The sequence below is a fragment of the Adiantum capillus-veneris genome, chromosome 14 (genome assembly GCF_014529385.1).
Source record: "Adiantum capillus-veneris isolate H3 chromosome 14, ASM1452938v2, whole genome shotgun sequence".
Lineage (NCBI taxonomy): Eukaryota > Viridiplantae > Streptophyta > Polypodiopsida > Polypodiales > Pteridaceae > Adiantum > Adiantum capillus-veneris.
The window spans coordinates 87,731,097-87,803,185 of record NC_140944.1 but is presented as its reverse complement, the minus strand read 5'-3'; positions in this window follow the sequence as shown (position 1 = coordinate 87,803,185).

Sequence of the window (72,089 nt, the reverse complement as noted above, 5' to 3'; positions counted from 1 at the left end):
ACACACGCACCCACCCTCAGTTGCCAACCACTCAAATTTTTTTAATCTCTTTACTTTTTTGTCTTTCCCCTCTTATTTGAATGACATCCTTATTTATGGATTTGACCTTGGAACTAAGGCACAAGTGAAACCTATATCTCTCTCCTATTTAGTGACCACCCTCTCGATAGACAACTCCAATCCAATTTACATGCAACAACCTCAAAAGGGATGGACTCGAAACAACTCCCTTCCCAAAACCACTGCATAACTGTCACCAACCAAACCCATGCAGTGGCTCTCACTAATCTAGTGCTCTTTCTCACTTTCTCCGGGTGTGTGTGTGTGCGCACAATTTGGTTGATTTCTAGAAACCCACTCCCTCAACAACCACTAGTGCCCATATTTCTGAGGTTGCTGTCCCATTCTCACTCTCTCTCAAATCTTTCTCTGAGTCGACCTAAGTCATCTAACTCTCTCACATAGAATTACATCTAGCCGCCAATCAATCTCAATCTATCTCTCATACTCGCTCTAAATCTTTCTAAAACTGTCTTTCATGCTTTGCCTCGGTATTTCTCTCTCCATCCTCCTCTCACTCTCTCTCCTCCTCATCTGTTGCATCTGACACCCACACAATAGTGGTTCCCTCCAAATTCTTATAGAAGTGGACATTGACAAAGATTTTCAGTGACTGATGCAATACTTTCTCTGACAAACGCCCATTATTGAGCATTCTCAAGCATTGACAATGATTGTGATGTTTTTAGTATGACGTTTTTAGTCTCTTAGTTTTAGTTTTTAGTCTTTCACTTTACTTCATTTTAATTTTGTACACAAACACTGGATTAGATCCACAAGCATTGTATCACTCTTGTCTCATTGGTCATTTTGAACTTTTGAAGACGTTTAATATAACACTTATTTCAATTACTCTCTCTCTCAATGGAATTCTACTCGCCATCTCCCCACAAAAACTTTACCAAGCGTTTCAATTTGCACCAATCAAATAGCTTTGTTTCGGTTACCTACAAGCATCATCATCCCATGCACAAAAGTAAAACTCACCGAGCGTTTCAACCCCCACCAATCAAATAGCTTTGTTTGGGTTACCTACAAGCATCATCATCCCATGACTCTCTGGTCCACACCTTGTTATGGAAACTTATGGCTATTAACACATGTATTAGAGTGCCTACACCTTGTGAGGCAAGACTCTCCACTTTGCAATAATGTTATGGAAATTTATATATGTTTATACATGTGTACTAGAGTGCCTACACCTAGTAAGACACGACTCTCCGTGGTCATATTATATGTAAAATTGGCCCACCACATTTGGTATGGATTGATATGAAAGGATATAATTAATTGGTATGGAAAGATGGAAGGGTGACAAATGGTGGTCTACTTGGCCCAAGAAATCCCAAAATCCGAGTAAACAAAATCGAGCAAACCATAAACTGAGCAAAACCTACGATGTTTTGTGACACCCTTGTGCAATATATTTCTTATATACATATTTGATTTTTTTGGCTAGAAATAATCCCTTCATAGTTTCTTAACCTTAGAAATTTCTTTTTCAATTATTCAATCACTCACATCAACAATGAATTCGACAGAAAAGATGTATTGCACCTACAATTCAAAAAAGTGTACATTGTTCAACAATACTTCTGATCAAGAGTACTTGGCACAAAATTTAACGCCCATAACCATATATCACAAAAAAACTACTTCTCCAAACCATTGCAAGGTACACAAGCCTTCAAGGCTGCATCTTCACCCGTGCACCTCCAAGTGCTTGAACTAGCTCTATTTTTGTTGGAGCAGCTGATGTATGAACTCATGAGCGTGAGGGTCAAGGCGCGGGACTTGCAAAAATATGAAAAGAATGTGCTTACATGGCATATATACAAGGTGTTTCATTTCTTGATCTTGAAAATCCTCGCAAGTATATCTAGGAAAATATGACATTGTCACAGAGTATGTCACTCCCTTTGCACTTGACCTCGTAGTCTTTAGAAAACATGTGTTTCATTGCAAACCACAATGACCTCTCGCATCAACTCTGGTGCCATGGTTCTACCCAATTCAATATCGCCATGAAATTCCTTTGTTAATTGTGATCTCCACTTCACAATCTTGCCATCTCTAAATTTGGGACGGATGCCGCTAGCAACTCTTTGGTTCAATGGAACTGTTTCATGAATTCTTGTTTCTGAGCATTCCCCCTTGCAAAAAAAAACCATTGGCTTGCAATTGAGCTACCTCTTGAGGTTGAAAAATTGTGCCCTTTGCGACCACCCAAACACCGGGAGTTGGACATGGTGGCCCTTCAACTATGTTGTGAACCATCCAAGTGTGCATGTTATTGAATTTACAAAACCAAATGAATCCTTCTACGAGCCCTCTTGGGTTTGAACCAAATTGAGGATATTTCCTGCGACCCCAAAAGCAAGGATCTAGCACCCCATTTTAAAAATCCAAATCCATAGAAAAATCATTAATAAACCTCCCACAACAATCTCCATCTTTTGACACCACACCAAAACAACTCATTTGTTCTTCTTATTGGCCAAATTGACTTTGCTACAGTTACCTCTATATATGGGACATTCCTTGAAGGATCTTTTATGTGCTGGAGCCACCAACTTAAGTTGTCACTGTAACATATTCTAGTCGGTGGTTGCCCTCCTCCAAGATAATATTTGCATCAACAAAAAAATGGCATCTTTCTTCTAATACTCTTTTCTTGAAGATAGTTCTATTCATTTTAGGACTATTGACACCCATTTCATGCATTGAAGAGTATGTCAAGTCAACTAGTTTCTTTCATGTTGCTGTTGCAGTAGATGAAGGTCGGTTCATGAAGAAATCTGCCAAGTCTTTAATTTCGGGACCGGTGGAGCTACCAACACCTTTTATAGTAGGCATTATATTTCAGACCTTGAAGCACAGCTAAAGCCATATCTTCACATGCTGCTTCATACAAACTTATGTGGCCCTTGTAACCAATAGAGGCATGCATACTCGCATGTTTTGATTCAAACACATTTGTGTTAGGGACAAAGATACCTTCAGCATCTTGCGATACAAATCTTTCCCCCAATGAGGGACTCGTACTTCCCACCAAGCCAACCATGTCTCCAATGAAGGAACGTGCCCTTCAATGGCCATTCCTATTTTCCAAAATCTCCTAAGCTCTCCCCTACAATTCTCAGCCGCTGCAGTTGGAGGAAACCGTAGACAGGTTGCTCGTATGGTGGCAATTTGAAAAGGTACTTGCACTACCAATAAACATAGCGGTCAGTTATGTACGCTACCCTACTTTCACGCAAAAAATACAACAGCTTCACTTTGAATGCCACGTCAGATGTTGGATCCACGACAGCTTGCAAAAGCGTTCATGTGCGCACCTCCTCCGTAGCCCGAGTTTCTATGATTTGGCTCTACTCGTGCCGGCTTCGGTGCACCTCCATCCATCCATTGCCATGTCATCAAGGATCTTCATATTCCACATTAGTCAGAGTGCCATGACTGATGGGCAGGAGGCAAAAGGGGAGATAAGGGGAAATTCAGTGTAAAGGGAAGATACCAGCAGGGGTCACGAACCAAGTGGTAATGAAGGGGAGAGAGGAGAAGGAGGATACAAAGAAGAAAAGTATATCTCTCTCTCTCTCTCTCTCTCTCTCTCTCTCTCTCTCTCTCTCTCTCTCTCTCTCTCTACTAAGCTCGTCTTGAAGCTTGTGTGTGAAGGGGGATAAGAAGGCGAGGAGGAGAGCTTCGACAGAACAAGGGAGAAGAATCAGTAGGAAGGGGGGAAATTGCATCGAAAATCTCTTTCCCTCTCGGTCAAGGTGAATAAGAAAGGAGGAAGGTGAGCTTTCCATGCACTTTCCCTTGGTCTTGACTTCTAGTAAAGCAAAGAAGGAAAGTTCTCTCACTTGACTGAAGAAGCGACATGTAAAGAATCCAACTAAGGAGAAAGAGCTTGATATTGAGAATGCTCTCTCTCTCTCTCTCTCTCTCTCTCTCTCTCTCTCTCTCTCTCTCTCTCTCTCTCTCTCTCTCTCTCTCTACCACAACACAAAAGAAAGCTATGGGAAACAGGGGATCTTGGGCTTTCTTTCTCTCAATCAAGGAAAAGGGGAACCAATTTTAAGCTCTAATAGCTGGCATACTAAAGTGGACAAGTTGACCTTTAGAATGACCTTCAGAACAAAAAGACTTTTTCTCATCTCGATCTCTCCTGATCAACTCTCCTTGTTCATTATCTTTATTACTGTCAGCATATCCATTGTATCTATCCCACGATCATCATGCTTTGTGTGCGTCCTTTGATCACCATCACTATGGCCACAATCCCTTCTATATTCATCCTTTCTATCATGGTCTCTTGGTCTATCACACCTTCTATGATGTCCATTGTATCTACCCCTATCTCCATCATCATGTCCATCATGCCTATTTCAATTTCTGCCAGCATCTCTTCTTAGACTTCTGACATTGTGTCAATTGCCGTGTTGATGTATGTTATCATATCTACCATCACCTCTGCTTCTATGTTGTTTCACTTCTTTTAACTTAGCCTCATGCTTAAGCTCCTTTTGCATATCTTTGGTTCTCCCTCTGTCTATTTGGTTGCAATATGTAGTCTATAGGATTGAAGTGTGGGATTTTAAAAAAATCTAGGACACACTTCATTGGACCCTTATGTTCTTTTAATGCTAAACTTGAAATAAGTCTTTTTTCTAACATTATGTTAAACTCAAACAGAAAATTTCAAAGGTATATTGTAGGCTTTACGCTATGGGCAATACCTTTGGGTTTTTCCACCTTCAAATTAAAGGGGGATTACGTTGAGGCAAGACTTTTGTGAAGTAAACCCATTTAGGGTTTTCTTTTTGTGGGAGACTGTGAAGTGCATTCTGTCCCAAGGACAAAACTGCCTAGATGAACCTGACTGCTGCAATCATTAATAAATTTGGACACTAGAGACTCACAAATATAGTGGACGCAATAGGGTTATGGTGGTGTGTAACAGATAAATTTTGGCCACAGAGAGAGAGAGAGAGAGAGAGAGAGAGAGAGAGAGAGAGAGAGAGAGAGAGAGAGAGAGAGAGAGAGAGAGAGAGAGAGAGAGAGAGAGAGAGATGAACTTGCTCCTTTAGAGGACTCATGTCACCATTATCCCAATGTATATCTATTCACTGCTTCTTAATCATGTCTCTTCTAGTTGGCTTTTTCAAGCTGAACCCTAGAGCATCTCCCTTCCTATAGGTCAGTCTATGCTTGATTTGTTGTTGCGGTCATGTCCACTATCTTAAAAGATTCCCTAATCCCTGGCTACTATGTTCATGGTGAGCATAATGTGAGCGATTTGGTATGGACTCATCTCTCCATTTTTCAGGAGAGGCTATTAGTCCTTTATTTCACTCTAAAAATTCCTGCTTTACATGACGTAGATATAAACCTTGGCGTGGACTGTCAATGTCCAATTGTGGACAAGATTTTTGATTCAGTGCTGGTTTTTTTGAAACTCTCTTGTTTAAAACATAAGATGAGATGGCTCTGCTATCTGCCCTATTGTTCATAGCTGATGGCTCGGATTGAAGGACTGTTGAGCTTATATGTGAAGCTACTCAATATATGGCTTCTCTATATATGGCACCCAGGTCCCCTCCATATATACATCATCTCATGTGTGTATTCTACACACTTTGGGGTTCTACTTTTGTGTGCTCTCCTTCTCTCTCAACATGGTATCAGAGCAGTACGTTTTTGTTTTCGATTTTTCTCCTGATAAAAATCGATTTTGCAGAAACTACCCGCGCAATGTGGTCTACAACTTTGCAGAAGGAAGTTTTTTCAAATTCTGCACCGATTTTGAGTTATCGTTCACGGACTGCGTACATACCTGAAAAACAGCTTTCGCGTTTTGTTTTTGATTTTTGTGCTAATTGGAAATGATTTTACAGAAACTACCCGTCAAAGAGATCGGAATCGATATGGTCTACAACTTTGCAGAAGGAAGTTTTTTCAAATTCTGCACCAATTTTGAGTTATCGTTCGCAGACTGCGTACATACCTGAAAAGCAACTTCCGCTTTTTGATTTTGATTTTTGTGCAAATTGAAAATGATTTTACAGAAACTACTCGCGTGAGAGACTGGAATCGATGTGGTCTACAACTTTGCAGAAGGAAGTGTTTTATTCTGCACGGATTTTGAGTTATCGTTCGCGGACTGCGTATATACCTGAAAAGCAGCTTTTGCTTTTTGTTTTTTGATTTTTCTGCTAATTGAAAACGATTTTGCAAAAACTACTTGCGAGACCGACCGGAATCGATGTGGTCTACAACTTTGCAGAAGAAAGTGTTTTCAAATTCTGCACCAATTTTGAGTTATCGTTCGCGGACTGCGTACATACCTAAAAAGCAATTTCCGTTTTTTGTTTTTTATTTTTCTGCTTATTGAAAACGATTTTGCAAAAACTACCCGCGTGAGAGACCAGAATCGATGTGTTCTACAACTTTGCAGAAGAAACTACCCGCGATGGGGATTGGAATCGATGTGGTCTATAACTTTGCAAAAGAAAGTTTCTCTAAATTCTGCACCGATTTTGGGTTATCGTCTCGGACTGCGAATATGTTTGAAAATCAAAATTTTACTTTTTGCTTTTGATTTTTCTCATAATTGAAAACTTCTCAATTATATCTTTCTTCATCAATCATATATTTGTTACTGACGTAACTTTGCTGCAGAAGCCAGTTACACATCGTTCCGATTCAGTCGAGCCGTTGATGATCGTCCAAATTCTATCGAGCTACTGTTGGTACATGATCTTTTGTTATATGATATACTCGTTCATTGATTCTCGTATAATTATTCTTTTAGAGATATAGTTTACGTCGTTTTATTGATAATTTATCATTGATACCATAGTGATTTTGATGGTACCATGATGATGTTTTGTTAATACTTTGGTCATGGTGATTTTCGTTGATACCATGATGATATTTCATTGATACCATGGTTATTCTCGGTGGTGCCATGATGATATTTCGTTGATACCATGGTTATTCTCGGTGATTCCATGATGATATTTCGTTGATTCCATGGTGATTTTTGTTGATACCATGATGATGTTTTGTTGATACCATGGTTATTCTCGGTGATACCATGATATTGTTTCGTTGATACCATGGTTATTCTCGGTGATGCCATGATGATGTTTCGTTGATACCATGGTTATTCTCGGTGATGCCATGATGTTGTTTCATTGATACAATGATTATTCTCGGTGATATCATGATGCTTTTCGTTGATACCATGATCATTTATTCATTTTTATTGATATAATGATGATATTTTGTTAATACTTTGATGGTATTCATTGATTACTACATTGATAAATGTTGTTTTATGTAGTATATACACATATCATTTGTATCACGTAATCACACATTTTGTACTTTTACGTTTATACTTTATGTACCATATGTTGTCGTGCGTATATATGTCGTCAAAAGAGTGACGTCGCGAACCATCTCTTATGGCATTGTGAACGTAATTATTTCATTAACGATGCTAATAATTTTCATGACATGTTTTTTTTTTTTTGGAGTCTATGATCTATGTAGGATTGATCAAAGAATTGATTTTATGAAGACAAACTTGGTGACAATAAAAGATTTATGAAGATATGTTTGGTGATGCCATATTGATGACAACATGAGACATGTTTGGTGATGCGATATTGATGACAAGCTACACAGCAGATTCACGGAGACACTTTTGATTACAAGCTAATCGATAGCTTTTACACCTCTTTATTGAACCTTTGTATTCATTATTGTATTGATAGGATAGGAGTAATGTAACTCCTCATAAAACATTCATTGTAAAAGGAGTGATGTAGCTCCTCGTAAACATTTGTATATTCAATGATTTTTATAATATAACGGTGGGTGTATATAGAGCTGTGGGTTTTTTCCTTGATCCCCTAAGGGTTTTTTCATCCACAGTTAGGGACCCTTTTTGAGCGGGGGTGTTGAGCTTATATGTGAAGCTACTCAATATATGGCTTCTCTATATATGGCACCCAGGTCCCCTCTATATATACATCATCTCATGTGTGTATTCTACACACTTTGGGGTTCTACTTCTGTGTTCTCTCCTTCTCTCTCAACAAGGACAACTGGAGAAATTCATGGCAATTGAAAATCACTAAGTTTAACTGGACTGTTGGTACACTCTCTCACCTGGATGAACGTATACAACTTTGCTTGATCCTACTCAAGACTATGGATGTGCTCCTTTGTTTGATTATATTGCACCTCGACCATTTTTTATAGCTCGACATTCCTTAAGCTCTGCTTAGTTGTTAGTCTCTTTGTAATTTTTGACACTGATAAAAGAAGGGGAAGGGGTCATTGACACATATCTTCCCAAGTAATGCTAGTACGAATGTGCTTGTGTTTCTTAATGGATGGTGGTAGGTAAGAGTCTCCTTCTTGGCGATACAATGGAAACTACATCGATAGAAAAAGGTCATCATCCATAAGTTGATTTGGATTCCTAACATTACCGGATTGTCTTTTTTTATTATTGTTCTTCCGTGATAATTGTATTAAAACTCAATGAATATATTTTTTGAGTTTGTAAAGAAATTTTGTATCTTTTTGCAAAATTGAACTCTCTTTTTTTTGTACATACATATGATCTAGTTTAGTTCCATTGTATGGTTCAATAGTTTTCACATGTCAAACTATTGTTGGATAATCAATCATAAATGCGCACATAGACACTTTGTGTGTGTGTGTGTGTGCGCGCGCGCGCGCATTGGAGACCTTGTAGAGTTGGAGATAGAGTTGTAACTTAATACGCGGGACCAAACCTTATTAAATTTTACAAAATTGAAGGCTGAATGTGCTCACAAAAAGGAAATTAGAGTAGCCCTGTCATCATCCCTTCACGCTAAAACACTAAAATGAAGTTGTGTTTGGAGCATGGATTTTCAAAGCAAGAAAAAAATTGTCCATAAAAGTGATGCCCCATCCCCATACATGAGAGAGCGACATTGAATCATGATAGCCTTAATGATGAGATGGTGATCATTGAAGAGTTCAAATAGCAAGCTCAGATAATGGAGTTACGACAACTCATAACAATCCAGATTACCACATTGTCATCAATTGAAAAAGAATGCCAACCTCTAAGAGATGATCTACTCAACTTACCCACAGATGCTTGAACCTACCTCGCGGCCACTGTGCACCTTGGCAATGATGCATCTTTGCGCCCACCCACTTTGATGTGAGACATGGCATTGGGGAATTTGGGAAGTGTTCTCCATTGTTGCACACTTTGCCCAATGCAACTTCATTACTCTTAGCTTCATACCCTACTTAAGTGCTTGGCTTTGATCACATTTGAAGTTGCTTTTGTCACATTTCTCGCCTCCTAGCAGCTAATTCACGAATACTCAGTTGCCACCCTCATATCCATAATCTTCAAGCACCGAGAGTCATTCATCATCTCAACATAGAGCATTTAACATGTTTAATTTGGTCCCATAGGTCATATTATAATCCTTCAGGATGATTATACTCTCTCTCTCTCTGTCTCTCTCTCTCTCTCTCTCTCTCTCTCTATATATATATATATATATATATATATATATATATATATATATACACACACCCACACACATACATACATACATACATGTAGCGGTGAAAACAAACGAGCCCTTTGACAAGTGCAAGACAACTTTGTCAATCTAGAGAGATGTGACAAGAAGAGAGGTGTGTGGGTGAAGGTTATGCTCCCGTTCCCACAATGCATGACCTGCTCAAGGACCTTCTCATGTGCCCATTCCGAAGTTCCAGAGAGGGAATGAGGGTGATAGAGGTGTTGTATTGTGCCTAGGTGAGTGCCTGCATAATGTGCAAGGGGGTTCTAAGGTTAACCGGTTGGTGCAAGACTCAATGGGTTTACCCTACCATGGTGGGTACCATATATCTATATATGACATACCATGATTGCATTTTAGAAGATACATAATAGTCAAGACTAAGTACGTTAATATTATCTAGGGATGATTCGAAAGTGGTATAGAAAATAGAACCACCAAACAAGTCCAATGGGATATCCTATAAGCAAGGCCGAAAAGGATGCAAAGCTACCTACCCAATCTATAAATGACCATGCCAGTCCCTCATCAACATATGGTTTAGACCCGTTGTTTCTAACGGGTGGCTTATTACTTGAGCAATTCACAGGTAGGGGGGTTCCACACAAGCCTGAGTTACCTTCAAAGCTGGTGTAGTTGTACCTGGTGTTGAAGCTATTTGTTGTGGGAATGGGGCCTTGTAGATGGTTGTATGACAAGTGTACCACGGAGAGCCCCCTTAACTGTCCAAGCTCTTCAGGAATGTGGCCTGTGAGGTTGTTATAAGAGAGGTCTAACTCATCTAGATTGTAAAGTTTTCCAAGACTCTTTAGAATTTTGCCTTGAATGTGGTTATGTGAAAGGTTGAGGCGAGTGAGGTCAACAAGCTCACCAAAGCTTTCTACAATCTCCCCCTCTAAGTAGTTCATAGATATGTGAAAGAAGATTCTATATGTAAGAGAGAATTTGATAGGTGCCCTTGATGGTTTGGGGTACTTCCTCATAGAGTGTGGTTTGTTTTGAAATGTAGCTTTGATCTTGCTTGAAGTAGTCAAGATGGATGACTGTGGTTGGCATGTTGCCATGAAAATGGTTGTCGGAGAGAACAAGCACCTGCAGCATGGAAAGATTCCACACCCATCCGGGAATCTCCCCGCTTAGCTGATTGTTGCTCATCACCAGCACCCGCAGTTTCATCAATCCAATATTGTGAGCAGAGGGCAAAGTCCCCGACAGGTTATTCCTTTGCACATCAAATTAAGAGTACAAGATTCTTACAACTTGTGAAGCCATTAGGCAAGCCTCCCATGAAATTGTTTTGTTGTGCTGTGAATGTTGCGAGTTGCTGCAGCTTTGAGAGATCAAAGTTGTGGGAGAGACGTAAAGTTTGGAGACTGGTGCAATTCTCAAGAAATGTGGTGGGAACATGCCCAACAAGGCGGTTTTTGGAGAGGTCAAGAACTTTAAGCTGGTTGCCTGAGAGCAGTAAATGGCCCAGAATGGCAGGAATCGTACCTGGTCCTGTAAAGCAGTACAGTTGCCAAGGCTGGGTGGAATGCTTCCTTGGATGTGGTTTTGATTTAGATAAAATACCTGCAACTTTTGCAATCTTCCTGTCGAGCTAGGAATAGCACCTTCTAGCTCATTATCTGATAGCAAGAGCTGTGCTATAACCGAGAACGAACTCCTCTGAAAGGCTGCCAGTTACCGTGTTGTTAGTACTGGGAGCTGAGCAAGCTCTAGTGGAATAGGCGCCCCGACAGGGAGGAAGGCGAGGGAGATAAGGGGGATATGGAGCCCGAGAGATTAGAGCCTGCAAGGTTAAGGCTGGTGACATGCTGCTTCTGCGCGTCGTCGATAATACCGCTCCAGGCAGGCGAAGCAGTGCATGGCCCTGGTTGATGAGTTGGCCCGAGATGCGAGCCGCCCGAGAGGATCAGCGGCGATACCTTTCTTGAAATCCATGAGCGCTTGGGCTTCACCAAGACGTACTGACGTAGCACCTGGCTCATCAGAAGATGATGATGCTGATCCTATAACTAGCATGTTGCTTGTCATGATTACTAGCAAGCTTCACATGACAAAAGTTGTTTTTTGAGTGAAAGCCTTGTGACTTACTATAGCTAATTGGTGTAGGTGGACACACGCGACGCGCTTTCGTACACACTCGGACAGACGAGAACCAGAGTCAGGAGTCAGGCCGCATATATGGAAATCACACACGTACACTTGGGTCCAATGGGCATGACCAAGACGCAAGAGGCATCTCTTTTGGAAACATGCATTTCGTACTCCAAAACTAGTAGCTAATTTCTTACGGAAAACTCATGAGTGAAATTGTGTGAGGTTCTAAAAATGAACTTTTCCAAACGCTACATACTTTACACACACACACACCTATCATCTGTCGTCTGTGTCACTATGTTCGGTCCCTTCCTTGGCCTTGTAGCTAGACTAAGTTTCGAATGAATTGAAAACAAGTGAAAGCGTCACGATGGATTTCTAAAACAATAAGAAAGTGATAAAATCATTAGGTTGAGTTTAACTGGAATTATATAAAGTGAAGCATTGTTTGGGAATGTCTCTTTTATTAAGCAATCGAGTTTCGTCCTCGCAAAGAAGCAAACCGGTAATACTAGCAACAATTTTGAAATTTGCAAGATTTTTGGACTAAGTTCTCACATATTTCACCGATTTTTCTTTCCTTTACCATGGTTTGCTCATATATATATATATATATATGTATATATATGTGTGCATGTGTGTGCGTGTAAATATAAATATAAATATAAATAAATAAATATGTATATGTATATGTATGTATGTATAGAATTTTATCAAGTGAAGCTTCACTTTAGCATTTTGTGTTTTTGCAAAACTCACAATTGTGACTGTGTTCTCTTGCATTCTATTCTTTTAAAATGCTAAAGTAAACAAATCATTCTATACTAGGGTAAAGTAGCCAATTTAGAGACGAAATTTTTTAGGCCCTAAGTTTGAAACGGATCCGCCCTCAATTTAGAGACAATTAAATTGGCATATTCTTAGAATCTTGCTTATGTCTCTTGTTGTGATTTGCTAAAAAGTGTACCAAAGTTAGGCCTTGCGCGTTTCTAATGCATCAAAAGAGGTTAAAATTGAAGTTTCTCAAGTGGAGCATTGAAAAAAAATCTTTAAAAAATCAATCTTGGTATCATAAGATTCATCTTTTCATGAGGATGCTGATGCAACTTTTATATATTCAAAACGATTAGATTTGCAAAATCTCCCCCAAGAATATTAAAAGTAAAAGGCTTGTTTGTAAATCGTTCCTAAAGTGGCTACTTTACCTTATGTTCACTTTAGAATTCTAGAAGAATAGAACGCAAGAGAAGTCAAGCCATGTAAGGATGCAAAATGAAAGGTGAAATGAAAAGATCCATTTAATATTATAAAATTGAAATAGCATTCAAGGTAAGTCTCAATCATCACTTAAAACATTCAAAGTATTCCTAACTCAACTCTCCTCTAAGGCTTCTTTTAGAAAGCCAAAAAGAGAGTTGTATAGTGACAATAATAATTTCTAATAATAGAGAGATGATACTCTAGGATGTGATTTATGGAGAGTAATTTTAAATGGATGCCTAAAATCACATGGAATTTTTGTTGTGTTTTAATATAAAACTAGTATGTGACTCGCGCATTGCTGCGCAATCATAAAATTTCAAAACAAGAGTCGCAAAACCGTGGGTTCTCCTAGGGCTTTGTGGTTCTAGAAGCAAAGGCAAGGCCCTATGGCCTAGGTGTCCCTAACATCGTGGATTATCAACAACTATAGAAAGCGGACTTTAGGACATGGTCACACGAGGTTCAGTTATAAGTAAGTTGGGCAGATAACTGAGCCTCCTGAGTGAAACACCTCAGTTCTACTATGCCAAGGCTCTTGTAAGTGTGTCCAAATCGCCATAGTTGCAAAGGCCTATCCCCTGTACCTTTTTTTTTTCCTTTTTTTAAGCTTGCACATGGTGACGACATTGTCTGCACCTCTTTAAGAGAGAGAGAGAGAGATAGATAGATAGAGAGAGAGAGAGAGAGAGAGAGAGAGAGAGAGAGAGAGAGAGAGAGAGAGAGAGAGATTATTATGAGCATCTCTATTCTCTCTCTCAAAGAGATTTAAACTAACGTTCAAAATTTGCTATTTGCTATTCTTTTTGTTTAAATCTCTTTGAGAGAGAGAATAAAAATGCTCATAATGATCTCTCTCTCTCTCTCTCTCTCTCTCTCTCTCTCTCTCTCTCTCTCTCTCACACACACACACACACACACACCAAAAGTGTTGTAGTGATTTCTTCAATGTGAGCACCTTGCTTGGCATGGACGGTCACCACGTTTGTGATAAAGGGGCCATATTTTGGTATCCAAATAAGCTTTGATGGTGTGTATCATGTCAATGCCAAGGCACTAATGCATGCTATGTCCCTATGCTCTCACTTTACACCGTTGCAATAAGTTCAATGCAATGGGTAATGAGAAAAGAGAAAAACATGTCTCTATATTTTTATAAGAACTACTATGAAACTTGTCAATTATGATGTTTAATAGTAAAGAAAGAACATGTGCAAGAGAAAATGGTATTTTTAGAAGGTTGCATGCTCTTACTATATTGTCAATATCTATGAATAGCATATTGTTTTATACGATTCATACCTCAGTGGTAGAGTTTAGCGTTCTACTCTTTTTTAGGCATGCAATAAGTCACAACCTATGATCCTTCATGAAACATCTAGATCCCTGATTCCCACTAGCTTATCTGATTCACACATGTTATTACAATGCCAAGAATATTCTAAACCTTCCTCACAGTATGTACATTTTGATCTCAATATAGTAGCTTTGATAAGCAACAAACACAAAATTTATCAGCTTGCCACCATTTCTCCTTTGTGAATTTGTCTTTGCCACCACCCATTCTATGGATTGTACTCAATCTTTATGTTTGCTACAATTTAGTCCATTTTGATTATAAATTAAACTATTGCAAACCTACATAATGTCATAACCGGTAGTTATTCTTTCACATATTGACATAGTGCCCCATATGAGGTATCTTTTTGGTTAGCTCCCTACCTTAGCTAATCCCCTATCCCATTTACTCAGTTCCCTTTTATACATACACGAGCTTACTATTATCTTTGAGTTATCTTCCCCTTTCTTGAGATAGGCACCCAGAAAGGTTTTTCACTTAAATATTGAGCTCATAGTCCTTAGATTGTAAACAGTCCCAAGTTCTTCAAAAGACACCTCATATCCCGAGAGAGTCTAAACTCGCTCTTCATTACATGAGTTTTTTCTTTTAGGGCTTTCTATACAGACATGGCCTTATCTTTCTACCATGGTAACACATAGACACTTGCCTATCTTGCTTCCACCTCTAAACAGGTGTGTATTTTCTTGGAAAGGTAACATAACTGGTTTCATTTTTCCTTGCGAACTAAATACTTCCCACAATAAACCTTAAGCTTACGCATTACAATGGAAAATATGTTGTGAGTGTGTAGGAAGGACCTCCTCCGCTCCTAACGTCCATCGTGTAGCTGAGCAAGGCGCAAGAAGAGTAGCCACTGTTGACATCACTTGTGTGGTAGGGAGTTGAGACATGAAAGGCCAAAAAGCATAGTTGCAAGGCCAATCTTGTTGCATGCAAAGGAGAAGCACTGAAAGGGAACTAACATAGCTTTCATGAGGGCTAGACGCGAGTGCTCTCTCTCTCTCTCTCTCTCTCACACACACACACACACACACACACACACACACACACACACACACATACCCACACGCGCGCGAGAGCTGTGGCCACTGTAGTTGTAGCTTCTCTCGCAAGAAAATTTGCCAACCTCATGCTCCCTAACCAGCAGCGGCATGGAAATGGCGAAGACAGCCGTCTTGATTGTTGATGCCTGTGAGGTTCTACATTCTTAAAAATAATGGTGCTTCACCCATGTGCGTGCATAAGAGAAAGCGAGAGAGAGAGAGGGGGCGAGGGGGGGGGGGGGGAGAGTCTCGAATAGGGCCTGCCCAAAATATTTTTTCTACTGGAAGAAATCTTAAAATAAAAAATTGCATAATAAAACAGGCTTTTGAACTTTAGGTTGAAATTAGAAGAATTGATAGTATTGACACTAAAACTTGCTAAATTTTGTCAATTTTCTTCATTAGCAAGATTGAAATCTATCGAAAAAATTGCAATTGTAGTGGAAAAATACACTAAATCTAACTTGTTGCAAACATTGGAAATCTCAAATAGCCCCAAAATAGAAGAGCATGATAGACCTACTCAAAATCTACAATACCCTTGCATGGGGCACTAGTGTGTGTGTGTGTGTGTTAGAGAGAGAGAGAGAGAGAGAGAGAGAGAGAGAGAGAGAGAGAGAGAGAGAGAGAGAGAGAGAGAGATGAGCCCTAGAGGCATCCATCTACTTTTCCTTTTAAAGGGCATAAAGAAACTTCAGCCCTCAAATTTAATACTTTGATAATATACTACTTCTTTATTGAGCTTGAGAAATCCTCGAGCATTGAAGCCTTCCTCGCATAAAAAATTGATGTACCTATTGTGACTTTTTGACAGAACTCAGAAGTCAAAACTAAGTCTTTTCATTTTCTACCTTCACAGTACTTGCTACTTACCCTTTACTTTTACATTTCAAACCAAATGTTTCTTAAGGTTCTTGAAATGAAGGAGAGAGTGACACATGTATGCTGTCATGGATGCTTGAGAGTCAGTTAATGCCTGCATCATCGCCCATGTCATCGCCTACATCATTGCTAGAAGGCTCTAGAAGAATCTAGAAGTATCTAGAAGATTCTAGAAGTTTCTAGAAGCTTGGAGAAGATTCCAGAAGAATCTAGAAGTTTCTGGAAAGCTCTACAAAGTTAAAGAAGGTTCTAGAAGAACTAGAAGGATCAAGAAGGTTCTAGAATATTGTAACCTCGTCTAGAAGAACCTAGAAAGTCCTAACCTCCTCAAGTAACCTCCTCAAGCACTAGCATAAATAGGGGTCTTGGGCCACAAGCCCCTCAGTCTTTCCAACACCAGTTGTGAGCCTCCTATGAGAAAATCCCTCTTTTAGTTCTTATGTTCAAGTCTTGTCCTTGCAATGAAGCCTTGTCTTGTACTCAAGTGATGTAATCCAAGTCTTGTATCTAGCTCTCTTAATAAAGTATTAAGTCTTGTAATCAAGATTAAGCTTATCATCAAGTCCCAAGTTCTTGTACATTATGAGTGCCTCCATTTTCTCTCTTCTAGCTCTATACGCACTCATAACAGTTTGGCAAGACCACCATCTCTCAGTCTTCTCAAGCCATCATGGAGCCGACGATGGAAGGTGTCATCAACGCATTGCAAAGCATCCAAGCTCAGTTACAAGAACTTCGCGAGAGTAACGCTCAACTTCAAGCAGAGCAACCCCTAATCTTGGGACCGGCGTTGCAAAATCTTCAACGTCAAATTCAAGAGATTCAAGAGACAAGCACACATCAAGAACAAGCTGCAAGATCTAGCTATCTCAACAACATAAGAAGGAGCCAAAGGTTTAGCATGCCTGAAAAATATGATGGGACTAGATCAAAGTCTAGAGGTTTTCTCCAACAGGTGCACCTCTTCATTCGAATGCAACGAGAGAGTTATCCAGATGATGCCTCTAAAGTAGGCCTTATTGGGACCCTCCTCTCGGGTACGTCTCTCTCTTGGTTTGCTCCCTTACTTGAAAAAGAATCTCCTCTTCTTCATGACTTTGAAGCTTTTGTGCAGGAGTTCTCTGCACCCTTTGGGGATACTGATAGAGCAAGGTTTGTTCAAACCAAACTTAGAAATCTTCGCCAAGGATAGAGACCTACATCCGTCTATGCATCCAACTTTGGTGGGGATTAAAGGATGACATAAATGATCTTTTATTGACTATTCCAAAGGTTCACACACTAAGAAAGTTCATCTCTCAAGCAATAGAATGTGATAATTGACTATTTGAGAGGAGACAGCAGAGGCATCTTGGGGCACCATTGCGACCCCAAACAGAAGTGACACATAATGGCTACACGCCTCAACAGGGCCATGAATCAAGCATTGAGACCATGCAAATAGATTCAGCACGGTTTCAACGTCTCTCAGCCCAGGAGAAGCAAAGGTGACGCATTAATGGCTTATGTATGTATTGTGGAGAGCAAGGGCACATGGTTCAACAGTGTCCAAGGAAGAGAAGGATGAAGGTTCATGGTGCAATGGCCTCAATGTGTTCGAAAAACATAGACGTCCAACCCCAATAGAGATTGAACGGTTGGACAAAAGACAAGCAAAAAAAGGTCTCTTTCTTCCGGCTGATTCCACTTCAAGTTTTATGCTACCAGTCAAGATCCATATGCCGGGTAGGCACATGGATTGTGTAGCATTACTAGATTCAGGTGCAACGGCGTGCTTCATGGACAAAGAATTTGCAAAAGAACAAGTTATACTACTTGTGGAGAAGTCTAATCTAGCAATTGTAGAAGTCATTGATGGTCATCCCCTCGCTTCAGGGGATGTCAGGTATGAAACTCGCCCCATAGAAGTAACATTGCAGGAGCATGTTTCAAGAATAGTGTTCAATATTATACAAAGTTCAAGCAGTCCAATTGTCATTGGGCTACCGTGGCTTAAATTGCATAATCGTGACATTGATAGGAGGGCTTGAAGAATTGAACCACAAAAAGTCCAAAAGAAGAAGGGAAGGTATAATAGGCCTATATATCTTGGAGCCAAGGTATACAACTTTCCTGATATTTGCAACACTAACCGACACGTCAACAACAAAAATCATGGAGATATTGCCACGTCAATATCAAGATTACAATGATGTTTTTGAGAAGAAGAATGCAGATCTCTTACCGGAGCATTGACCCTATGATTGTGCTATAGAGCTTCAGGAGGGAACCGAACCCCCTTTTGGCCCAGCATACAAGCTATCTCAAGATGAATTGGTAGAATTATGGAAAAATATTTATGAGAATCTTGCTAAGGGGTTCATACGGTGTGAGCGGGATGGAAACACACACAACACCTCTATAATAATTCAACACACACTCTTGGGATGATACACACACACACTATGGAGCACCACTCGGCTTACACAACCCACCTGGCCGAGACAGGGAACACACCGATGGAGTGACAGGAGAGAGACTATCCATTTGCCCACTCCACACAGAGAGAGACACACACACACCCCCAAAAAAATCAGCTCAAAAGAGGATAATTTCTGATGTTTGGATATAATTGAGCTTGGGCCAGCAGCAATGGGGCAAATAGCTCACACAATATGGGTAAAGTATGCCAGATACAATCACAAATTGGAGGAGAGGCTTCGCTCATAGGAGAAACTTACACAATTAAAAAAGCAGAAAAATAGTGAGGAATTTGGAAAAATGGACAGATCCATCGCGTTTGGAACGGCCCAAAACCCCAGTTTACAATGTCAAGGTGCTCAAATTTGACCTCGGATGAGCAGTTTATGGCCAAAACATACTCCAAAAATAGCAAAAACTCACGTGCGGTTGTTCCTCCTCTTCTCTCCATGTTCTTTCTGGTCTTCTCTTTGGTTTTTCAGTTCCCACACTTAGCTTTATTACTTGGGAACCTTTGGCATTTTAGTTGATCTCAAACAAACCTCCAACAGGCCAAAAAGTGGCCTCGCAGTGTATAGCTGTCACCCTGCTGCATCCATTCGTACACCTGGCACTCAACTTTTCCAATAATGCATCCCACCACCACGTCAAGTGGCCCCAAGATATGGTCCTCATGTTGATCTTTTGCATAATCATCACAAGAAAACACCCACGTTGTGTATATACTTATCCACGTGCAAGTCGTGACCCCATTCGACCTCTTGACGTCACTAGATGCCATCTGACGCACCTGCTTACCTCATGTCATCGGCCCGCGGATAGCTTCCTTGAGAAGTTTTATGTGCTACCAACTCCTCATTATTATACAAAAAACACACTGGTACTAGTGATAGTGAAAATCGATGCACTATGTACATGCTGTCCTACATGTACACATGTGGGCCCCACATAACCACATGGCTTAGGAAAATGGGCAATTCTTTATTCAATGCACCATGCATGGGTATGCACATATACGCAATCACTTCTTCCAAAAAACTTCTGACATAATTTTCCCATCCCCTAGCCTACTAGATCATTCATGGTCAGCAGCAGCAAAAAAAGATATGAGACTCGCCGCGTCACAAGTCTCCTCATCCCTCACCAACATTACTTGCTCCGCAGAAAAATCATCTTGCTCCACCATCATCAATCTAGCATGATACAATTTAAGATGCAATCCATTTACCCTTGACTTATGTAAAATCCCATCCAGGTTAGCCAGGTGATATGTACCATTTGGGAAACACTCGACCACCTTAAAAGGGCCTTCCCACTTAACTTGAAACTTCTTTTGAAAGGTGTTGTCCAGCTTACTGTTGTAGCACAAAACCAAGTCATGCTTCTTGATACCCTTACTTTTGAACTTTTCATTTATCTTTGCCCAAGCCTTATCTTGCATTTACCCATAATGTTCCAATGCACTCATCCTATCCAGTTGAACCTCCTGTAACTATAAGAGCCTCTCTTTGAATGCATCACTAGGCGGCCCAAGAAGCTTCTCTAACATCTTGAGTGTAGGCAACTCCACTTCCACAGTAAAATGGTGCTTTCTTTCGATATACCAAATGGCATGGAGTAAACCATGTACCTATCTTCATCGAAGTACAGTAAGCCCATAATGCACTATGCAATTCCAGATCCCTATTCTTTCCTTGGTGCTCCGTCACTTTTGAAAGAATTTTTACCAACTCACCATTGAATCTTTCATTTAAGCCATTACATTGTGGGTAATAAGGAGTGGTATACTGGTGCCTAATGTTCATGTTTGCGCATAAAAAGTCTAGCAATTTAGCTCTAAATCCTGGCCCCTTATTCGAAAGTAGCTCCAGTGGAACCCCAAACTTGTAACATATTTCATCATACACAAATTTTTCCACATCCTTTGCAATGATCTGTTTTACTGCTATAGCCTCTGCCCATCTAAAGAGATAGTCTACTGCAGTCAGAATATAACTTTTGCCCCTGCTTGTGATAGGTAATGGGCCTATTGCATCAATCCCCCACTTTTCAAACACATCAAAGGCCATAATGGTTTTTTGTAGCTCTATCTTCAACACTCTCTTCCCAAATGCTTGACACCTATTGCAAGACCTACACCAACGGTGAACATCCTTGTGCAAACTAGGCCATACATACCCCTGTTGCAAAATGTTATGCAAGGTGATCTTTAGAGCAAAATGTCCGCCACATGTGCCTTCATGATTCTCTTCCAACACTATATAAAACACCTCCCTCCAAGGTACACGTCTCAACACGAGATTAGCCCCTTTCATGTACAAGACATCACCAATCAATTTGTACCTGGATGCTCTATGCACAAAACCATACTTCTTAGACTTCTGAATGTCCTTTGGAATGATTCCTGTTAACAAAAACTCATCTTCTTGAGCAAAACTTTCCCGTCCATGATAAAGAGGTGAATTGGTCCTCAACACAAATAGCTCCCGAATCATGCTTTGAGCTACTTCATGTGCCTCTCCATTTAGAGCCCGTTCAATGTGTCTAATGCTCCATGCTTCGAACTTTTTTTACAGGCCTTTAATTATGAAACACATGTCCTTCAATGAGGCGTTCTTGCTCTTCCACACACCCAACACTTGCTTCACAACTAACAAGGCATCACCTTTTATGCTCAATCTTCTAGTTCCATTCTTCAAACAAATGTGTAATGCAGCTTCCAAAGTTGCATATTCAACCTCATTGTTACTATGTGCATTAAATTTGATCCCTCTCTTGCATACTAGCTTCCCCTCTGGATCATAAAGTGCTATACCCCCTGAAGCCGCATCATGGCTCTTTCTGTATGATCCATTAAAAAAAAAAACATGTGCATTGATGATTTGTGGCACTTCTTCAACTACCTTTCTCACAACCACTTCCTTAACACGAAGGGGATTCTCCTTGTAAGTCAACAAATCAGCTAGGGTAGCTCTTGTAGTGTCTTCCACTAAAAAGGAGAACTCAAACTCTTGCAGCTCAATTACCCATTTCTTCACCAATTTGATATGTTAATGCCATTATTTAATTGTGGCAAAAAGGTGTAACTTGTTAAGAAAACAAAAGGTCGTGGTAGCAAGTAATGACGAAATTGTCGACAAGCAAATATCACACTGGCCATCACTAGCTCTACTTCCGATAATTTTCTCTCTGCTACTAACTTCACTTGTCTTGCACAATACACTAGCCTCATAGAATGGTTGCCCTTCCCCTTTTGCAATAGCATGGCTCCAATGGCATCATCCCCTAATGATGGATTTACATAAAATACTTGCTCCCAATCAGGAGCCTGCATGGCTGACGGCCCACCTAACACTTCTTTCACCTCTTGAAACACTTGTTCACACTTGTCATCCCATGCAATGGATCATGCTTTGGCACTTGTTGTAATGGATAAATAAGCCATGAAGACAATGGAATAAACCGTGCCATGTACTTTACTTTGTGTATAAAAGTTGCCAATTGCTTTGTACTCGTAGGTGATGGAAGAAGAATAATAGACTTAACCTTGTTTGGATCAGCCTCAATGTCATTTTCTGACACCATATGGCCCAATAACTTCACTCTGCCTCTCATAACCTGCCAGTGAGTCCAAGATCTGATCAATGAATGGAAGAGGATATAGGTTCTTCTTAGTGGCTGCGTTTAAGGGTTTAAAATCTACACAAATCCTCCACTTTCCATTTTTCTTTGGGTTGATTACTATTGGACTCACCCATTCTGTGGTTTCCACAGGGACTATGAACCCTGCCTTCAATAACTTGTCCACTTCTTCCCGAAAGGCTTTCATTTCCTCTTGACCCATCGTTGTTAGCCTTTTCCACACTAGCTTAGCACCTTCTTTCAACTCTATATGCATCTCTTCTCCTTCGAAACCTCTAATCTCTTCATATGAAGTAATAAAAAAATCAAGAAAACTACCCAGGATGTGCAAATATATATCCTTCTCCATAGTTGAGAGGTCTCCACTAATCATTTGTGTCATCAATTCTTGCTTCTTTGACAATTCACTTTCATCTTCAACCTCATTTGCAAATGCAACTAAACTAGACTCCTGGATTTCTTTGTCCATCAAAAGAAATGCAACATCAACATCCTCATCACTACTGGTAGTACTATCACTGTCCTCATCACTCACTGTGGAATAGTCTTCATCACTAGACTCATCTTCATCTTCATAAAGCTCTTCCAATTGTTTCCTTGTGTCCATATTATATAGCTTCTTGGCACCTGTCTTTCCATAGAGGCTAATAGTACCACGTCTCCAATCGTGAACAGTACCCACTGCACGTTGGAGAGGGGGAATGGGGGAACACACCCGACACAAACACAAGGGACTCTCTATAGCTCAGGGTATTCACAACACCCCTATCCTCTCAGAAAACACCTTCAAACAAACAACTCACTAGCAGACCACCGCCTGCTCAATTGCCACTGCTCACACACTCTACAAACCACCACACAAGATACACCTACTATCACTGCCTGTCTTCACCCTTACACACGCACACAACCACTCAATATCACTCTCTCACTCAAAACACCATCTGTCCGGGGGGCACACACTTCCCCACAACCGACATCGAGGAGGAACATGAAAGTAGGAGAAAGAGAAGGGGGAAAGGGGAAACAACAGCACGGGAGGCAACTCTGGCTTGATTGCACTTCAAAAAACATATACACCGGCTTGCAATGCCATCACCATGGCCATTTTCAAGCAAAAGTTACAAAGGGGCTAGCTTGCTAGAGAACTCCACTTTGCAGGCTTCAAACGGCACCTCGAAAGGCCAAGAAAAAAGCCCAAAATTTGATTCATTTTTTACTTTATAGGGGGTGGCTTTAATTTAGGAATTTACAATTTAATAGGTCCACCTAGCATCTTGAATTGGTATCCTTTGGGAGAGAGGGAACCGCTTTTCTCTATCTCTCTCTTCTTCACTCTTTGTACTTGGGGGGGCATTAGCGATGTCGCTATTGCCCCCTAGACTCTTCATTTTTTTATTTTTTATTTTTCACCTTTTACCCTGCACCTTATGGTGCTCAATTTTGACTTTTGACTCTCTCCTTCTATCCATCCGACTCCTCCTTCTCTTCTTTTGGCCTTGCACATGGTTCACCCATGCTTGTACTTGCTCCGACATGCCTTGGGATGTGCCCCTTTGACCTTGCTGAGCTTTGCCCACCTGGCGTCTTCCTAGCTCACCCCTTTGCCCGGCCACTTGGCCTTGCTTGGATTTGCCCCCTTTGGAGACCTCCTGGCCCTCCCCCTCACTCTCTATGCCGCGGGACTCATCTCTTACCTAAGGGGGGACCTATTAAATCTCTTACCTAGGGCGAGAACCTCCCCACAATGGCCCCCCAAGGCCTTCAAAAACCATTTATTAAATTAAAAAAAACTTCCCTTTTTTGCTTGGACTGGGTACTCTGCTATGCCCTGCTCAATTGGCCTATGCACCGCCCGTCAAACCCTGCCGAAATCCACCATGTTTATCTTCAAACTACCTACCTCTGGTCCCACTTTGAGATTCCCAAGGCTGACATCCGAGGCCGTAAAAAATGCCAAAAGGCATTTGCCACATCCCTCTCTGCATTACCTCCCGACTTCGTCCTGCCACATCTAATTGACTGAGTGTCAGATTGAGGCACCGTTGATTTGTGCTAGCTCCGCATGATGCACCCCTCCACCGAAAACCTTGGAAAGGCCGAAAATCTGCCAAATGGCACGTTCCCCAATGCGGTCAAGTGGGCTCAGACCCAGCCCCCGGAAAATCTTCTAATGGCCATATCTTGCTATCCAAACCTCCGATTCGCAATCGGAGAAGACAGGCATGCTCCACAACTTGAGCACTACACACATATACACTTACATCAGCCTAGGCAACCCGTCCCCAGCTGCCCTGCCCATCGGGGATCTGCAACACACTTTTTTTTTAAACTGCAATATCTTGAGCACCATGGCTCCATTTGACGAGCCGTCTGGACTGGCTTTGAGAGCACGCTGAACTCTACATTCTAGAGCTTTCACTTGGCATTTTGGACATCTTCATCTGCCATCCCAGATGGACCATTCCGTTGCACTTTTGGCTTAAAAAACCGCATCAGGCATACCGTCCCGCTATCCTTTGGCTGCTAAGGGCCTTGGCACCTGCCCTAGCCTTCTGCAATGCACTTGATTGTTGTCTTGGTCTGGCATAGACCACTTGCTAGCTGCGACCAACTTTAGTTGCACCATCATTGCCCAGCCACCTCGTCGAACATTTATGTTCGACCAAAAGCATATGTACAAAACTTTAATACTCGCACACCAAAATGATGATTAAAAGCACTCACAAAACCACAACTATATGTACAGGCTATGTACAAAAGATTCATCTCCATTTTTCCACACATCGCATGCTTTCGGTGGGATGCCCACCCCCCTTGACTATAATCTGCTGCACTTCAGGCACTAGACTCCTCTCGAAATACAGTTTAAGCCGCACACCATTTACCCTGTTCCTAAGAAGCTTGCCATTTGCCCTTACCAGTTGATATGTCCCATTCGGAAAGGCCTTCTTCACTTTATATGGACCTATCCACTTCTTCTTGAACTTCTTCTGGAATGTGAAATCCAGGTAGCTCTCGTACTTCATGACAATGTCTCCTTCCTCTATCTTCTTGTCTGGCAAGTTCTGATTGAACTTGGCAACCCGCTTCTGTCTTTGCTTCACATAATAGTTTGCTGCAACCTCTCTGTCCATCTGAAAAGCCTCCAAGATGGCTATCCGATCCTATAGAACTCCTTGTTGAGTGGCATTGACACGCCACATACCCTTTAAAGCAACTAGATGTGCATGTACTGGTAACACCGCCTCCTTACCATAGACAAGCTCAAATGGAGTGAAGTTTGTAGCCACTTTATGGGACGTCCTATACGCCCACACACACTTCTCTAGATTTTCTTGCAACTCAGCTTCTTGCTTATACAGATATTTAGTTAACATTTTGACGATTTGACCATTAGCACTCTCAACTAGACCATTGCATTGGGGATGATAGGGTGAGGAAAATTTGTGCTGAATCTTTAACTTTTCCACTAATGCGCTCATGAGCTTGCTTCTAAACCCCTGACCCCTATCAGAAACTAACATCCATGGAACACCAAAATGGCAACATATATTATCAAACACAAACTGAGCCACAACACTAGCATTTACTTCTTTCATTGCTTTTGCCTCGACCCACCTTGTAAGGTAGTCAATGGCTACCACCACATATTTCTTACCACTAGTAGACTTTGGGAGAGGGCCTATAGCATCCAGACCCCACTTCTTGAAAGCACTTTGTGCGATGATGGCACCCTGTGACTCCACTACCAGTTGTCTTCCACCTATAGTCTGACACTCGTGGCACGTCTTGCACCAATAATGCACGTCCTTCACAATGGAAGGCCACCAAAAGCCTGCTCTAAGCACTCAAAATACAACCTGATCCTTGCCCTGATGTCCACTCTCTTCATGGAATTGCTCTAGCGCCATCCCTATCTCTTCTTTGTATAGCACCCTTCTAAGCACTCCGTCATGCCCGTAGTTCATGAGATCCTCACCTACCAGTGTGAATTTGCGGGCCTTTTGCACCACTCTTCTCTTTTGCATCTTGGACAAACCCTCTAAACATTGTCCTGTACTCAAAAAGCCTTCAATCTCCTTAAGAGTCTCTCTACCTACATAAGTGGCTGGGGCCACATATAGACTTGCAACATGCACTCGTACTTTGCTGCTAGCTAGTTGATCCGCCTCTTGATTCTGCTCTCTCCTCACATGCTTGAATTGGACTTCTTCAAAAGACTTCAACATCTTCTTGATGGAAAAGAACCAATGCTTCAAAGAATCACGCTTTACCTGCCATTGGCCTAATAGTTGCTTGATGACTAGCAATGCATCTCCCTTAACCACCAACCTTGAAATGCCGAACTCTATGCATTGCTTCAAACCCAAATGTAGAGTGAGATACTCCGCCTCATTATTGGTGTGGACATCCTCTAAATCGTATGCCTTCAAAAATATAGTTTTGTCTTGTGGGTCGTGTATCACCACACCTCCTCCTGCTTTCTGCACTACCCTTCGATATGCTCCATCAAACCACATAGTAAAAGCATCCTCCAAGTCGCGTTCCTCCTTAGCTTCATCTCATACCACCCTTGGATAGGCCGGCAAATCGATAGCCTTGCTGACAAGAATGTCTGCCAGGTGAGACCGACTCGTGTGATCCACCTTGAACTCAAACTCGAACTCCTGTAGCTCCAACACCCACCTCATAATCCTCCTTCCTGGCTTCAAATGTAGCACTACCTCTGGCAATAGATTATTAGCCGTCAACACAAAAAACTTACGCACAATCAAATGGACTTTGAACTTCCTGCAAGCGAAGACTAGAGCCATCACCCACTGCTCCGCATTGGTGTAGGTAGCCTCTCCTGGGCTAATCACCCTGCTCTCGAAGTATATCGGCTTGTAGCTTCTTCCTACCTTTTGCAATAGAACTGATCCAATAGCAATTGTGCCCACTGTCATAGACACATAAAAGTCTTCCTCTTCATTGGGAGGATACACCGTTCGTAGCTGACACAAAATCTCTTTAACCCTATCAAAAGCCTCTTGAGCTTCCCTATCCCACTCATAACCATGCACTTGCTGAGCCCTCTTTTGAAGAGGATGCACATATTGCGACAACATCCAAAAGAAACGTGACAAATACTTCAACTTATGAACAAATGAAGCCAAACCTTGAGCATGTGATGGCGGCTCCATCAAGACCAATGCCTTCACCTTCTCAGGATCAGCCTCTATACCGTTTTGCGACACCACATGACCTAATAGCTGCGCTCGAGGCTGTGCTAGCTTGCACTTCTTGGGGTTCAGCTAACCTCCTTCTTCATCAAGCCTTTGAAAGCATAATTGGAGCTTCGATAGGTGCTCCAACCTTGAACTGTAGCAGCCGATATCATCCATGAAGACCCTAATAAAACGGCCCAGGTATGGACCAAATACCCTTTTCATCCAACCTTGGAACGTGGCATATGCATTCACTAATCCAAATGGCATCCTACGGTAAGCGAAGCAACCCCATGGCGATATGAATGTGGTCTTCAACTGAAATTCCTATCTGGAAGGACCCCGAAAAGCCATCCATAATCGAGTATCTCTCATGACCAGTCACCTGGTTTAGGATCTCGTCTTGAAACGGCAGGGGGTAGTGATTCATCTTAGTCGCAGCATTCAATGGCTTGTAGTCGACACACACTCTCCATTTCCCATTCTTCGTAGGGGTTATGACCACTGGCGAGACCCACTCTGACTCCTTCACAGGATATATGATGCCTGCATCCAATAGCTTATTGATCTCCTGCCAAAGGGCTTCTTTTTTAATTTCCCCTAGTCTTCTCAGCTTTTGTGCTTTCGGCTTATGCCCCTCCTTAAGAACAATTTTGTGCTCCACCCCCTTTGCACCTCACAAATGCTTGTACTCCGTAGCAAATAGATTTGGATAGGATTCACACAGTTGAACATAGCCCTCCTTTTCCCCTTTGGTAAGGTCTTCACTTATCATACTCAAAGCCTCTTCTATGCTTAAACCATGAGCTTGAGACTGCATACCTTCTTCTTTAGGTGGAGAGTCGTCTATGGATACCCCAAATAGGTCTGCATCTATCTTCAACATGTCATCCTCTCTCTCCTCCTCCTCTGTGCTAGTATAGCCTTCATCATAGCCCGTCTCGGTCTCGTATTCATAGCTCGTCGTGTCACCCTCATCTCTAACTTCCATAGGACGAGAACTGCTCTCCTTGGTCTTCAAATCAAACACAATTTGTCTGCCTCTCTCTTTGTCAGGCAAAGTGAACACTTTGCTCTCCCAATCTTTCTTTGCACATATTGCCAAAAGCCATGGCCTACCCAAAATGATCGGATAAGCATTATCCCCTACTTTCATCACAAAGAAGTCAATCAGGCACTCTATGCCCATCACTTTGACCTTCACATCCTGCGCCACACCCAGACACCTGGCTTTAGTATGGTTAGCCATCTTCACGCGCACATTTGACCTGACTACTGCCTTGATCCCTGTCTCTTTCATGGCTACTTCCGTCATGACACAAACCTGTGCTCCACCGTCTATGTAGGCTTGTACCTGTATCCTCTTCTCTTTAATCGCATCCACAAGCGGAAGAACGTCTGTGGGGTTACCTACCCTCAAAGCCATGTTTTACACTGCTTGGCCATTTCCCTTAGCTCTTGGCAGCCTGGTGCTAACACTTGTGGACCAGTGCCTTCTTAACTTTGGATTTAAAGTTAGCAACTGACCAAAAGTAATATTTGCCTTTTGATTTTGAACATCACTTACCAAATTGTACTCGAGATAGCCACGTCCTAGCTGGAAATCCGCTTGCTTGATCTTGCGACGCCTTCTTCTTTTGCTAGGCTCAGGTTGCTCTCTGCCTTTGTACACCTTCTCTTTGCCCTTGCGAGCTCTAGTTTACCGTTCTACCTCTGTCTCCCTCTCAACTCTTGCCCTCTTATTGGACAAAATTTTGACATCCTGCTTGTCCACTCCTATGATGTTTACTCTTGGCACCTCACCTCCGTTTTGTGGAGCCGGTTGCACAGGGTTCTCCACCGCTTGCTCTCTTGGACCATTGTATTGTCCTTGACCTCCACCTCTACCAAAAAGCGGGTATATACCTCCTCTTTCTCTCTGTGTTTGAGGACAATTAGGCGCATAGTGCCCTTCTTCTCCACAATTGTTACATCTACCAGGCAGTGGCCTTGCCCTGCCCCTTGTTCCTCTTGGCTGTCCTCTATCCATGACACTGAGCCACAACTCCTGCATCTGCTCGGATAAATTTTGCACAGTGCGCACCCAATTTTGCGGCACAATAGCTACACCTCGAATTCCCTGATTTTCTTCATGTGCAACCTCTCTCGGACTCTGCGGTTGAACATGGGCCATTGTCTCATAGACTGACACGCCCTGCTCTATCTTCTTCTTTATCTTTCTTCTCTTCGATCGTGCAATGGCTACCGCACCATTGTAATTCTCTGGGCTCTCGAAATCAACTTTCTCTCTCACCTTGGGATGCAGACACGCCATGAATTTGTCGAGCTTGAAATAGTCTCCATTAGCCAATTGCATGGCTGCCACTAAATCTTCCCAACACTCTTCAAAATGACCCAAAAACAAATTGAACTCTTCACTTACATCTTGCTTAAGCACCTTCAGCTTTGCATCCATTTCCACTGTGGAAGTCTCCTTGCGAAAATCGTGAAGAAGCCTCCGTAGAGCCGGTCATGCTTGCTTCGGCTCACCTTCCAATGCATCGTACCATGCTTTAGCTCTACCACGCATCACCAAAGGAAAAGCTTGCATTTTTCTATCCTCGTTCGGCATACGCAACGATAGCATATACAGCTCGAAATCTGACATCCACTCGTCAGGGCTCTCTTCTCCTAGGAAAATTGGTCCATAGCTTCTACCTGCCATGACTTCCAATGCGAAAAATTGCTTCTTTTCGATCAACTAGGAGAAATCAGTGTGCTCCTCCGTGGGGGCACCAGAAGATGGAGAGGTGGAATGGGCGAACACACCCAGCACAAACACAAGGGCCTCTCTATAGCTCAGGGTATTCACAACACCCCTATCCTCTCAGAAAACACCTTCAAACACACAACTCACACTAGCAGACCACCGCCTGCTCAATTGCCACTGCTCACACACTCTACAAACCACCACACAAGATACACCTACTATCACTACCTGTCTCCACCCTTACACAGGCACACAACCACTCAATCTCACTCTCTCACTCAAAACACCATCGGTCCGGGGGGCACACACTTCCACACAACCGACACCGAGGAAGAACATGAAAGCAGGAGAAAGAGAAGGGGGGAAGGGGAAACAACAGCACGGGAGGCAACTCTGGCTTGATTGCACTTCAAAAAACATATACACCGGCTTGCAATGCCATCACCATGGCCATTTCAAGCAAAAGTTACAAAGGGGCTAGCTTGCTAGAGAACTCCACTTTGCAGGCTTCAAACGGCACCTCCAAAGGCCAAGACAAAAGCCCCACATTTGATTCATTTTTTACTTTTATAGGGGGGGGATTTAATTTGAGAATTTACAATTTAATAGGTCCACCTGGCATCTTGAATTGGTATCTTTTGGGAGAGAGGGTAGCGCTTTGGTCTATCTCTCTCTTCTTCACTCTTTGCACTTGGGGGGGCATTAGCGATGTCGTTATTGCCCCTTAGACTCTTCATTTTTTTATTTTTTATTTTTCACCTTTTACCCTTCACCTTATGGTGCTCAATTTTGACTTTTGACTCTCTCCTTCTATCCATCTGACTCCTTCTCTTCTTTTGGACTTGCACTTGGTTCACCCATGCTTGTACTTGCTCAGACATGCCTTGGGATGTGCCCCTTTGACCTTGCTCAGCTTTGCCCACCTGGCGGCTTCCTAGCTCACCCTTTGCCCGACCACTTGGCCTTGCTTGGCTTTGGAGACCTCCGGGCCCTCCCTCTCACTCTCTATGCCGCGGGACTCGTATCTTGCCTGAGGGGGGGAGGCAATAGCGATGTCGCTATTGCCCCCTCCCTTTTTCTTTAAAACCTTGAGGCCCCATGGGCCCATGGTAACTGCCCCTGTCGGGCGCCACGTCCTCGCGCCACTACTTATGATGAGATGTAGAGAGAAAGAGAGAGAGAGACGAGACAAGAGACACACCATATACGCTCTCAAAGACCGATTCATATTGAGGACAAGATACAAATATATAGGTGAGACCAAGTTGAGTAGAGTGAGCCATATATAGATCCAACACCCCCACTCAAACAAAGGTCTCTAGCTTTGGATGAAAAAACCCTTGGGGAGTTCAAGGGAAAAACCCAAGCCCCTATACAATGTGAAAATATGACCAGCGATGATGATGTGAAAGTGAATTGTGCATCTATGTACAAATATTCAAGTGACTTAGAGATCAAAATGTGCAAATGTGGAGTGTGCATAGTGCATGGTACCTAAAACATTACAATGTCATATGTACAAAGCTATTACAATAGCAAAGAAGCTAATCTAGAAAGAGTGAGGTCGAAGCAACTCCAAGCTCCGAGCGCAAGAGGATGAAACGTGACTCGTTGAGGCCTTTGGTCAAAATGTCTGCAATCATCTGGTCACTTGGACAATGCTCAACCATAATGGTTCCTTTGCGTACTTCATACCTGACATAATGATAATGGACAGCAATGTGCTTTGACTTATTATGTTGAACATAGTCTTTTGCAAGACTAATAGCACTTTGGTTGTCACACCGCAAGGGTGTGCTAGAAAGAGGAGAGTGACCAATATCAACCAGCATTTGTCGAAGCCCAATCAACTCATGAGCTGCAAGTGATGCCGCAACATATTCATGGTATCAGAGCAGTAACGATCATGCGCCGATTCAATTCATGGTGACAAAACAGTATGTGTATGCGATTTGCATGTAAGATTCAAAAATTGCTACAAATTTTATTTTTGAGCACTGATTCTTGTTAACTGTGGTTTTTTTGTGTTAAGAAGAATATGATTAGTGTTTTGTGTGACGTTTATTGCTAATCAATCTAATCGTTGATTACGTTTTCTTGTTGATGACACCCTGAACTTCATCTCAATTTTTCTTGATGTTCTGCTCAAAATTTGGAGAAACGGGAAAAGCACAATGGAGAGTAGCGCAATGGCACTTTTCATCTAAAACTTGCTCGTCTCCTCAAGCTCTTCGATTTGAGTTCTAGGTTTGCGTCAATTGGAGTTCGCAGCAGAAAGTTATGCTGTTTTTACTACAATTGAGCTTCACGCAGCTTTCTTCGTCCTACTTCTTCGTGAAGCGTCTGCGATCGTTTTTCTTATTTTGGCGTTAACTTTTTCGAGAAGATTTAGCTTTTTTCTATTCGTATTGTGGCCGTCAATCTTGCGTCTCGCGCCACTCTATTTTGAGGACTCTTTTATTATTAACGTCTCCTTTACCCTGCCCTTTTTGGGTGACGTCTCTCACATCTTTGGAAGTTCCTTGAGCATCCTTCTTACGTTTATCGTTGACAGAACGCAGTTCTCATATCTCTCTCATTCTCAATTGCGGCCTTCACCATATATGGTGTGCAAATTCTGCGATCTTATCTTATACGTCTTCTCACAACAAGATATGGCTTTGAATATTCTCGTCAACGGCTTTCCTTCTGGCCAACTTTCTGTTCCTCCTTTCCAAGGTCAAGGTTTTGCAGGCTGGAAAGCAAAGATGTTGTTAATTATTGAAGGCGATGAACTCTCCAATGTTATTCTTGGAAATCGTGTTTGTCCGCCTCAGCCTGTTGATACAGATAATGATAACGTGCTTATCACTGAAGGACCTATATTTGAAGATTGGAATGTTGCCTATACGGATTGGCAACGACGTGATAAAGCAGCTCGTTGGTATATTCCTTCTGCTCTTACTGATTCCTTTTTGCTTGATATGTACGAACTGCCTACTTCCCACGACATATGGAAGTACCTTATTGCAAACTTTCAGAAGAAATATGTCACATAAATACTTTATTTGAGAGGGTTGCTTAACAAGTTACAATATGAAGTTGGTACTGCCATGACGGGACATATTGAATCTTTCAAATCTATTATTAATCAACTTGCTGCTGCCGGTGATCCTGTTCCACAAAAGCAACTGATTACACTTCTCCTTGATACGGTGAAGGACTCTTCTTATAATAACATTGTTACTATTCTCTCTAATAAAGATGGTCTTGATTTCGACCAAGCCTGCATGTCTTTAATTGAATACTCTCAACGTCAAGAACGTCGTAATGCTAGTCATGATACAACTATGATTTGACACGAGGAGACTGAGTCACAACAGATGGAACGGACCTTTTATGCTCGAAGGCATCCATTTCAATGAGGAAACCGCAGAGGTGGCCGTCGCGGTAATATTTTCTCTCGTCTCAAATTTCCTAATAAGCAATGTTCTTACTGCAACAGAAATGGCCATACTGAAGATGATTGTTGGGCACGTCAATATGATGAAGAACACAATATTACCACAAAACAACCACGTTTATCTAGAGACTCTTCTTCTTCTTCTTGTGAATATTGTGGACGATCTGATCATCCCACTCATATGTGCTATAAGCGTCGATTCGACACAGATCGGAATAGATCGTATGCTACTGAACATCGAAACAACATTGTAACAGAAACAAGCTGTATCCTATGTTCAGTTGCTCTAGACAGAATACTTCATGTACGCGATGGATCACTTTTTATTGTCGATTCTGGTGCTATTGGAAATATGACATATCAGTCTAAGTGGCTCCATAACTATCATCCACTGCCAGTTCAATGTGTTGTTTATCTTGCTGATGATACTACTTGTCAAGTAAAGGGTATTGGAGACTTATATCTTGGTACCTTATCTTCTTCCACTCGAATTTTGTGAGGAGTATTACATGTACCAGATCTTCAACGTAATCTTCTTTCAGTTGCTAGACTTGTTGATCTTGGTCTGTTTGTTGGATTTGATCATACCAAATGCCGAATTGAGAAAGATGGACAGACTATAGCCACTGCTCCTCGAAATGGTAATTTGTTTGAACTCTCTCTCAACGATGCTGTAGCAAATGTTGTCACTGCTCCAGGTGATCATGATTGCAAAGTATGGCATCACCGTTTTTTTCATGCTGATTTCTCAAAACTCCTTGATCTTCAACGTCGTGATCTTGTTCATGGCATGGATCTTAAAGCCCATCCTCATATGGGAATTTGTGAATTTTGTGCTCTTGGGAAACACAATCGCAAACCCTTTCCTCTTTCAAATACAACTCATTCTCATGACATATTGAATCTTGTCCATACTGATATATGTGGACCTCTACCTTCTTCGAGATCACAATATCGCTACTTCATTACTTTCATTGATGACTTCTCAAGGTATACGACTGTATTTCTACTTAGACAAAAATCTGAAGCCTTATCTGTTTTCAAACAATTCCACAAGGCTACGGAACTTCAAACTGGTGGTCGCCTTAAGAAGCTTCGTAGTGACAATGGAGGCGAATATGCTTCTCGAGAGTTCGTGAGTTACTGTGCTGACAGTGGAATTCATCATGAACACACTATTCCATATTCGCCTCAACAGAACGGTGTTGCTGAACGAAAGAATCGCACTATTCTCAATGCTGTAAGATGTATGCTAATTCATTCAGGCTTATCTCGTGTTTTTGGGACTGAAGCTACTTTGACAGCAGTATTTATTTAGAATCATCTTCCTACTACTGCACCCTCTGGTAAGATACCCATCACAGCATGGACAGGTGACATTCCTTCTGTATCTCATTTTCGAACCTTTGGATGTATTGCTTATATTCATGTTCCCAAAGAAACACGAACAAAGCTTGATGCTCCTGGTCTTAAAGTTATTTTTATTGGATATTCTGACACTTCCAAAGGCTACAAATTCTATGACCCTTCCTCCAAGAAAGTAATTTTGAATCGTGATGCTACTTTTAACGAACAGCTTATGGGAGGCTCATGGTCCATGGATGATTCTCATGATACTAAATCATTGCTTCAAGCTTTTCCATTTCTTTCAGAAGATGAAACTCTTCCTATAGAGAAACTTTCCTCTGCACAACCATCCATTCCGAATGTTTCCAATGATGATATTGATATTTTTGTTGATCTGCCTATTGATTTTGAACATGGCTCATGTCATGTTTATGATGACGATATTGCTGATAATGCTTTTTCTACTTCCGAAGATCCCATTACTTATGATGAAGCTATCTCTTCACCACAAAAGGATCAATGGCAAGAGGCTATGGAAGCAGAGTACGATTCTCTTATCTCTAAAGGTACATGGATACTAACTGAATTACCTCCTGGTCGTACAGCTATTAAATGTAAGTGGGTGTATAAGACAAAAGTAAAAGCAGATGGATCTTTTGACAAGTTCAAGGCACGTTTAGTTGCAAAAGGTTACTCCCAAGTAGCTGGTGTTGATTATCAAGAAACTTTTTCACCAGTTGTTCGCATTACAAGTGTTCGAGTTTTATTGGCATTTGCTGTTCAATTTGATTTAGAAGCTCATCAAATGGATGTGAGAACTGCTTTTCTTAATGGTGACTTGGAAGAGGAAATTTATATGGAACAACCAGAAGGGTTTGTTATTCCAGGTAAAGAAGACCTTGTTGCTCAACTCCATAAGGCACTATATGGTCTCAAACAAGCTTCGCGAGCCTGGTATACAAAATTTGATCTTTTTCTCACCTCTAAAGGATTCATCTCTTGCTCGTCAGACCCCAACTTATACATAAAACTCCAAGGTAGCAGTTTTGTGATTCTTGCTCTTTATGTGGATGATACCATCCTTGTTTCCAATGATTTGGGATTTCTTCAGCAAGTGAAAAAGTTATTGTCTTCTGCATTTGATATGGTGGATCTTGGAGAGATTCACTCGTGTCTTGGCATTCAAATCCAACGGAACCGTACAAAAGGTATTTTATTCCTTCGACAGTCAAAGTTTATTGCAGATACTATTCAAAAATTTGGTATGGAATCTGCACATTCAGCCAACACACCTTGTCTTGCGAGCTCTACGAAGAACACTTCTAACAATGGCAGTCAACTTGTCACAAATCAACCTTATGCTAACTTGATTGGATGTCTTCAGTTTGTTGGCATGAACACTCATCCTGATATTCTGTTTGCTGCTAATTATCTTGGACAACATCTTGCATGTCCTTCTCTTAAGCATTGGTCTGCTGCAAAGCGTGTGTTGAAATACTTGAAAGGCACTACAGATTTTGGTTTAGTCTATCGACGACAACTCACATCGGATTCTATGCAATCTCTTTCTCTTTTGGGTTACACAGATGCAGACTGGGCAAGCTCTGATACCATGATGAGATGTAGAGAGAAAGAGAGAGAGAGACAAGACAAGAGACACACCATATACGCTCCCAAAGACTGATTCATATTGAGGACAAGATACAAATATATAGGTGAGACCAAGTTGAGTAGAGTGAGACATATATAGCTCCAACAACTTACACCCCCGCACGGGCGTGCACGCCATTGCGTCGCCAGCCACTGCCAAAATCGCCCAAGCTCTGCTTGCGTAGCGCCACCGGCGCTTTCCGCCATATCCCACGAGCTCAAAAGAGCTCTTCCACTTCACATACTCCCAATGGGGCTACGCTCCAGCCTTTATACCGCGGAATTCCCACCTACGTGCCCCCATATGGGACTTCACACTGCCATGTGGCAGCCCTCGGGAGAGCCTCCCTACAATGGCCCCCCAAGGCCTTCGAAAACCATTTTTTAAACTTAAAGAAACTTTCCTTTTTTGCTTGGACTAGGTACTTTGCTATGCCGTGCTCGATTGGCCTATGCACCGCCCGTCAAACACTGCCAAAATCCACCGTGTTTATCTTCAAGCTACTTGCCTCTGGCCCCACTTTGAGATTCCCAAGTCTGACATCCGAGGCCGTAAAAAATGCCGAAAGGCATCTGCCACTTCTCTGCATTACCTCCCGACTTCGTCCTGCCACATCTAATTGACCGAGTGTCTGATTGCGGCACCGTTGATTTGTGCTAGCTCCACATGATGCACCCCTCCACCGAAAACCTTGGCCAGGCCAAAAACCTACCAAATGGCACATTCTCCAATGTGGTCAAGTGGGCTCAGACCCCGCCCCCAGAAAATCTTCTAATGGCCATATCTTGCTATCCAAACCTCCGATTCGCAATCCGAGAAGACAGGCATGCTCCACAACTCGAGCACTACACACATATCACTGAAATCAGCCTAGGCCACCCGTCCCCAACTACCCTACCCGTCGGGGATCTGCAACACACTTTTTCTTTAAACTGCAATATCTTGAGCACCAGGGCTCCATTTGACGAGCCGTCTGTACCGGCTTTGAGAGCATGCTGAACTCTACATTCTCGAGCTTTGAATTGGCATTTTGGACATCTTCATATGCCATCCCATTTGGACCATTCCGTTGCACTTTCGGCCTAGAAAACCGCATCAGGCATACCTTCCCGCTATCCTTTGGCTGTTAAGGGCCTTGGCACCTGCCCTAGCCTTTTTCACTGCACTCGATTGTTGTCTTGGCCTGGCATAGACCACTTGCTAGCTTATACCAACTTTAGCTCCACCAACGTAACCATGGTCTACTAAGTATAATAGGATATGCTCCCAACCCCGCTGGCATCACATGAAAATCAACCACCACCTTTTCATCATACACCTCCACTTCTAAGCTCTTTACAACACCCAAACATTTTACTTTTTGATTGTTTGCCAATTTGATCCGAAAACCTGACACCCTAGTCACTGTAATTAGACCCATCTTCTCAACGCAGGAGTGTGTTATGGCACATATTTGGGCTCCCCCATCCACATAACCTTGTCCCATATTTTTTCTTTTGTGCCACACATCTACTATTGGGCAAATGTGTGGTAGCTCATCTATTTCCAACACCTTCACCGAACCTCTCTCTGGCTTTTTCTCCATTGGGTTAACCATCCTCTTCCACTGTCGCTTTAGCTTAGGCACCATCTCTATAAGTTGCCCAAAAGTAACATTTGTCTTCCTGCTTGTCAGATCCTCCTTCAAGTCATAGCTTAATTGCCCATCCCCTAGTAGAAAATCTGAAACGTGAAACTTGCGACGAGCCCTCCTTTTCCTCTTGGCCTTGACATCCTCGCCTTCATGGATCTTTCCCTTCTTCTTACTAGGACCTGTGGCACTTCTTCCTTCCTTGTCCTCTGTGGTCCTCTTCCCAGTAGGCATCACTAATGTCTAGCTTTGATGCCTTCTCCAAGGTGACTACACTAATCACTTTTGTCTTTCCCTTTTCCTCTTGGGTTAATCCACAGGTTCCTTCTTCTCCCTTAATTTCGATGCCATACCCATTTGACCTAGTTAGCATCTGTCTTGGCAATGGATACATGTCTCCCCCCATCCTTGGTGGCTTACCACATTGCGGGCTGATGTGTCCCAACTCTCCACAATTATAACATGTGGGCGTCTGCCTCCAGAATCTACGATTTCTTTGTCCAACACCATTCCTAGGTCTTTCTTCACCTCCTGACTGATTTGCAAACCTCCCTCAACCTCGATTATTTTTGACATTACCTAACATGTTTAGGTTGAGATTCTTCATTAAATCTTGCCTCATGTCTTGCCTTAGCCCATCATCTTGCACTACTGTACTGACTACTGCTAGCATAACTTGAGGAGTAGCAGAAACCATTTGTTCATGATGAACCCCTGGCATGCGACCTTGTAAAGAGTCCATAGGCTGAAATTCAGACCTCATGGGCAAACACTCTACTCCTACCTGGCTCATTTTCCTCAGCTTCCACTCTTTGTTCCTTGCCACCTCCAACGCATCTTCATTTGTCCTAAGCTTCTTTAGCTCCACTCTCCAACATATATTCTCCCAAAAACCAGCCAAGAACATGTCCTTCTTCATCATGTCAGGTGGGGGTACTTGTGGTGCTAAGGCCTTGCACATTCGCTCCCATGCCAATGAAAACTTACATATGTACGCATCTACTAGCTCACCTTCCTTTTTCATTAAACCTTGTACTTATTACCACACTTTGTCAGGATCTTCTATCTTCACAAACTCCACTTCCAAACCATGCCTTAGATTGTCCCAGCTCAATCTTACAGGTGGATCAACCACACACAACTCCTCTTCAAATGCTTTGGACCAAACTCGTGGATCACTCTTTAAACAAATCTAGAGAAGACGTAACATCTGTGCCGGATCATGAATCTGATTGCTAATGTAAGCAACCTCCATCTTTTCCAAAATGTCTTCCACATGTTCATCACTTCTTCCATGAACATTAGCCCTCAAATTTCATACTTTGATACTATACTACTTCTTTATTGAGCTTGAGAAATCTTCGAGTATTCAAGCCTTCGCCGCATCAAAAAGTGCTCTACCTATTGTGACTTTTTGACAGAACTGAGAAGTCAAAACTAAGTCTTTTCATTTTCTGCCATCACAGTACTTGCTACTTACCCTTTACTTTTACATTTCAAACCAAATGTTTCTTAAGGTTCTTGAAATGAAGGAGAGAGTGACACATGGATGCTGTCATGGATGCTTGAGAGTCAGTCGCTCCCTGCATCATCGCCCATGTCATCGCCTACATCATTGCTAGAAGGCTCTAGAAGAATCTAGAAGGATCTAGAAGAATCTAGAAGGATCTAGATGATTCTAGAAGTTTCAAGAATCTTGGAGAAGATCACTACAAGAGGCTATTCATATTAGCGACGCTCACACATCGACACTCAAAAAAAAATTTCCAGGTGTCGCTATGAGCGTCGCAAATTTACAAGTAAATTTGCGACGCTCATAGCGACGCCGGCTGGGCTAAAAAAAATAATAGAGAGCGCCCAAAAACTCAGATCTCGGATCTGAGTTTTTCGGCGCCCTCAAGCAAGGAGCAGGTAACGCTCTCCCTCTCTCTCTCTCTCTCTCTCTCTCTTTCTTCTCCACACACACACACACACACGAGGAGAGGAAGGAGAGCCAGGTATGGTCCTTCCCTCTCCTCACTCTCATGTTCCCTTTCCCTCTTTCTCTCTCCCTCTCTCTCTCTCTCTCACACCCACACACACATAGTGTTTTTGAGAGAGAGAGAGAGAAAGAGTACAAACATAAAAAAAAACGCACACACACATACAGAAACAAAGAATGCACACACACATTGAGAGAGGAAAAGAGAGAGAGAGAGCATGCATAAACAAAAAACGCACACATTGAGAGAGGAAAAGAGAGAGAGAACATGTATAAACAAAAAACGCACACATTGAGAGAGGAAAAGAGAGATAAAACATGCATATACAAAAAAACACATTGAGAGAGAAAGAGAGAGAAACTAATTTAACGTCGTAGGAAACTAATTAAAATTAAAAGAGCTAAAGATCTAGCCGACGAGGAGTTGAACTCAAGACCTATTATTCAAGAGGGAAATGGCATAACCAATCTATCATGCTTGGCATGGGTGATAGAAAGGTTATACCATTTATCTCTTTTTATTGGCACACACATCCACACACGCGCACACACACAAGAAGAAGAGAGTTATAACGTCGTAGGAAACTATCCTAAAAGACGTTAAAGATTAGGTTAGATGTAGACTTACGTTAAATTAGATTTAGGTTTATTTAAGTTTAATTAGATTAGATTTAGGTTTATTTTTAGTTAGATTTACGTTATATTAGATTAGATTTAGGTCTCCATATACTGCGATGCCTGCATGAAGCGGGTGAAGAAAGCCCTCAATGGAATATAGGGTATTGCTGCCTTCAGTCATGGTGGGCTCCGTCGATCCAAAAGTATTGGTGAAATGTCTTCAGAAGATAGGGAAGAAGGTGGATCTTTAGGGCGGCAAGAGTCACTACATCCTCGACAATGACCATCTAGACAACCTCTAGTCATTCAACAGCAACTTCAAAGTTAGTAACAAGAGCAAGAACGGTCCAAAGGGCCAATTGCTGTCGTTAGATGTGGATGGAGATGAGGCAGCGTCACCGCCGGAAGTTAACTCTCACATCTTTAGTGATGAGAATGCCAACTCTTGTCGAGTTATGTGAAAAATTATGTGTTAAATCAGTTTTAAGGTTCTTATAATCCCTGTTAGTTTAGTTCTTTGTTTTTAATATAACATAATTTACGTTAGATTTAGATTTATGTTATATTAGATTAGACTTAGGTTTATTTAGATTTACCCACACACACACACACACACACAAGAAGAAGAGAGTTTTAACGTCGTAGGAAACTATCCCAAAAGACGTTAAAGATTAGGTTAGATGTAGACTTACGTTAAATTAGATTTAGGTTTATTTTTAGTTAGATTTACGTTTATTTAGATTTACGCTTATTTACGTTAGATCCAGTCCACGCAAGAATTACTTACGGTTTAGGGTTTAGAGTTAGACGAACAGTGAAAAGATCTACTGTGAAAAGATGTTAAGATGTTGTGAAGTGCTACAGCTAGAGAAGAGGCAAAGGGGTTTTGTCCACTACATGCAGTATCATGTAGACGTGGTTCTGTAGATTTCTTGTACCCAGAAATATAGGTATTGACCAATAAAGACGAGATTATAACCCGGTGGTTCTGATCTCCGTGCACCTCTAGACCGAGGTGTGCGGGGATTGGACATGACTAGAGAATGTGAGGTAGAGGGAGAGAGAGAGAGAGAGAGAGAAGACGAAGAATGCCAATAGAATATTAAATTTGTTGTCCAGGTTATAAGATTTTTATCCTCATTATGAGTAGTGACGAGGATGTGGGACCGTCCAACCGAAACACCTATCTCTCAACGAGGGTCTTATGTCCTTGTAATCAATGCAAGCATGCTGTGTGACGGACAAGACGTCTTTCTTTGCAGCACGTTCGCGAATTTGGCGAGTTCAATCCATCTATTATAGATCGAGTTGTTGCTAATTATAACTCGTCGGACTCAAACGCTGGCCAACAAGCAGCAATCTTGCAGCCCAATAGACGTGTTCGCAGGCACTTTGGTCAAGCAGCATATGTGAGGCCACAAGATGTAGCCTCTGACAGCTCGGGGGATGATCATGCAGAGCACATTCCCAACGAGGCAATGTTTGAGCCTGAGATTGATGAAATGATCGAGACGATCATGGATTCAGAAAGGCTTATCTATGATGATATGAAAAGTGAAGCCGATACGCCACTGTATAATGGAGCACGTATGTCTAGATTGAAAGCACTCCTGGTTCTTCTCAACATGCAGGAAAAGTTTGGATGGAGTGACACTAGCGTCACAGCGCTTTTCAGGTGATCTATTACAATTAGTTTACTTTAATAAAACTCTAAATGTATAATGATCTGATAGATTTTTACACGACTGTATCGTATTTTTATGTTGTGTAGATTGCTTAAAGAGCACATACTACCAGCTGACAATGTGATGCCAGATTCCCGAGATGAAGCAAGAAAGATTTTGTGAAACTTGGGGATGGATTACAATTCTATCCACGCTTGTCCTAATGACTGCATTCTTTTCAGAGGGGAATACATAGACATGGAGAAGTGTCCGAAATGTGATTCCGAAAGATATCGAGTAGATCTCCACGGGACAAAAATTCCACAAAAGGTTTTGCGACATTTTCCTCTGCTTCCTCGCATCAAGAATTTTTTCGAATGTAAGTCCATGGCCGCCCTAGCATCATGGCATGAGGAGAATAAATCTTCGAATGGTGTGCTACGAATTTCTGCAGATTGCGCAGCCTGGAAACATATAGATGGAACATGGTCGGATTTTGCCAGGGAAGCTCGAAATTTGCGCTTAGGCCTAGCTATGGATGGCATAAATCCATTTGGTCAAAGATCAACATATTACAGTGTATGGCCCGTTGTCATTGTCAACTACAACATTCCCCCGTGGTTGACTACGAAGAAGGGGCACCTATGGCTAAGCTTGATTGTGCCAGGGCGATATAAAGTGGAGAATATGGATGTGTATCTTCATCCACTATTGGAAGAGCTACAACAATTGTGGATTGGCATAGAGGTGGTGGATATGAGCCGACACACAGGACGACGGAATGCTTTGATCAGAGGCATTCTAATGTGGACCATGCATGACTATCCCGGGCTAACAGAATGCTCAGGTGATCTATTGACACTCCTCACTTAGATACTGTAAATCTTGTTTTTTCCCATATTTGATCTATTATCATGTGTATACATACAGGGCTTCAAACAAGCGGATACAGAGCATGTGTCACATGTGGACCTAGACTGAATGCACGTAGGGCGCCCTCACTGAAGAAGCAAATCTACGAAGGTCATCAAGCGTACCTTTCAGAGAATCATGTGTTACGCGACGGCTTTTTGGGAAGAGAGCCACCAAGGATGTCTGCACAAGCATGGTTGAGTAGAAGGAGATGTGCGATAACGGATTGCCTCCAGGGATGAAGAGACTATCTCTATGGTACGAGTTACCATACTGGCCCCGACTCATGATCAATCACTTGCTCGATCCAATGCACATATTCAAGAATGTGGGTAATCTACTATGGGACCATCTGACCGGCAAGAAAGATACTTTGGGAGCCAGAGTTGACCTTAGAAATGTGGATCGTATGGAGCAATATTGGCCGCAAACAGCGTCTGATGGATCGATAAAACTCCCTAAAGCACCATGGATTTTCAGAGGAGCCCAAGAACGCAAATTCAAAGAGACCATTTGATCTTTGCGGACCCCCACTGGCGTAATGCACTCACTCGGAACGTGTTTTACTACAGAAGGAAATCTTACCGGTTTGAAGTCACACGATTGGCATAAAGTGTGTCAGGTACGTTCATAGTGGACTTTAATATCATTGCATAAAATGTGGACTTTAATATCATTGCTGTACATACTTTACAGTTTATTTTATCGGTTGCCATATATTGAGGGATGTTTGTCTCTCGACATCCGTAACACAATCTACAAACTTGCAAAGCTGGTGCAATGGATCATTCGCCAAACTAAATGCTGCGGAGCTTGTGTGCATGTTTGAGAAACATTTTCCTACTACCATGCTAACCATTCAGGTGCATCTTCTTGTTCACATAGTTGATGAGGTGGAAATAGCTTGCACAATTCATTCCAGATGGATGTTCTTCTTAGAACGTTTCATGAAAACGCTTAAGGGATATGTGCGTCAAAAGGCACGTCCGGAGGGTAGCATGGCAGAAGGTTGGTTGGTATCAGAGTCCCTAGTATACATTGGAGAGTGGCTAGACGGATTTGATAAAGCCCGGGACACGCTATGGCGAACCATAGATGATGAGCGCATATCTGGGATTTTCATGTGCAATCTCCGTGTTGAGAAGAAGATGACGGAAGATCTAGAGGCTAAAATCAACCGATTTTGCATGCTTCACAATCCAGTGATGCAAAAGTGGATTTCACAATATGAGGATGCAAAGCAAGAGCGACAAAGGGCACGAATCGAGTGGAGCCGGGGAAGACGACCACCGATGCACTATCCGACGGTTCTGGAGAGCCTACCAACATTCATGAGCTAAAGATGGTTGCACAACCAATTGAAAAGCGCACAACAATGCGGTGACGAAGTGACTGAGGAAGAGTGGGAGTACTCTCGGGGTTGCGCGACCAAGGTAAGTTTGCAATGTATGACTAGCTAGTGACTTTATTTCAAAACGTTTGAACGGCCACTCATAATCTTTGTTCGTTGTAGTATAAGTCATACACAGCAGCATGGTGTAAAGGTCTACATTTTAGGGTGGAACGGATCGACAAAAAGCGTTTTACTCAAGATTGTGGAATCATGGCAAAATTTGAACAGTCTAGTCGACGACGTTCCTCTGATGCAGATCCTGTGGTGGCGGAACTCACTTACTTCGGCACGCTACAAGAGATTTTGAGGATGGATTACACAGGATTTTTTGTCGACTTGTTCGATGTGCAATGGTTCAAGATAATCATGGAGGGTTGCAACGCTACTGTGCGTAGAGGAGAGTCTGGTTTTCTTGAGGTGGATTCTACTAAAAAATGGACTGACCTAAGAGACACTTTCGTACTACCCGAGCATTGTGAACAAGTAAGTATGTAAATAGTTAACATCCCCCTTTTACAAGTTATGTGCTTGAAAGCTCTCATGTAAGTTATGTGGCTCTGGCAGGTAATATTTCATCCTACAAAGTCTACATCAAACTGGTGGTACGTCATAGAGGTAGCCCCTCGTAGTGCAAGGACGTATGAAGGCTACCATGTGCCAATCACAACAGCATCAATGGAGGAGATCAGAGAAGATGCTCAATCAGAAGCCGCTGCGGTGGTGCCAGACGAGCATCAAGATACTACTACTCTATATGGGGTGCATGCAGAGGAGCTACAAAATGAAACAGAGGATATGTGTTTAAACGGAGAGCTCTATATAGATATAGGAAGTTATGCTGAGTTATGCGAGGATGAGAGAGAGATCTCTTAAAGCCACAAATATTGTATTTGAACAATTTTGCTCCGTGTTGTAAAAGCTCTGGCTCTCTAAGTACCTTCCATGGTGTATAACACTCTTTTCTACTCACGCTCACATCTTTTGATTGAAAATTCTGAGTTTTCGACTTGCCTCTTCTATCACTCAATTCATTGCGTCATTGTATTTATATGCTTCATTACGTCATTGTATTTAATGGTCTTTGCGTCATTGTCTACTCTATTCATTCAATATTAAGTTTAAATATTCGTGTGTTTAATGCAGGTATGGATGATGAGGAGTTTCTTGCTTCTTTGTCACCGCAGCAGAGACAGTGGTACGTGGAGCGTCATCGCTCTGGCGCATCATTGCGCGTTCCTACTCCATCCGCATCTCCCTCTCTTTCGGAGCATTCGGCGCGCTCCGAAGCTTCGGTGTCGACGAGACGATCTTCACACTTGTCTAGACACCGGCGCTCTAGTGGTGGCGGTGGCGGTTGTTGTGGGGATTCCGCCGCCGATGCCTCCACACCGCCTCGTGTTCAACGAGGCTCTTTACCGTCCCCTTCTTTGCCCGCCCCCACACCAGCCACAACATCGCCATCTACGCCAGGTTTTGCGCGGCTGACTGTTCCTAGCAGCTACACACCTCTACCTACTCCGTGAGGAGCCACCCCACTCGACACTCCTCTCTTCGGGGCCCAGACGCCGGTGGAGACACTTGACGTCCGTACCCCCATCGACACGCCGCTAGAGACCCCTGCCGGGACACCCAGGTTCACGCGTCACCGGCTAGAGGGATTGCCTTACTCCGTCGACTTCAGCGGCGGCATCATCATGGATGATGACGGCAAGAAGGTGATCTCGCGCATGCGTGGTCTTTGCTCTCAGCTGTTTAGACACTACATACTAAACAAATGGAGTGAAGTACCAAGTGATTTAAAAGACAGAGTCATCAGCATACTTCATGATGAGTTTTCCGTTCCAACATGGGATCAATGCTTCAATGAAGACCTGATGAAGATTCAAATGCGTGAATACTCCAAACACAAGCGTTCCGAAGTGCAAAAAGAAATCAAGCATGGGTAGAACAGGCCAGATTGGCTGGCCAAAGAAGATGGGAAGAATGCGAAGAAAGGAGCGCGCGAGAATCCCGACAAGTGGAAGCAACAAAAGGATGCAGCCAGAGCGCGAGTAGAGGCAGGGAGCTTGCACCACTTGGGGAGCAATGGATGGGCATCATTTGAGGCCGATTTTGTAAGTGTTTTCGCATTGCTCTTTTATGTTCGATAGTTTAGGGTTTATGAGTTTTTTAATTCTAACATAATGAAATCTTTGTATGTTTTGACAGTGGTCGATGACAGGACGTGATCCCACAGTGTACGAGCGCGAGTACGCAGGCAGGAAGGGCTTAAACGCCCTGATGCACATTCTCAGTTCTCGCGGCGGCATGGTTAGTATTAGGGTTTACTCTTTTCTATTTTTTGTATTGTTTTATAAATGTCCTTATATGTTTATACTTACTGAAAGCTGTCTTATTGTCTTTTTTTGCAGAATCCGACAGATACGCCGCTGGGACGCGATGAGACGTCTGACTAGACGAGGTCAGTTTATCCGTAGCTAGATAGCATTAGTTTAGGGTTTCTCATAGCTTATGTATCATGAGACGGATTTTATATGTCTTTTTGAACTATGTATATTATTACATTTGTCACTGCAGTTCATTTAGCCAATCAATTCTTTATGCCTATGATGTTGTACAATTGTCATTATTACATTTGCCAATCAATTCAATTTGCCTATGATGTGTACAATTGTCAATTTTGCAAACAATGCGTCTTGTGGGTGACTATTTTGGGTCTATTATCTACCCTTGCACTTTTTTTAAAAAGTGAATCAAGTACAATATAGTTGATGGGTGGCAGGGCATTCAATGCGTCGTCACCAAAAACATTTCTCTCGGGCGTCGCTATAACCATCGCTATGAGCGTCTCTATATAGCGACACTTATAGTGACGCATATAGCGACGCCTATAACGACGCTCTCGTAGCGACGCTATTAGCGACGGTTTTAGCGACGCCAGGGGTTATAAAAACCTAGTGTATTTCCGTCGCTAACAGCGTCACAAGAGCACACAACCTCTTTTAGTGGATTCTAGAAGAATCTAGAAGTTTCTAGAAAGCTCTACAAGGTTGAAGAAGGTTCTAGAAGAACTAGAAGGATCAAGAAGGTTCTAGAAGATTCTAACCTCCTCAAGAAGAACCTAGAAAGTCCTAACCTCCTCAAGCATTAGCATAAGCAGGGGTCTTGGGCCACAAGACCCTCAAGCATTTCCAACACCAGTTGTGAGCCTCCTATGAGTAAATCCCTCTTTTAGTTCTTATGTTCAAGTCTTCTCCTTGCAATGAAGCCTTGTCTTGTACTCAAGTCATGTAATCCAAGTCTTGTATCTAGCTCTCTTAATAAAGTATTAAGTCTTGTAATCAAGATTAAGCTTATCATCAAGTCCCAAGTTCTTGTACATTGTGAGCGCCTCCATTTGCTCTCTTCTAGCTCTATATGCGCTCATAAGAGTTTGGTAAGACCACCATCTCTCAATCTTCTCAAGCCATCATGGAGCCGACGATGGAAGGTGTCATCAACGCATTGCAAAGCATCCAAGCTCAGTTACAAGAACTTCGCAAGAGTAACGCTTAACTTCAAGCAGAGCAACCCCTAATCTTGGGACCGGCACTGCAAAATCTTCAACGTCAAATTCAAGAGCTTCAAGAGACAAGTACACATCAAGCACAAGCTGCAAGATCTAGCTATTCTCAACAACATAAGAAGGAGCCGAAGGTCAGCATGCCTGAAAAATTTGATGGGACTAGATCAAAGTTTAGAGGTTTTCTCCAACAGGTGCGCCTTTTCATTCGAATTCAACGAGAGAGTTATCCAAATGATGCCTCTCAAGTAGGCCTTATTGGGACCCTCCTCTCGGGTATGGCTCTCTCTTGGTATGCTCCCTTACTTGAAAAATAATCTCCTCTTCTTTATGACTTTGAAGCTTTTGTGTGGGAGTTCTCGCAACCTTCGGGGATACTGATAGAGTAAGGTTTGTTCAAACCAAACTTAGAAATCTCCGCCAAGGATAGAGACCTACAGCCGTCTATGCATCTGAATTTCAACAGCTCACTTGTGATCTGACTTGGCATGAGGAATATTTCATTAGCCAATTTCAGTGGGTATTAAAGGATCACGTAAATGATCTTTAATTGACTATGCCAACGGTTCACACACTAAGCGACTTCATCTCTCAAGCAATAGAATGTGATAATTGACTATTTGAGAGGAGACAACAGAGGCGTCTTGGGGCACCATTGCGACCCCAAACAAAAGTGACACATAATGGCTACACGCCTCAATAGGGCCATGAATCAAGCATTGAGCCCATGCAAATTGATTCAGCACGGTTTCAACCTCTCTCAGCCGAGGAGAAGCCAAGGCGACGCATTAATGGCTTATGTATGTATTGTGGAGAGCAAGGACACATGGTTCAGTCCAAGGAATAGAAGGATGAAGGTTCATGGTGCAATGGCCTCAATGTGTTCGAAAAACATAGACGTCCAACCCCAATAGAGATTGACCGGTTGGACAAAAGACAAGCAAAAAAAGGTCTCTTTCTTTCGGTTGATTCCACTTCAAGTTTTATGCTACCAGTCAAGATCCATATGCCGGGTAGGCACATGGATTGTGTAGAATTACTAGATTCAGGTGCAACGGCGTGTTTCATGGACAAAGAATTTGCAAAAGAACAAGTTATACTACTTGTGGAGAAGTCTAATCCATCAATTGTAGAAGTCATTGATGGTCGTCCCCTCACTTCAGGGGATGTCAGGTATGAAACTCGCCCCATAGAAGTAACATTTCAGGAGCATGTTTCAAGAATAGGATTCAATATTATACAAAGCCCAAGCAATCCAATTGTAATTGGGCTGCCGTGGCTTGAATTACATAATCATGACATCAATTGGAGGGCTCAAAGAATTGAACCACAAAAAGTCCAAAAGAAGAAGGGAAGACATAATAGGACTATATATCTTGGAGCCAAGGTCTTCATGCGTGCAACCAAAAAGTATCCAACTTTCCTCATATTTGCAACACCACCCGACACGTCGACAACAAAAATCATGGAGATATTGCCACGTCAATATCAAGATGACAATGATGTTTTTGAGAAGAAGAATGCAGATCTCTTACTGGAGCATCGACCCTATGATTGTGCTATTGAGCTTCACGAGGGAACACAACCCCCTTTTGGCCCAACATACAAGCTATCTCAAGATGAATTGGTAGAATTACGAAAAAATATTGATGAGAATCTTGCTAAGGGGTTCATACGGTGTGAGCAAGATGGAAACACACACAACGTCTCTATAATTATCCGACACACACTCTTGGGATGATACACACACACACTACGGAGCACCACTCGGCTTACACAACCCACCTGGCCAAGACAGGGAACACACCGATGGAGTGACAGGAGAGAGACTCTCCATTTGCCCACTCCACACAGAGAGATACACACACACACACGCAAAAAAATCAGCTTAAAAGAGGAGAATTGCTGATTTTTAGATATAATTGAGCTTGGGCCAACAACAACGGGGAAAATAGCTCACACAATATGGGTAAAATATGTCAGATACAATCACAAATTGGAGGAGAGGCTTCGCTCTCATAGGAGAAACTTACACAACCAAAATAGAAAAAAATCAATGAGGAATTTGGAAAAATGGACAGCGCCATCGCATCCGAAACGGCCCAAAACCCCAGTTTACAATGTCAAAGTGCTCAAATTTGACCTCAGACGAGCAGTTTATGGCCAAAACATGCTCCAAAAACAGCAAAAACTCACTTGCGGTTGTTCCCCCTCTTCTCTCCATGTTTTTTCTGGTCTTCTCTTTGGTTTTTCAGTTCTCACACTTAGCTTTATTACTTGGGCACCTTTGGCCTTTTAGTTGATCTCAAATAGATCTCGAACAGGCCAAACAGTGGCCTCGCAGTGTATAGTTGTCACCCTTCTGCATCCATCCGTACACCTAGCACTCAACTTTTCCAATAATGCATCCCACCGCCACGTGAGGTGGCCCCAAAAGATGGTCCTCATGATGACCTTTTGCATAATTATCACAAGAAAACACCCACGTTGTGTATATACTTATCCACGTGCAAGTCTTGACCCCATTCGACCTTCTAACGCCACTAGATGCCATCTGACGCACCTGATTACCTCATGTCGTCGGCCTGCGGATAGATTCCTCAAGAAGTTTTACATGCTACCAACTCCTCATTATTATAGAAAAAACACAGTGGTACTGTTGATAGTGAAAATCGATGCACTATGTACATGTTGTCCTATCTGTACACATGCGGACCCCATATAACCAACTGGCTTTGGAAAATGGGCAATTCTTTATTCGATGCACCATGCATGGGTATGTACATATACGCAATCACTTCTTCCAAAAAACTCCTGACATAATTTTCCCATCCCCTAGCCTGCTAGATCATTCATGGTCAGCAGCAGCAGAAAGAGATAAGAGACTCGCGGCGTCGCAAGTCTCATCATCCCTCACCAACATTACTTGCTTCGCAGAAAATTCATCTTGCTCCACCATCATCAATCTAGCATGCATGATACAATTTAAGACGCAATCCATTTACCCTTGACTTATGTAAAATCCCATCCAGGTTAGCCAGCTGATATGTACCATTTGGGAAACACTCGACCACCTTAAAAGGGCCTTTCCACTTAACTTGAAACTTCTTTTGGAAGGTGTTGTCCAGCTTACTGTTGTAGCACAAAACCAAGTCATGCTTCTTGATACCCTTACTTTGGACCTTTTCATGCATCTTTTCCAAAGCCTTATCCTGCATTTGCCCATAATGTTCCAATGCACTCATCCTATCCAGCTGAACCTCTTGTAGCTATAAGAGCCTCTCTTTGAATGCATCACTAGGCGGCCCAAGAAACTTCTCTAACATATTGACTGCAGGAAACTCCACTTCCACCGGAAATAGTGCTTTCTTTCTATATACCAAATGAAATGGAGTAAACCCTGTACCTGTCTTCACCGAAGTACGGTAAGCCCATAATGCACTAGGCAATTCCAAATCCCAATTATTTCCTTGATGCTTTGTCACTTTTGAAAGAATTTGTACTAACTCACCATTGAATCTTTCATTTAATCCATTACATTGTGGGTAATAAGGAGTGTTATACTGGTGCGTAATCTTCATCTTTGCGCATAAAAAGTCTAGCAGTTTAGCTCTAAATCATGGCCCCTTATTCGAAAGTAGCTCCAATGGCACCCCAAACTTGCAACATATTTCATCATACACAAATTTTGCCACATCCTTTGCAGTGATCTGTTTTATTTCTATAGCCTCTACCCATCTGGAGAGATAGTCTAATGCAGTCAAAATATAACTTTTGCCCCTGGTTGTGATAGGTAACGGGCCTATTGCATCAATCCCCCACTTTTCAAACACATCAAAGGCCATAATGGTTTTCTATAGCTCTGGCTTCAACACTCTCTTCCCAAATGCTTGACACCTATTGCAAGACCTACACCAATGGTGAACATCCTTGTGCAAACTAGGCCATACATACCCCTCTTGCAAAATCTTATGCAAGGTGATCTTTAGAGTAAAATGTCCGCCACATTATGCGCCTTCATGATTCTCTTCCAACACTCTATAAATCTCCTCCCTCCAAGTTACACATCTCAACACGAGATTATCCCCTTTCATGTACAAGAAATCACCAATCAATTTGTGACTGGATGCTCTACGCACAAAACCATACTTCTTAGACTTCTGAATGTCCTTTGGAATGATTCCTGTTAACAAAAACTCCTCTTTTTGAGCCAAACTTTCCCGGCCATGATAAACAGGTGAATTGGTCCTCAACACAAATAGCTCCCCAATCATGCTTTGAGCTGCTTCATGTGCCTCTCGATTTAGAGCCCGTTCAATGTGTCTAATGCTCCATGCTTCGAACTTTTTTAACAGGCCTTTAATTATGAAACACATTTCCTTCAATGAGGTGTTCTTGCTCTTCCACACATCCAACACTTGCTTCACAACTAACAAGGCATCACCTTTTATGTTCAACCTTCTAATCCCATGCTTCAAACAAATGTGTAATCCAACTTCCAAAGTTGCATATTCTACCTCATTGTTACTATGCACATCCAATTTGATCCCTCTAGCGCTTGCATACTAGCTTCCCCTCTGGATCATAAAGTGCTATACCCCCTGAAGCCGCATCATGGCTCTTTCTGTATGAGCCATCAAAGAACAAAACATGTGCATTGATGATCTGTGGCACTTTTTCAACTACCTTTCTCACAACCACTTCCTTAACAAGAAGGGGGTTTTCCTTGTAAGTCAACAAATCAGCTAAGGTAGCTCTTGTATTGTCTTCCACTAAAAAAGAGAACTCAAACTCTTGCTGCTCAATTACCCGTTTCTTCATCACATTTGACATGTTAGTGCCATTAATTAACTGTGGCAAAAAGGTGTAAATTGTCAAGAAAACAAAAGGTTGTGGTAGCAAGTAATGACGAAATCATCGACAAGGAAATATTACATTGGCCATCACTAGCTCTACTTCCGAGATTTTCTCTCTGCTACCAACTTCACTCGGCTTGCACAATACACTAGCCTCATATAATGGATGCCCTTCCCCTTTTTCAATAGCATGGCTCCAATGGCATCATCCCCTAATGATGGATTTACATAAAATACGAGCCTGCATGGCTGATAGCCCCCCTAACAGTTCTTTCACCTCTTCAAACACTTTTTCAAACTTGGCGTCCCATGCAATGGATCATGATTTCCCACTTGTTGTAATGGATAAAGAAGCTGTGAAGACAATGGAATAAACCATGCCATGTACTTTACTTTGTGTATAAAGGTTGCCAATTGCTTTGTACTCGTAGGTGATGGAAGAAGAATAATAGACTTAACCTTGTCTAGATCAGCCTCAATGCCATTTTCTAACACCATATGGCCCAATAACTTCACTCTTAGATGTGCTAGGGGATTTAGTTGTCCTCCACATTCATCATATCAAGCCAACATCATATGCAGCTTCTCATGGTGTTCAGCTTTAACACAACTACTAATGAATGGTGCCAATACCCAATTTTCTCTGTTGTGATAAAAACATGGTCCATTTGATAATCCAAATGGAAATACCATGTAACAATAACAACCCCACGGCGTAATGAAAGTTGTCTTTGTTCGGTATTTAAGAGCAATCTTCAATTGAAAATAGCCTGAAAAACCATCACACACATTGTACCTCTCATAACCTGCCATTGAGTCCAAGATCTTATTAATGAATGGAAGAGGTTATGGATTCTTCTTAGTGGCTACGTTTAAGGGTTTAAAATCTACACATATCCTCCACTTTCCATTCTTCTTTGGACTGATTACTATTGGATTCTGTGGTGTCCACTAGGACTATGAACCCTGCCTTCAATAACTTGTCCACCTCTTCCCTCAAGGCTTCCATTTGCTCTTGACCCATCCTTCTTAGCCTTTTCCACAGTGGCTTAGCATCTTCTTTCAACTCTATATGCATATCTTCTCCTTTGAACCCTCTAATATCTTCATATGAAGTAATGAACAAATCAAGAAGACTAGGCAGCATGTGCAAATATATCTCCTTCTCCATAGCTGAGAGGTCTCCACTAATCATTTGTGTCATCAATTATTTCTTCTTTGACAATTCACTTTCATCATCAACCTCATTTGCAAATGCAACTAAAACAAACTCCTGGATTCATTTGTCCATCAAAAGAAATGCAACATCAACATCCTCATCACTACTGGTAGTACTATCACTGTCCTCATCAGTCACTGTGGAATAGTCTTTATCACTAGACTCATCTTGATCTTCATAAAGCTCTTCCAATTGTTTCCTTGTGTCCATATTATATAGATTCTTGGCACCTGTCTTTCCATAGAGGCTAATAGTACCACGTCTCCAATCTTGAAGAGCTCCCACTGCACGTAACCATGGTCTACCAAGTATAATAGGATATGCTCCCAACCCCGCTGGCATCACATGAAAATCAACCACTGCCTTTGCATCATACGCCTCCACTTCTAAGCTCTTTACAACACTCAAACACCACAATGTCCTTTCGTCCATCTCGTATCTTCTTTCTTCAGGTGTAAACGCAATAGGTGGAGGTTGTAATGGCCTCAACAATCCATGTGTTTCTCTCATCTTCTTCCGCCCTGAAGGGAAGTACCCTCTTTGGTTGTTATAATACATGGTAGATGGTACTAGTGCCTGTTTGTTAGATGCTTCCATCATTTGTGTGTATCTCATGTCTGTAGGCAATCTAGCACCTGGCATGGAGGTTGTTGTCTGAAGACAAGTTGTGTTCGTGCAACTCCTACTGGACCTAGCACATGCCCCGTAATGTATCTAGGTGGAGGATTTTCTACTGGAACATGTTGTATATACCTCTCCCTAGCATATTCCATGCCATAGTAACACTCTTCTCTCATATGGTTTATCCATTTTCTCTCAATTTTGCACCATAGAGGTTCTTGGAGGTCAAATTGACTAGAGGAGCAAGTCTCTGAGCTATTCCTTCTATAAGATTTATTTTCTCACTAGATACATCTGGCTTTATAGTGGTTTGGGTTCTTGGTGAATAGCTCCTTTGAGAAGATGTGCCACTCTCACTCTCAATATCATATCTTCTCAAAGTTCTTCTCTGATTTGGATAGGAGTAAGTTATAGGGGGTGGTGATGGTACATATGGTCCTTGAGAAGGCATGTCTGCCCTCTCTGTGATAACTTCATCTCTCGTTATTGCTCTAGAAGGGAATCCAGGTGTCTCCTTCTTTGGAATTCTTGTGTTTGGTGGAGGTATTTGTGGTCCTTCATTGACCAAAGAGTCCACCTCTATAAAAATCATGTTCTATGGTTTCATCTGGGTACAACCATGGTAGCAATGTAGTTGGGCTTGTGTCAAAATGTGGATAGATTGGCATTTCAACATTTCTAACTTGGCTTGCCATACATCTAGCCATATATACAAAAGTAATGGTAGATTGGCTTTCCATCTTGTTGATCTTAGCTTTCTTAATTTCATCTCACTCAATACTATCAAGATAGTCCTTAATAAGAAATTTTTTCCCTTTGTCAGGTCCCTAAAAGTCAAGAATTTGTGACTTTTTTGGTCTCTAGAAACTAGTTTTGGGTAGCCTAAAATTTTGGATTTGGGAAACCTAGGAAAATTCAGCTCTATTGCCCGCAAGCTTTTCTCTTGGCTATACCTGACTCAATTTGGAGTTGTCTATCAAAAGTTAGAGCGGTTTTGGTGAACTGCACTTGAAACAACATTCAAAACAGTTTCAGGATCAAGGATTTTTTCTTGTATCTTGACCAAATGTGACCCAAATTTGCTGCAACTTTGACACTAGGCTTCTTTTATGCTGGCAAACACTTCTCTGATCTCAGGTGTAACTTTTGACCTCTAATTTGGGGATAGAGACATCATATATGTATGATGTTTTTTTGCTCAGAATAAAGAATTTTTTGCAGATCTGTGCTTGGAATGGTGTGCTTATACACCCTATATAGTCAAAATTTCAGAAAAATGTTCAAAATCACCAAAAAAATATCATACGCATATGAAGTCTTTTGTGTCAAAATGAAGTGACTTTGTTCTAGTGATTCCTTATCACTCAAGCAACTCGCAGAAACTTTTAGAATTCAATCTGGACATTTTTTGAGCAAGTTATGGCCAATACAACATGAATCTGTCAAGATCTGTCTTCTGGCCTTTAAAAGCTCAAATGAGCCCCAAATTCAATGAAATTTTGGCTAGGGACTTCTTTTATGCTCTAGGACACTAATGTATACTCAAATGTCTCATTTGACCCAAATCTAGCCTATGAGACATCATACACGTATGATGTCTTTTGGCTCATAATTCACTTATATTTCTACCCATGGTACTCCTTGATGATGCAACAAGAATATGTGATTACAAAAAAATTTGGATGTCAAAATTTCTCAAAATCACCACTTTTCACCTTTACCTTCTGTATCTGAAAAAATATCTTTAATTGCAAAAGGAGGTATCCAAATGAGATGAAATTTTACAAGCAAGCTTAACACTAGGTTGGTAATGGGACACTTTTATGTCCTGTTAAGTGACCATTTTCCTTGAATTATGTCAAGAGTTTCAAAATGGATTTGGAGGTGCTATCTGTCTAGAAAGAAATCTCATGAGCTGAAAAAAACTCGACATTTTTTTGGAATATCAATTTCATCTTTAACCTTGTCCTTGCACAACATTTCACAACTTAAACTGTGTGAAAAAACGGGTCCTGTTTTTGGCTTTTTTCAAATTTTTGCAGCTATACCACTCTAGAATTCATGTTTGTGAGGTCTATAATGCTAGAGAACTATCTTTAGTAGTCCTCAACATGTCCTGATGCTTCTAGGGAGAAATAAGTATTAAAGGTGTAAGTTATGACCAAATTACAAAAATTGTCGAATGCTGAGCCAATTTTAGCTCTTCAATGATTTTTTTGGTGGCTTTCATGATATGAAAATGTAGTTTTGATTTTCTATGTTGCATATTGTAACATAAAGCTAATATTCTTTGAGTTTTGGGGCACCTAATACCCTATTTTGCATAGTAGACAACGATGGTTGATTTTTTCAATTATAGAAGAAAACGAAACATTCTAGTATATATATCAAGTATAGATTTTTCAATATTGTTAGTTTCTTGTGACAACTACATGCATTTTGTAGGTAGTAATCATATCTACTCATAAGGATCAAATTTGGCTAGATATTGAATAGTTTCTATGGGATTCTACAACTCATAATGTTGAACCCAGTTTTTTCATGTTTGCTGTATTTAGCACTTCATCTTTGTCGCCAAGATTCCCCTTGGTAAGAGATTTATTATTCTTTTAACATCCTCCATGGCTCCTTATGAACCTAAAGGACAATAGGGAACTAAGAAAACATGCATATATTATTTGTATTGAGCGTGGCTATAGAAACTTTGATCATAGGTTTGCAGAATGGTAAAAATTCAATTTTTTTGTACCTATTTCTTTTGGAAAAACAAAAAATAGTGAGTGAGAAGCAATCATATGTTTTGATCACTAACCCATTGAAGTTAACTAGGGAATTTATCTCAAGTCCTACAAAAATCCCTAATCTTATTTTTATGCAGCAAAACGTAAGAAATGACTGTTTTGAAGAAAATGTACTGGTTCATCAACTTTGGAGGCTTGGTGTGACCAAACGATGAGAAATTTTCCAAGTTTCTTATTTTTTCCATGTGTAGTAGGCCTTGAACTATAACCTCATGAAAGGATTTTACAAAATGAGTGGATCTACTATGGTTTTGGAGGTTTTTTCCAAAACCTTGAAAGGACACTTTTATGTCATGTTAGGTTACCTACCTAATGTTAACAGATCATTTCCCAACCCCATATGTCGTCAAAAGTGAAATTTGACTTTTAGATCTGGCCTTGAGACATCATACGCGTATGATGTCTATGTGCTCAGAATTGGCCCAAACTTGGTATGTAGGCTTGTCTTGAGGTGCTTAACACCCTGGTAAGCTCATATCTCAATTTTGGTCTCTAGAAGTGCCCTTTAGACATCATACATGTATGATGTCTAACTGATTAGAATGAAGTGAATTTTACTTCAAAGGTTTCTCTCTGTACTGGCAACTCACAACAAGTTTCAGAATTGAATTTGATCAATGTTTGTGCAAGTTATGGCCAATACAAGTCTTTACTTGCCTAGATGCATCTTATGGTCTTTGTAGGCTGAAATGAGCTCCAAATTTGATGAAATTTTGTCAATATGCTTCCTAGATGTTGTATATCATAAGGGTACACTCAATTGAAACTTTTGACCTTAGTTCTGGCCTCCAAGACATCATATGCGTATATGTCTTCTGCTCAAATTTTAGCTATGTTTCTACCAATGGTGCCCCTTAGTGTGTAAAACAAGAATGTTTGCTCACAGTAAATTTTGGATGTCAAAATTGCTTAAAATCATCACTTTTTGACAAGGAAATTCCTTAAAAGAGTAAAGTCCCCTTAAATCTCAATCTATTTGTCCAAATGACATGAAATTTTGTGTATGTGCTCAACACAGCATCTGGAAGATGTGTATAATGTCAAAAGTTCAAAATTTTTGCCAGAATCTCCCTAGAGACATCATACATGTATGATGTCTTCTGATGAATTTTTGGATAGAGTTCATTCACAAGCATCTCCAAGTCTCTAGCACTAGCTTTCAAACACTTCTACCAATTTTGATGCAAAAATATATATGCTCAGAATCTCAAGTTTCTCTTTTTTCCATTTTAGACACTCCGTCTTTTGTCTTTTGGGTGTTTAGAGTTGGTCAAAAATCTAATTTCAAGGTGTACTTAGGATAAAATCCCCCTTCAGAACACACTGGTGCAGTCAAAATTTCCAAATTTGGTCTCCAAATGCCCCTTGAGACTTTATATGCGTATACACTCTAGGTTTACAGAATTTCAGATTTTCTTCACGGAACCCTTGCACATGCCCTCTTATATGCTCAACATCAATCAGTCATGCAAAAATGTCAACATATATATTTTTATTGCATTCTTTACTCAAAACCAAACTTTTCAAAGATCATGAATGCAAACAAGCACTTAGCAAGTAGATCAGTGATGAAAATAGCTCTAGATCAAAATCAGATTACTTACGTAAAGCTACTCCTACAAATCATATGGGGTTTTGCATCTATGAGTAGAAAAACACCCCAATGCCACACACGGACTAGAAAACCCTTTTATCACCTCACAAATCACTCGACCACCAACAACTACTCTAATCTACAAATCCTAACTAAATCTACCTAGTCATAGACCCTAGGCAGGACACACGCTTCCTGGCTATCCACTTGATCTAAGAATAACCTCTTCCGAATCCACTTAAGAAAAATGCTTTCTTTAGCCGAAACTAAAGCAAGCTACCATGGCACGAGTGTTCGTAGGAATACCCACCTAAGTCCTTGTATCCCTGGCAAGAGTGCCAATGTTGCGAGAGCGAATCACACCACCCATAAAGGGCATGCAGCACAACCTAGATCAACATAATGTCAATCGAGGACACAGATGACACTATAGGCACATGGATGAAATCTCTTTAACTTGTCAGGTTGAGACCATCATACACACACAACACTCTCTGGAAGGCCAACTAAACCACAAGCTAGAATCTCACTCTTGTTAACTTCACCACCTCACATACACACAAGCGAAAGAAAACTGATAAAAAAGAAAACTGATCAAATCATGTCAGAATCGTACAAAAATCAAGGAACACCATCCTCTCACTAGGATACACCTTTCTCTAAGCCTCTACACTCAAAATCCTAGCTCTAAACCCATCTGCAAAAAACACGTATCAAAACAGAGCCGAATACTGAAAGTGCTCAAAACTGAAATCTATGAGTACCTATGCGTAGCTTATGTTGCCACGATTCTAATGAATACATGCACGCAGAAAACAGACATTGTTTGATATACTTAAAGCCTCAAATAGATCGAAGATGTCTGTGTGAGCGCGTTCGCTTCGTTCCACGAGAAATGCTTGGCATTGTCGCATAGCTCTTATAGAGGCTAGCGTGATGGTGCAGTCATATCCACAATGTGATGAAGGAGTGGGGAGTTGTGTCAGGATGAAACTCACGCTCAATCTCTTCCTCTCTCACACATAGTAGATGACATCACTAAACCTTGATTATCATTGAGTTCTCCTTTCAAAAATGACCTAGGTACCTTATATACCAAGTTTACCTTAGGCTAACCAAAAATAGAGCTTAAGAGGTAAAATGGATTTGTATGTACAATCTGGAAGTGCCATTGCACCTCTCTTCTGCAAATAGACTAACTACATGATGTTTTAACCATAATTCATAGCATTTGATAATTCTCAGAGAATAATGATTGTTGAGTTATGTCGTGCTGTTGACCCACCGATCAACAGAGAGTGCAACCCCAAACTTTGTAGAATATGCACACAAGATGATATATATAGAGAGGGGACCCAGGGCTATATTTAGACATGCTTCACATATAATCTCAACAAGAAATATTGTATACAATCATAACACATTGAATATAAGCTCTTGGATTTAATAATTACAATCTTGAATTTTTGCTCAAGCTATATTGAATCTGTATAGTCATTGTTCTGTTCTAAGTCTGTGTATTGTTGTTTTTCTCTATCTGATCTTTCATATTTATTATAAGGTTCTCTTGAATTTTTTCTATAGTGCATTGTAATATACCGACATTCAACTCACCTTCATCTTCATTTTGACAATCATACACCCAGCTATGAATTTCTTTCTTGTAACTAGCACTTTTGATGTAAAGAAATATCTTTTCATTGCAAAACATGTAGACTAATTTTTCAGTTCCTTTTGCCAATAATCTTTTTCAAATAGTGATATAGATATACTTTTACATACTCCATTTTCTCTCTAAGCTCAAATTTGTTGCACATTACACCAAAACTTTCATTGCAAGAGGGCATAGAGTTGAGTAGTGCTCACCGCCAAAATCATGGTTTCTCTTTTGTCATTGACTATACAAAATCATTCGCAAAAGGTCCTTCTTTCAGTCTAAGTTCACTCACCTCGTTGATGCAATCAATTTGATCTTGAATATTAGACTAGAACGTATTGACTACGCGATATAAATCCTTGAGCACCTTTGTATTTGACATTAGGTCTAAATTCCAACACTCCAGATCGAGCATGCAAGCCACACTATGGACTCGACTATGAGCACTCTTCCACCTTGCATGAAAGTACTTAAGACAAATTCTTCGTTGTTTTGCACAGAATGGTATTCACCACTCCTTCTCTACTATAGACTCTTTTAACTCTTCGGGACTTTCTAAGCTTTGTTGAACTAACCACAAATTCATCCACACTTTGTCCATGTTTGGCGCCTTTTGATCAAGGCTTCAAATTGAGAATATAACGGGCATCATTACGTGGTATGCATCCATCACACTCTTCCATCAAGTAACCTTGTTTATGGATCCACGTACACAAGTAATTTTCTCTTTCACTCTTTTAGATTGGGCAAGCTACAAAACTAATTTACTAAATATAGGATACTTGTCACAGGTTTCTTGTACTATAACTTGCAATCTAAAAATGATCTCACTAATGTTTAAGCTGATTTACTAATTATCTTACTTTATTTTTTACTAAAAAAGAGAATTTAGGAAATAGTAATTAGTAAAATTAATTGAATAACTATAAAATGATTATCACAAGTTTCTACCACTATAATCTACATTTGGAAATTATCATATGATCTATTAAGATATATTCTTAAATTTCTTATCAATTTTAGACTGAAAATATATAATTTCTACTTAAATAAATACCAAAATTAAGCAAAAAAATTGGATTTGATTTTCAAAGCTTCTTAATAGTCTTAGATGATTTTTGAATTAATTCATAATTATCTAAGTATAATTGGTAAATTTTTTCTTAATTAAGTTTAAAATTGAATAATTTTAGTCCTTTTATAGGTTAATAATTAATTGAATTATTAATCACAAATAGAGATTTAGTATTCAATAGATTAGTAACATATAGGAGTGTAATTATTAATAGAGAGAGGCTTAATGTTTCTTAATCAATAAAATAATTTCAAAAAATAGAGATAAATTGATATGCGTTTCACTAATCTAAGGAGATCAGTGTTAATTACTTTGATTAATCAACTATAGATTTTTCTCTCTAGTAGGTTTTGTGTAGAGTCCCTCTATATGCTAAAGAGAATTTGCCAAGGTCTCCGAGTCTAAGTGAAAATGTGAATCCCAGGGCCTATTTATAGTCTACAGGGATTTCATTCACATCTTCGCGTTAAGTGTGAAGTGGTAATAACTCATGTTATTAACACCCCATGGGAGTGTTAATAACATCAAATACCGTTACCCCGTTGAAATAAAGAAGTTCTTGTTTACCCAACAGGATATTTGATTTGCCCAGTGGATCCCCCCTTCGTATCCCGACGGGCTCGAAATTTCCTCCAAATTTTCAGAGAGGCGTCAAGTTTGAAGGGGCCTATATAAACAATGGCCCATCCTCTCAGTCACCCCTTTTGGAACACTCTCTAGAGTCCTCACTAGAGCTAAATCTTGAGGTTTATTATTGAGATTTATCATGTAAATTTTGTGCACCTTTTTTTTCTGTAAAAATGCCCACATATAGTTACCTCCCTTGGGTGTCTATCCGCTTGGAAGCACGTTACGATAGGAAGAATTCTTGAGGAGGGTTTAGGGGGTGCAAGTGCTTGGAGATCATTTCTATTTTTGGAATGGAGTGCTCCTCATCACTACACCACTGTAGTTGTATTTTGCAACTATTTACCTCCCCTGATGTCTATCCGCTTGGAAACAGGTTTCGGTAGGAAGCATCCTCGTGGAGGTTTTAGGTGGTGCAAGTTCTTGGGGCTCATTTGTATTGTTGAAATGGATTTATTCTCATCATTACATCAATTTCATGCTATTTTGTTTTTTTTTTGCGTACATATCACTTTGGTCGAGGTATTAATGTTGCCCAAAGAGCCCTTAATGCTCCTCGAAGGACCCCTCATGTTTCCCGGAGGGCCAGGGTTGTATCTTGCCTGCAGGGGCAGGAGAGCTGGGGCTGTATCTCAGAGGGCACCAAAGGGCTAGCATTGTTGCATGATGGGCAAAAATGACCCGACCGTTTGGTAGCCTTCAGGTCACATGGGCATTTTGTTTGAATGTGAAGAGTTGTAAGTTGAGAATTTTGTTAATTAGAATTGTGATCACACAAGAAAACATGTGATTACATGAATTTGAAATCCCTATTTCTAGGTGTTTGGCACCCTAGGACTTGAAATTGGTGGTTTCCCACTTTCAAAGCAGCTGTCCCTAGCCCCCCATGTTGCTTTTCTAGTCCCTAGCATGTTCATCATATCACCCCTAGCACTTGGTCCACTTAAATTCTCAACTATTTCATCTTCATCTTAATGTTCTGCTTTAACAATAACTATTTGGTCCATGTGGGAAAATATATAGTAGGCAAGGTAAAAGGTCATGTGTTTTAATAATTACTAAAAGTCCTCAAGTTGGGGGAAATATGGGTGGTGTAATGTATGAAGCGTGACCCATTGGATTCCTCCCAAGCAGTAATACATTGGAGTTGTAGAAAAGCTTTATTCACTTGGGAGTCTATTGAGGGATCATGTAGCAAGTGTAATGCATCCCAACTCCCAAACCACTTCTTTATGTCTTGCATCCATCCCGTGCTCAAGATCTTGATTTTATGCATCTTTAAAATCTTTTTTCTTGCTTCCCATCCAATTGTAGGAAGTCTATGTGAAGAGTTTTGACGCATCTTTATCATGTACTCCACAATCCTTTCCATACCCATAACCTCAATTGGAAGAGATCCCGACTCAAGAACTAGGAGCATATATGGTGTTTGTTCCTTAACTTGGAGGAAGTTTGTAAGAAAATGATTTTGGACATTCCTAAACTCTTTCCAAGTAGACTTTGAAATTCTCTTGCCCCCCACTTCAACTCCATTAAGAAGAACCGCCAATGCCACCAATGTGTCAAAAAAGTACTTCTTGAGAGCCACCCACTTGATGTTTCCCACATCACACATGTTATCAAATGCACAATATTCTCTCTTTTTCACTTCCAAATGACACATAGCACATTCATGCCATAGCACAACGCATAGCACATTCGTGCCTCAAAGATAGAGAGAGAGAGAGAGAGAGAGAGAGAGAGAGAGAGAGAGATGGCCATAGTGTGTATATAACACAAAAAGATTCTCCGCACTACTCCAATGCCCCACCTCCCAAGAAAGGAAGTCAAAGCTACTGAGTAAGGGGGTGGGCTCAAGAATGTATGGGTGAGTATGGTCTTCTCTCTTCAAGAAGAACACGCTTTTGTAATTAAGACCAATACACGAGCTTCTGAATTTTTCACGTTGTTGGGCGCATTTCTGACACTCCTTTTTTGTAAATTTGTACATACGGACATGACGCCCGATGTCAAAAGTGTGTGTGAGATTTCTTTTTGTGGGGTTTTTGCAAGCACATGTACATGCACTGCAAGTCGCTAGTCTAGTGACAGTGGTCGGGCTACTATAAGTGCCCGTGAGTGAATTTTTTTAAGGGAGACTTGTATATAACTAAAAATCATGTAAAAACTAAAAAACGTTCAGTCAAATATCAAAAATTTGCAGGTTTTGGGTCGTTGTGGCTTCTTGATGTTTTTCGATGCAGTTTTTTCCCCTCGACTAGCCTTCCTACGTGTAGTCGGGCCATGGCAGCTTGCTGTTCGTGCCAATTTTGCACATAGAGGTACATAGAATTGAAATTTGTGGTCTTCAGAGCTATCGTTTTAGAAAATTCAGAGAACTTTTGAGGCTTGAAAGCATCCCTTTTGGAGTTGTGATTTGGGAGATACAGTCTATTTCCCACAACGCACAGGATATGGCATCTTGTAGGCTGTTTGGTGTATAGGTTGTGGAATCTCTCTTGTTTGGAGATGTGTGTACACTTCAAAATTTTGTTTTTGAAGAGTTATTTGGTGAAGGTGAAAGCTCTTTCTCTCAAGTGCATTGGTTGGCGTGTGCTATAAATCCATGCCAGGGTAAGTGCTTCCTAATTTTCATGGTGGTCTTTTGGGTGGGCGTGTGCTGGTAAATTCCCAAGAGATCACTTATCTTTGAGTTGTGGTTTTGTTGAGGTTATTCTGACACCGTTTTTGGTGCTGATCTTGTGTCTTCAACGCTCTTGGGAGACATTGCTATAGAGGTGCCCCTTGCTCTTGTTTTCCCAACAACGTGTTGTCATACATTGGCTTTATAGCTCGGTTTGTACCAATGTGCTTAGTAACGTTACCAACCCAAAATATCACCTTAATCATGTTGCTGAGTACAATGATATTAATAGACCCTCACCTTTAGACATCTCACTAACAAGCTCAATTTATACCAATGATATTGGTAGCATTATGAACCTAGGGGAGAACAAAATCTCTATTGCCAATTAGGAGTATCATGCATGTTGGTACTATATCTTGCTTAGGAGAGATATTACAAGAAAGAAGGAGATGTTAGCAAGTAAATGAGAACAACAATTGATCAAAGTCTTGCTCTATTTATTACAATATTGGTTATAAACTCCTAACTCTTCATACCGTGGTAACTCACCCAATCTACCATTTCGTTGTAGATTATGTGATGATGTGTATTGATTGTAAACTCTTATCACTTACTGTGGTAACTCACCCAGTCCATCATGTTGTTATAGACTATGTGATGATGTGCATTGCTATTGTATCTTGATTAGAACAGAAAAGGCATAGATCTAAATAATCAAGTGAGATCGTAAAAAATTTCCATGCCATTTTCATTCTTAATGTTGAAGTTAATGTAAAAGACAAAAACAAGAATTGAGATAGGTGGATGAAAAGAGAGAGATTGGGGTTTTGGTGGGTGTATTTTATTTTTTTTTGGGGGGGGGATATTGGGAGCAGTCTTTTTTAGCAATAGTGCCCCTATGGTGCATATGAGTGGATCCAATGATTTGCAGGTTCCTGAACTTTGATTGTACATACTTGATATCTCATAGTGGAAACTGTTGAGCCAGAGGGAAAGAGTGCAAGGAAAGAGAGACGACACCATCATATGCAAGCCCCAAAGTGTGTCCAATGACTACATAGGATGAGTTTATATAGAGGGGACTAGGGTGCTATATATAGAGACACTATATATAGCTCAACACCCCCATTCAAATGAAGGTCCCTAACTGTGGATGAAAAAACCCTTGGGGAATCAAGGGAAAAACCCACAGCTCTATATATACCCACCATTATATTAAAATATTTTAAATGTACATTTACAATGTTCAAAGGAGCTACATCACTCTTGTTTTACAATGTGCCCTTTCAAGGGTCTTCTTATAATCCAAGATATACGATTAAGATATTGCAAATTCTCTGGTAGAGCAACTTCAATATCCTTGAGCCCCTGTACATACTGCTTGATGTGATTTAGATTCTGTAAACAACATCAACTCAAAAAACATATCAAAATGTGAAGGTTAGAAATAATCACTTTAATCATGTTTGAAGTTGCTTTCTTCACATTTCTAACCTTCTAGTGGCTACTTCATGGATGCTCAATTGCCATCCTCATATCCAAAAAATTCAAGGATCAAGTCGCTGATCATCTCAACATAGAGTATTTGACATGTTTGATTTGGTCCACAGGTCATACTATAACCTTTGAGGAAGATAAAACTCTCTCTCTCTCTATCTCTCCACATATATATATATATATATTGGTTTCATTGGCTCTCTAGGAACCTCCTCCTTGTTAAGTATGGAGCTTGATTTACCCCTTGTAATTTTCTATGGTAAAAAGGCACATATGTAAGGCCCCCATTATGGGGAGAAGCCATCGTGTGTAAAGAAAAATCACTCGCCGGAAATAAAAATCACTCGTCGGAAACCAAAAATGTTAACACCCAGTCTCGAGCCATGATGTAAATACGGCATTCCCTCATGGTGACTTAGAGGAGGAAATTTACATGCTTCAACCAAAGGGGTATGAAGTAAAAGGTAATGAGAAAATGGTGTGCAGATTAAAGAAGAGCTTGTTTGAAGTTTCTTCCTTCACATTTCTAACCTTCTAGTGGCTACTTCATGGATGCTCAATTGCCATCCTCATATCCAAAAAATTCAAGGATAGAGTCGCTGATCATCTCAACATAGAGTATTTGACATGTTTGATTTGGTCCATAGGTCATACTATAACCTTTGAGGAAGATAAAACTCTCTTTCCCTCTGGCTCAACATGGTATCAGAGAGTCACCTTAAAAAGATAAGTTGTATTATATTCCTATTTCTTATTGACGCATTGGTAGACTCATGAGAATGGCGTCCTTAGCAAGAACATGCTCTGATAACGAGAAAGCCACAGCCATGCGCACTACAGCACTGCCTTGCAAGGAATCATGTGCTAAGGAAATCGTAAGCCCTCTCTTCCTCATGCTGACAAAGTCTCCTATCGTGCTCCATGCTAACAAATATTTTAAGTGCAAGATTAGATGCAGCATAAGCCTTTGAGGGCTTGCAAGGAATCTCAAAGCTCCAACCGCCAAAGAAAGCATGGTGGGTGCGGGTTCTGCAACTACAACTGTGATGGCTAGCATGCCTTCTCTTCTAGATACCTCCCCGCTTGATCAATCCCAGCTTTGGTGGTGCCTCACGATGGCTACGTCGTCCCAGTTTTAGAAGTCACCCAATCAACAATGCGTCAAAGAGTGGTATTTTAAACGTAATCTATTTTGACTTGAATGCTTTTAAAAGAAAATACCACCTCCTCAGAGTTTGCAGTAGCGAGGAGAATCCCCCTACTTGCAGCGGTGAGGAGTGACAGTGCGCCCGGGGTTGCGCTATAGTTACCCTTCAAATTTGCAACCACATGTGAAAGTGGTGAAGACACTTCAACTACCCCTATGGCACGAGATTGGTGAAAGACTCATGTAGAGAAATGCAATTGAGGTCTACTGGCACTTTAGGTTTTCCTTTCTAAATGTGAACATTGTGTGTAACATTAATTTGGTATGCTCTTTAAGTTGGGTTGCGACAAGAGTGGAAGGATTGACATCAACAACCAGTGGAATCAATCTAGGACACACCAATCAAGGAAGAATGGTTTTGCATACTAGTGGTAACATGGAGTCATTTTTCAAAATGTGGTTTGCAGTTTATCTTTTGTACATGGTGGGCTCTCTTGTGCAACAGGCATCAACCATGCAATCTATCCATGTGGGCAACAGGTCTCTAACAATTTGGCATGAATAAGGAAAACAAGCAAGATATGATGATTATGGTTTCTTACTCCCTTTTGGCTATGTGTCTGGATGAGGAAGCCATGCATGGTTCTGCTATGGAATACTTTCAAGGACTGATCAAGTTCTTTCCATACCTTCTATCACTTATGTAAGAGTTAATTCTTGTGCAGCTTGTGGACTCAAGAATCATTATAAGTGTGATCTTTTGAAGAGGGCATTATTGCATACAATGGATTTACGCATAGTGTGGGACCCAGGTGGACACCGAAAAGAACTTTGGGGAGCCTCATGCTTCCAAGGGATCCATTATTCCCTACAAGGATCTACCAGCCACCAAGGAGAAATCCTACTCTATTTCAACATGCTCTAGAAGAAGAGCTAGAGGCATGAATACCTCTAGCCTTAGGGGGAGGGCTAATGAGGCAAGCTTTTCTATGCATGGGAATCCCCCATATATTTTTTCTCTTTTACCAAAAATATTTCCTATTATATAAGTTACTTTTGATTTTTCTTCCTTTTTTCACAAACGTTTTAGCCTTTATTAACTAAATAAGACTTATGCTAATCAATCACGATGTAGCATAAATAAGTAAGCTTTCTTTGTTGATCTCTCTTTTGACCTTAAATATTAAATATATATATTCTAAATTACATTATATATTTTAGTATTTTCTAATATATTTTTCATGTATGTATATTATTCCACCCTACCAAATATTTTATTCACTAGTTTTCATTTTCAAACCTCAACCCCACTTTCAAATTTCAATAATACCTCCATCTAGATGATTGTCAATCTTTTCAAAACTCTCGGTCATGTTTTCATACACATGAAGGATCTTACACTTGAAGGCAAGAGAGAAGTCCACTCAAAGGGGACCACCAAAAGACCTTTGCACCCACAAATAATACGTTACTTGGCTAAATTTTTTAAGTAGAGAAGAACCCTGAATCTGAAGGAGCGTTCAACATGAAAGATGTATCTTGTGATCTCAACTTTTAGCTCAATTTTTTTCAGAATGTTTGGAGTTATGAACACGGAGATATGATTTTTGTAGTGGAGCCCAGTTTTCTCGTGTAATGGTGACACAGGCCATCCCCAATTTTTTTCCCTCTAGAATGGCTATGGTTCTACAAGTCTTCAAGCATGATTACAAGAGACAAGGCTCTTTTAATGAGGTCTTGGCAAGTCTAAAGTGATTCTATCACCATTTTTGGAGGATCCATCCTCATCAACAACTATCCACCTTTGACAATCTCTCTTGTAAATTTCTTACCTCTCTCTTCTCTCCCTAATAAGCTTATGTCTAGACAAAGCTAGACTATTGTAAATATCTCCTATCCTCTACATCCTACCCACATTCTCTCATATTATCTCTCTATTGACTCTGGTATTTTAAATAATGAGGAGACAAGATGGGAGCCACAGTCACATGCACCCCATTTTCCTAGTCACCAAAGTGGGACACTCACCTCAGATAGAAATATTGCTAAATCCTCCCCTCCTTCCCTATATAAGGAGGCCATGAGAGCTCACTTAAAAAAAAAACACACACACACACACCTATCCATACACACTCTTGTGCTACATGCTTGTAGCATGAACCCTAATCACATAATCACAACACCATCATCATCACCATCACCATGCACAAAAGATGAGCACCACACCTCCACACGACTTGTAATTAAGGGTTGAAGGCACAATTTCAAGAAGAAGAAGGGTGGACACACTCATGATATTCCTCGCCATCAACTCCCATCTCTCTATTATGCCTCCTATGATCTTGTCCCCTTCTCATTTTCCTGCCATACGCTACCTATTGTATTCATCTTTTGCAAGCAATCAACACACTCCATCTTGGTGCCATACTTTGTGTCGCTTTGGATACATCTCATTGTGAGTATGGTATATGCTTGTTCCTTGCCTTTTTTTTTCTGCTTATGTTAAGGTGTGCGGATTCGCCACTATACACACACACTCTCTCTCTCCCTCTCATATTCATATCATCTTGCTACTTCAATCTTGAGGTGTGCGGATTCGCCACCTCTTGTATGATAAGTGAGCATACTCGCAAGTTTACCCTACCTCATTATCTTCCTTACTAACATGCACGAGTAGCAAGCCCATTCTCACTCATTCACCACTCCTCTCACCTTATTCTCCGACCACCCCATTCCACATTTGGGCGTGGATCTTGAAATTGTTTTCCATGGCATGCTTCATTGTGTATATGTATGCGTCCTAGCCGCATATCTTGCTAGGTGGTGCCCCTATTGTGTATCCCCCATGATGAGGCCATTGTGCATAGTCTTGGTGTAGAGGCCACCGGGTCGATTTTTCACTTCCGCCTCTCAATACATAGCATCATAATCATGGCTTCAACATTGGTGGGAGCACGCAATTGAGACTCAACAAGTGTCGTTGACCTTTGAGATGCATCAAGTTCCCTGAGATGCATCAAGTGCCCTCAATATCTTCCTCACTCACAAGATTGTTTTCAAGAGTTGTGAGCTTGTTCTCAATGCTTATGCATATTGCATCCCTTAAATTCACATGTGCTAGCACTGATGTATATCCCTCTTGCACACACATGTCAAAACTCCTTCTCTTTGACATACACACACATGCGCATGTGCACATATAGCTGACATGGTGGTTCATGATTGTTTGCAATAGACATGGTGGTTCATTGCACACGCACGCACGGAGACACACACACACATATGCAACAATTCATCTTTTTAGCATGTTTGACTCTTGATCACCATAGACTCTTGAGTAATAAGGAAGTAAGCACCAAACACATGAAACCATGAACGGGATCCCACCTAGAGGGAGGTGCATCTACACCTACTCATTATATTTTATCGTTTTTGAAACAATGCTTATCTGATGCATTTTCTAGTTTCCATGTATTGAACACAATGAAACTCTCTCAGTAGGAAAGGCATGGTTATTCATTTACATAAACATAGCATGCTATGCTTGGCTAGCTCTAATGTGAGTAATGACCTATTGCTAACGGAGGGCATTCTCCATGTTGAACGACCTATATTTGAATGTGAATGATTCTTTAAAAGACTATAGATCTTGATTTTGGGCTAGAATCTAGCTAGCTCTTTTGAGAATTCATACTTGTTGAAATATGTTGTTTTAGGTTGAACACCTACAATTTCCTTAAGGTTGATATTCCAAGGATCTAGCTTTGTTTTGATCAATAA